This window comes from Lithobates pipiens, unplaced genomic scaffold (assembly GCF_037356315.1).
Source record: "Lithobates pipiens isolate NorthernLeopardFrog02 unplaced genomic scaffold, aLitPip1_a1.2 Scaffold_18, whole genome shotgun sequence".
Taxonomy (NCBI): Eukaryota; Metazoa; Chordata; class Amphibia; order Anura; family Ranidae; genus Lithobates; species Lithobates pipiens.
The window spans coordinates 140,783,731-140,855,819 of NW_027507758.1; the positions used below are offsets into that span (position 1 = coordinate 140,783,731).

Genomic DNA, 72,089 nt, shown 5'->3' on the forward strand with positions numbered 1-72,089 from the left:
CCTGCTAGGATTACATCACCAGATTTAAATTCTGCTAATCTTCGCAGGATCCGTTTCATATATCCTAAGGGATTATTATTTGGACAATATACGTTAGCAAGAGTAAACACCCTGTTTCCTAGCTCACCCTTAAGGAACAGGTATCGGCCCTCAGGGTCAGTCAATCTATCGATCAGAATAAATCGTGTATGTTTCTCGAATCCAATTGCAACCCCCTTAGCCCTCCTAATTGGGGAATCACCGTAGAACCAGGTCGGGAAGCTGTCTGAATATAACTTAACATTCGAATCTAGGGAGAGATGGGTCTCCTGCAAGAATACTACTTCAGCTCTGCATTGATGTAATTCCATTAAGAGTTTGTACCTTTTGTTTAGGGCGTTTAATCCTCTTACATTGTAGGATATAAAATTTACTTCAGTCATCCTGTACTGACTACTGGCATATTTAATCTATATTTATTTATCCAACCCAAGATTTTCATGACTCTTTCGGTCCCCCACACTACAAGGCGATTCTCCTCCCACTCCTCCCCCCGCCCCCCCCATCCCTTCACCCTCCCCCCTCCCCCGCCCTTCATATTGTAATGAGGGCAATCCTCTTAGTTTACTCCAAATCTTGGTTTTGTCCTCGTAGAGATGAAATTTTACGATCACGTCTCGGGGTACCTCTACCCCCAGTCCTGGAGGTTTCCTTACTCTATGGACACGATCTATTTTTAATTCTTCACCTTCCACTCTTCCTAGTAAAGGGTTAAATAGCTTCGTCATCTTTGCACCGAGGTCTTCTCCTTGTTGTTCAGGTAAGGCTCTAATCCTCAGGTTCTGTCGTCTGCTCTGGTTTTCCTGTTCCTCCAGTCTGTATAAAATGTCCCTGTGAGCCTCTTGCATTTTTCTAGACTGCGCTTTTAAGTCTAGTAATTCCTGAGCCTGTTTGCCCATTAGATCCTCCGTTTCTTCTATTCTCCTTAACAGGTGACCCATATCCGCCCTAACGGTTAGGATCTCTGACTTAATTAAATTTTCCAGTTTCAAAAACATTTCTTGTATTTCACCTTTGGTAGGTATTTGGGAGATATCTGTCTGTTCTCTATTTTTACCATCCAGGTCTGACTCTGTTTCTTCACCAGAGGAGTCGCCTTGGATCCCAGTTGCTTTTCCAGCCTCCTTCCTCCTCTCTCGCTTGCCCACTTGTTTTTTATCCAGGCCTGGGCTTTTTTGGCTTGTCTCTTTAAGATATTTCTGGATCGAGCTTGTATTTAGGCTCTCTTTAGGGGCTTTAGAGTCATTGACTTTTGGGTTTCTACCCTTCATGTTGTCCCTCTTTGGCTTTCTCCTCCCCAGAGTTCCCTTTCGCTTGGAGACACCTTAGAAAAAGGCTGTGGGATTGCAAAAAGCAAGCAAAAGACAAGGGTGCAGGTAATAGTAAAACTAAAATAGTCAAGTCCTTTCCTCTGAGCTAGCTATTGGCCTGTCTATGAGACAGCGAGCTCTTCCCAGGAAATCAGTCCATGAAACTCTCGGGTCACGGTAAGCAAAGGGGAGATCTACTGCGCCCCTACTTAGGCAAGAGTATAGGCCAGGGTATCTCCTTTAACTGTCCATATCTTTGAGCGGTAGAGGCCAAGAGGAGAACAGAAGAGGAAGATAATACCAAAACGGGCCACTAGGGGTCCCCTATTCTCCCTTTACACACAGGTGTATTCTCCCCCAAGAGAATAAAATTGAAAATGTAATTTTCTAGTTCTGGGGGATTACCAGATGCTATATTTGGGGTCTTTGGTCCCTCCTGCGATAGGGGAATCCTCATGCGACTCTCAGACTTAGTCGTCCCCGGTTTCTCCTCTCATTCAGAGCGGGGGCATATGGTCTTGCCCGTGACTGCCTTACAAACAGACGTGGGTCCTTAAACTGGGCTACCTTTAATTTAAGTCAACTCGAGCAGGAGCAGCAAAAAAAATAAAAAAAAAAAATAAAAAAAAAATAAAACAGGAACTAAAAAGTGCCCCATCAATCACAATTGTATCAGAGATCAATACTGAACTTTTCAAGGCTTAAATAACATGTAAAAGTTGCTATATATCATCAGTGTCCTGGGCAGTACTTTTCAGGGCATACTAGGATGTGAATCTTAATATGTGTATTCAAAGTGCTGCTATTCAATGAGTTGCATTTAAATCCATCAGCTTGCTCCTTAGTTGCTCCTACTCAGTACTTAACTGAAAGATTTGTAACAGTCCAGGAAAAAACAAAGCAGTTTGGCAGGGTCTGACCTGTTAGTAGTCTTCAGCGTGTATTGGCTCTTCAGCTCACAGGGACTGTTCTCACTCAGCAGCATCTGGTGGAAGAGTATGGGGGGGGGGGGGGGTAGAGCCGAGGACTCCGCTCGCTCCAGCGAGGTCCTCCGTGCCATCTACCAGTGTCCCTCCGGATCACACTGTGAGTGCTCTCTGGACCGGGCAAGCGGGCGTTCGAGTGCGGGTGCTGGGTCTGGGACGGGAATCATTTAGGAGCGCCGCGCTCTCTCCCTGCGCTTAGCTCCGGATGGTGCGGCGAATCCTCCTCCATCCCGTCGCGTGGAAGCCGCCGCTAGGCCCCTCCCCTCTCACGTACGCCGCATGACGTCAGTGCTGGACACCACTTCCTCCTCCTCTGTAACTCTTAACATGTAATCTGTCAAAAAAAAAAAACGAAAAGCTACTTTTCTGAGTGATGAACACAACCCCTTGATATTTTTTTTTTTTTGGGGAGGACCAAAAACGGGCTGCTTTAGAAGGGATATATCAGGGCCGGGATTGGGGGGTGTCATAGTAGAAGAATTAATCAGCACAGAGAAATAAACTCACTTCAACGCAGGAGATCGGGGCCTGCCCACTGCCAACGAATTTGATAGGCATGGCGGTCGTGTAGCCCCCCTTCTTCGGTCTCTCCTCCCCACCTGCCCCTTTTTTTTTTCTTTATTGGGGTTAAAAAGTCAAGTAATTGGCGTGGGGAACGAAGAGAATGCGGGGGAAGGCAAATAAAAAAATGGGACCTGGGGTCATCAGCCCAGGGGGGATTCAAAGGTACATGGTGGGGGAGACAAGCCTGATGGAGAACAGCCAGGAAACCCCTAGACAGACAACCTCAAGGAAGTCTGGAGCTGGACCCAGTAAGCCCAGAGAGATTGGGGAGGGGCCTGGAGTCAAAAAAATTAAGGATATGTGTACTACACGTGGCAGGACTGGGGGGGGAGAGTGTCCAGGAGGAGGACAAGGTTAAAAGAAGAGAAGAACAAAAAAGGAAAGGAGGGACACCCCCCGTAATAGAAGCTGGATCAGGGTTGGAGGAACCTCAAGTAAACCTAAGCCTAATAAGAGAAATATTCACGGAAGCTCTGGCCAAAGTGGAAACTTCCTTAAAATTGGATATTGCTGCTGTAAGGGTGGATATAGGGCAGATGTTGGGCAGAGTTGAGGAAGTGGAAGAGAGAATGAATGAGTATGATCAGAATCTGACGGAGTTAAGGGAACAAATGAAAACCATTCAAAAAACATATAGAGCGATCCTATATAAAATTGAAGACCAGGAAAATCGGGGAAGAAGGAAAAATTTGAGGATAAGAGGCTTAGGAGAAAAGTTTAAAAACGAGGAGCTAAGTAAAGTGATGCAGGACAGAGTAGACAGAGTTCACAGGACCACGAGATACCAATCCCAGGCTATGGAAAAGCCAAGAGATGTAATAGTCAGGTTCCATTATTATGAAGAAAAGGCACAAGTTTTAGAAAAGATACGTAAGATGGACAAAATTACGTTTAAAGAGATGGAGCTGCAGATATTCTCAGATTTGGCAGGAGAAACATTGGCAAGAAGAAGGCTCCTCAAACCCCTGACGGAACAAATGAGGTCATTAAATATACCCTACCAATGGGGATTTCCAGCGTGCCTTAGGGGCAAAAGAGATGGACGCTCGGCGGTCCTAAGGTTCCCAGAAGATTTAATGGAGTTCTGCAATAAATTAGATATACCACCACCGGCTTTACCGGGGTGGGAGGAGGGGAATGGAGGGGAGAGGAGCTCCAGTGGTACACAATGGTCACAGATCCGGAGGGGGGGAGACAGGGAATAAAACATCAATTCTCATCTCTTGAGTAGGGGGGATCCGGGGCTTGGTAGGCGGGGGGTGGTGGGAGTCGGGGTGCCTTGGTGGGCCGGGATCAGGGAGGCTTACCCACAGAATGCTGGGAAATCAAATGCCGACCAGCTGGACGTCGGGGTTCCCAAGCAAAGAACAAATATGGAATTTAGGGAAATAAGGGGGGGGTGCGGATAGGGGTGAATACTCTCTCTCTCGAATTGGGGACATCTTCTCGCTCTCTCACCCCCCTTCCTCTCTTCGTACCTACCCGCCGATAGGGGGAGACCATTCGAGCCCCCCCGAGGGGGGGGGAGAGAGGAAGGGGGAGGAGGGTCTAGATGATATATGACTGTGTTAAAATTGATAACATATAATGTTAGGGGTATAAACACTCCCAAAAAAAGATTCAGGGTGAATAAGGAATTAGAGTTTTATGAGGCGAATGTGATATGTCTTCAGGAAACACATATGTCACACGAAGGCGGGGGGAGACTATCATCTTGGCGGTTCCCCACATGGTTTTATGGGGATTCCACATCGAGCTACGCAAGGGGGGTGACAATAGGATTCGATAGAAGTATAAGGTTTGAAATAGAGAAGCAAGTAGCAGACCCAGAAGGGAGATATTTGTTTGTAAGAGGAAGAATACTCGATGTGGAATATACCATAGCGAACATTTATGCACCGAATAGAGACCCAGACAGGTTTTTGAGGAAGGCCTTGGGTTTATTGGCTGAATTTAAAAAAGGTAAATTAGTAGTGGCAGGAGATCTAAATATGTGTGTTAACCTACGGATGGATTCTTCTTCGGGTACCCCCCGCTGGCCAATGGTAAGACATAATAGGATAAAATCTCTATTACTGGAATATCAGCTGGTGGACGCCTGGAGAATTAAACATGCAAACAGTAGGGCCTATACGTTTTACTCAGCGGTGCATGGGACATATTCTAGAATTGATTATGTACTGATTGAACATCAAATGCTCCCATCACTTAAAAACACGGGAATAGAACCTATGTCCCTGTCTGTTTACGCCCCAGTGATGGTACAGTTAGAGGTATCAATAGATCCAGTTAAGAGGGCAACATGGAGACTTAATGAAGCCTTGATTCAGGAACCGGAGATAAGAAATAGGATCGAACAGGAGCTAGAAGGGTTTTTCCTTAGAAATGAAACCCAAGAGGTCTCAAGAGGTATTGTATGGGAGATTCATAAAGCATATATAAGAGTAATCCTAATAAGTATTGGAACGGGGAAAAAAAAAGAGAAGGTAGAGCTGAAAAACAAAAAAGAAGAACTAGAAGAACTTTTGGATCAGGAGAGGGAACGAGCCTTCCATTTGGTAGATAAAGTGAGATATCAAGAGGGGAATAAATCGGGGAAATGGCTAGCGAAAGTAGTAAGGGAAAAAAGAAATGCGTCATTTATAGCTAAAATTAGAAATGGAAAAGGGAAATTATGCATACTACTCCTGAAATAGCAGCTGTTTTTATAGTCAGCTATATAGGGTAGGGCAGGAGGAAGGGAATAGAAGGGATAAGGATGATAGTCTAGAGTATTTGAGGGAGCTAGACTGGCCTGGAGTCCCAGAGGAAGAATTGGAGCTTTTGGAGGCCCCAATAACGGAAGAGGAAGTGGCGAGGGCAGAAAGGGAGATGGCAATTGGGAAGAGCCCGGGGCCGGATGGTTACCCTATTTTGTATTATAAGAGATTCGAAAAGGTACCCAAACTATGTGACTACATGAATGCAGTAGCAGATGGGGAAAAACGTAGGGAAGAAGCATTGATGGCCTATATAACTCTGATATTAAAGGAAGGCAAGGACCCAGCGGCGCCAGAGAGTTACAGACCAATCTCCTTATTAAATACAGATATGAAGATAATTTCAAAAGTGATCGCAGGAAGGTTAAAACCATTGTTACCTCAGTGGGTGCACAACGACCAAGCGGGTTTTGTCACAGGGAGGGAGGGAAAGGACAACTGTCTTAAAACCTTATTGCTGATACACGAGGCAGAAAGGAGAGAGGCCCCAGTTGCCCTGTTGTCAGTGGATGCTGAGAAGGCATTTGACAGGGTCGACTAGGGCTTCATGATGGAAACTTTGAAACAGCTGGGATTAAAAGAGAAGATGCTGAGATGGATAAAGGCATTTTATTCCCATCCGACAGCAAAAATAAAAATCAATGGTAACCTCTTCCCCGGTATTGGAGCTATATAATGGCACTAGACAGAGGTGTCCTCTGTCTCCAATATTATTTGTTCTAGCTCTAGAGCCCTTATTAGTTGCAATCAGGAAAAATGAAGACATAAGAGGGGTGAGAATAGGTAAAGAGGAGTATAAGGTTTACGCCTATGCAGATGATATATAATATTTTATGTATCAGACCCCAGGATGAGTATGCCTAATATAATCAAGGAAATACGCAGGTATGGGAAGTTGATAAATTTTAAGATTAACATGTCAAAAACGGAAATCCTGAATATAACAGTGTCTAAAAAATAACAAAAGATACTTCAAACCTCCTTCCCCTTCATCTGGCGTAGGGAGGAGCTGGGGTACTTGGGTAAAAGACTTACGGCAACATTATCGTCTGCATATGCGGCCAATTATCCGCTTATACTGAATAGGGTAAAAGAATGTTTAGGACGTATGAGACATAAACCCCTTTCGTTAATAGGGAGGATAAATGCGTTAAAAATGTTTATATTACCAAAATTAATATACATGTTCCAAATGATCCCAATAAAAGTCCCACAAGAGTTCTTTACGAAATTGAGAACCTTGGTATTAAAATTTATTTGGGGCGTAGGAATCCCAGAATCTCATACGCAACTTTGGAAAGGGGGAAACTAGAAGGAGGGTTAGCTGCTCCGAATTTTAGAAGATATTATCAGGCAGTGGTTATCTCACGAATAACGGGTTGGGTACACGACAAGGGAGATAAAGGGTGGGTTAATATTGAGAAAGCACAAAGTGGAGTAGAGTTAGGAAAAAGAATTTGGATTCCACGGGCACATCGTGAATTAGCAGGTAGCACAAATCCACTAACAATAAACGTGTTTAAAATATGGGATAAAGTGGGGAAATTAAATCACTGGCAATTCAATTCACCATTAATTTCCTTATTAGACACGAGTTATTTCAAACCGGGGAAGGATGAATATATATATTTCATTAGGTGGGCAAAAAAAAAGGGATATTATGTTGAAAGACGTGATGAATGAAGATAGAATTTGCACTTTAGGAGAAATAAGACAGAAATGGGGTGTTAGGCAACTAGATAGTTGGAGATATACACAAATCCAGCACTTTATACAGGCACTCCCCCGACCACTCCGAGGGGCAGGGGATTTAAGTCCTATGGAGAGATTGCTTTCCTCCCCGAGATGTCTGAGACAGAGCATGTCCAAAATATATAAAATCTTAGGGGAGGAAAAGGAATCAAGGGACCCCCCATTTTTGAAGAAATGGGAGGAAGAGTTAGGAACTTTGCGAGATAGGGAGCACAGAAACAGGATTTTGAAAACAGTTTGTACAACCTCGAGGGATAATAGGTCAGTGGAGATGTCTTACAAATTATTGGCAAGATGGTATTTTGTGCCACAGAGAGCGCAGAGGATCAGAGCAGACACATCAGTAATGTGCTGGAGGGGATGTAATATCTTGGGAACCTTCGCGCATTTATGGTGGGAATGCGGAAAGATCCAGACATACTGGGAGAGGATGATAAACACTATTTTACAGATAACAGGAGAATTAGTAAGGAAGGAACCATGGACGTGTTTGTTTCACGACACGGACAAAACATTAAAGGAATATAAAAAAACATTGGTCCCCCATTTGTTAAACACAGCCAAGAGTTTAATACCGAAGAGATGGAAAACCCCCGACCCATCATCTATCAAAGATTGGATAGAAAAGGTAGATTGGTCAAGATCTATGGAGGAAACAATATACAGGAGTGAAGACCAATTGGAAGTTTTTTATAGCATATGGGGAAGATGGTTGGAAATTAAAAAGACAACAGAGCACTTTAAAATGGGAGAGACCTAGAGGAAGGGGTGGAGTGGGGGGGGAGAGAGAGAGAGAGAGAGAGAGAGAGAGAGAGAGGGAGGGGGAGGGAAGGGGAGGGAGGCAAGTTTAATGCATATATAGCCATGGGAAAGATGAAAAGGGTAATGTAAGATAAGTGTGGGTAAATGGAAATTATTTTTGTATAATAAAAAGAGATTAAATAAAGAAAAAAGAAGAAGAAAATGGAATGCATATGATGGCTTGCAGCCCCGCCAGTGGTTTATGAGTGGCGACAACATTTCAGACTCAAGTCGGTGGGACTACGCGACTAACATGGCGATGAGAGGATTAGGCGGGCTGCGTACTGATGCAAAAAAAAAAAACACATACACTGTCAGTCAGGTTTTGTAGTTTGTGTCTCTGTGTCACTCTTTCCCCTTGTAATCTGACACTAGCAGTCAGGCAGTCACCTTCAGTGCTGCTGCTCACTGATCAGTCTCTCACACTGTCTCTCCTCCGGTCTGCACTTTACTTACCTGCCACCTCTCCCTGTCAGCCTTCCACCTCCTGGTCCTGCTGAATGTCCTCCCACCTCATCTGTCTGTGTCTGTGGGTTGATACTGTCCTCAGTACACCCGCTCTCACACTACGATGTCCTGCTCTGCTGCCGCTGTCGGTCCTCGGGTCACCGGCTGCCTCTCACAGTCATTGGGGGATTCGGTCCGATCTGGGGTGGGGCGGCGCGGTCCGATCTGGGGTAGTCCAGTCTGGTTGGGGGACGGGGAGCGGGAGTGACAGAGATGAGCTGATCATTGTTCTGCTTCTCATTTACACTGTCCAGTCTCACTGTGGGGTGGACCTAGGGTGACCTGGGCTCAGACTAAGCAGGTTGAATGATGTTCTCCACAAGAGTGAGGTTATCTAGTGGCAGAAAACTAGTATTGCAGGCTAAATATCTGGATTAAAAGGTAAACATTTTAGCAAAGCTGGTTTTGCTAATTTGCCTTTTAATGGACTATTCATTTTTATCGGGACTCAGGAGTTCTGCTTTACGCAAGTCAGAACTTTTAGCGAATCCAGTCTGCTTCCCAACTAAGTTGTACTGATGATCTGAGGTTCTGTAATTCACACTAATTTTAACTTTTGGATGCAATTTTTGTCATTTTGGTGAATTTTTACATTACTCTGCCCCATTCCATCTGACACAAGAAAGTGTGTCCCCACCTTCTACAGCAGCCAGTCAGCAGGGGTAAGTGCATGGCACTCCCCTAATATAAAAGCCCAATCCACAGGCCCAAGCTGCCTGTTATGTGTTGTGTTTGAAGGAAGAGGGTGGAAGAATGTGCATGCAGCTGATAGAAAGTCAAAAACACATATAATCATTGACCACTTTTGTTTAGGTCCCAGGGGCCTGACAATCAAATTTCAAAGTATGTGTAACACCCTCTAGTATGTGCTAGGAATGAGTGTAGGCAAACCATACTCTGACTCACAGTTAAGCTGGTGGGTCTTAATTGGGCCAGAGTTTATTAGCCTTCAGGGCTGGGTGACTCATCCTGGCAACTCTCTGGTGCCTCCCCCGGTCTAGAAGGTTGGAGAATCTTCTACAATTAGATTGTGGGGGTTAGGAGGAGCTGCCTTGAATACTTAAGGAAGCTTAGCCAATCCTCAGCAGTGGGCTGGCAGGGGCCTGAGATCACTCCATACGTACACATAGATCATGCCAGCAAAGGGCAATTGGGTGGAAGATAGAAATGCATTGTTGAGGAGGCTGTCGCAAGAGAGGACAGAGTGAGTAGTGCAACACTGTGGGGACTAGAAAAGGGGGGGGGGGCTGCCACATGTAGCCAGTCTCCATTGAACACAGTGGTGTGCTTAAAGGACTTGTAAAGGCAGAAGTTTTTTTCATCTTAATGTATTAAAAAAATCCTTCTGTATGCAGCAGCCCACCCCAGCACCCCCTAATACTTACCCAAGCTCCATCCCTATCCAGTGATGTCCATGAGTCCCTCAGCCATCTGGGACTCCCCTCCTGATTGGCTGAGACACAGCAGTGGCACCATTGCCTCCCGCTGCTGTCAATCAAAAGTCAGTTAGCCAATCAGGAGAGAGGGGGTGGGTCGCCGAACAGCAGCTCTGTGTCTGAATGGACACAAGGAGCTGCAGCTCTGCGTGGGTGCTCCCATAGCAAGCTGCTTGCTGTGAGGGCACTCGACAGGAGGGAGGGGCCAGGAGCAGGGAAGAGGGACCTGAGAAGAGGAGAATCTGGGCTTCTCTTTTCAAAATCAACTGCACAGAGCAGGTAAGTATAATGTTTGTCATTTTAAAAAAAATACTTTTTTAAAAGTCTTCAGGCCTTTCCCTGGGAGATCTCAGAGTCAGTCGGGTGGACTGGTGTAGGGACAGCCAGGAGGGCTGGTGAAAGGGGTGAAGTCAAATATGGTTATATTTGACTTCAACAACTTCAGGCACAACTTCCTATATACACCTATATAAAGTCTTTTCTCCTCTCTCCTCTTGCACAAACACTTGCTGGCTCCAGCTGAATAACTGATTATCTGACAGGCTTCCAGTCAGATTTAGCAATAGCCCATTACAGGAAGGAATTCACAGCCCCGTTAAGTGTAGCTCAGATACAGTGAAACAGCAAGTAACTTCTTCTCTGTGGCCACTGATCTCAGCACCACCTCTTCAGGTGGGTTGGCAGTGCCCTGTCCAGGTGCGTATATTCTGCCTCTAGGTTGGATAATGCTATACAATCGTCTGTAGAGGTACCTAATATTTTACTAATTGGGTCTAGGGGGTCTTTCAATCCCCCAACCACCTAGTTGTTGTAGCTGGGAGGCCAGGAAGTAGGTCCTAGCGTACGGTACTGCCAGTCCTCCTTCTTTTTTATATTGTAAAGTCATTAAGCTGAATCTGGCAGTCTTCTTCGCCATATTAATTCCCAAAACTGGGAGTCTATCTTGTCAAACCAGTGCCTAGGGATCCATATCGGGGAGTTATGGCAGATGTAAAGCAGTTGTGGTGCCCACACCATTTTTATAAGGTTAGCCCTCCCCACTACAGATAGCAGTAGTTTGCACCAGGCTTTGCATTTCTCTCTAAATTTAGTTAGTAAAGGTGCAAGGTTGAGGGGGATATATTGAGAGACATCTGGGGACACTTGTACTCTCAGATATCGAAAAGAGGGCACTATTTGAATCATGGCCACGCAGCCAGGTAGAAGTACTGTCAGTGGATCTAGGGGCATTAGTACAGACTTATTCCAATTTATTGAAAAGCCAGATAATGTGCCAAATATTTTAATTAGGTTCATAGTTGCAGTCAGAGATCCTTGAGTATCGCTCAAGTATAGTAAGGTGTCATCGGCATACAATTATACCACATCTGTCCCCGTGGGCTTTTTGAACGCTATAATCTCACCATCACCTTTCAATCTTGCCGCAAGTGGTTCCAATGCTAGGGAAAACAGCAGGGGTGACAATGGGCACCCCTGCCTGGTGACCCTGAACAGCGCAAATGGCTCGGATAGTTCTGCATTGACTCTAATTTGGGCTGATGGTTGAGCATATAATAATTTAACCCATCTGATGAATGTGCTGCCCAGGTCCATTAGCTCTAAGACCTTCCACAGGTAAGGCCACTAGACACTGTCGAAGGCCTTAGCTGTGTCCAGTGAGAGAATGGCCTGGTTACCGGGGTTCTCCACTGGGATCTGGATATTTAGAAAGAGACGTCTGATATTTTGGGCTGTGGATCTCGTGGGTATAAATCCTGACTGGTCCCTATGGACCAACTTTTGTCAGGGCTGGATTAACATAGGGGCTATTGGAGCTGCAGCTTCAGGCCCCTTACCTTAAGACCATGAGTTACAGGGGTAGCTGAAGACCTACCCCATCTCTGGTCAAAATTTTGGGCTCCTATAATCTATGGTTCTGGAGATACGGGGCTCCTGGAGCAGCCTGTCAGAAGCTACATACAGAGCGGCCAGTATAAATACAAGCTGGCACACTCTGTTTGCAGCAGACTGAGAGGATGAACTCACAGTGTCTCTCCTAACTTCTTGTCAGAGGCACTGAGCTCAATGGACAGTTTGGAGCCTGCAGAGTTTGACAGGCAGCACCGCCTGTCAAACTCGCCTATTGATTTCAATGGGGCCACTCTGCAACTGCAAGACAAACTTGCTCACAGTAGTAGCATAGTCCAACAATGTAAAAAAATAAAAAAATGAAAAATAAAAAAAAACACCAACGAGGCAGCAGTAGCATCCCATGAATGCCTGTCAGCTGCTGCTATACTACTCATTAAAAAGAAATCCACCACAGATCACTTTTCAGAGGGCAGTAAGCATTACCGCAAATGTGAAAGAAACTTGAAATACATCTTCCATTTTACACTCCCCACCAACCAGGTCACTCCCCAGCCACTTCCCATGTTAGCCACCTCCCAGTTACTCCCCCCCCCCCCGCTGCCCACTGTCATAGCCCCACACTCCTCTCCTGTACATACTGCCCACTGTCATAGCCTCCACACTCCTCTCCTGTACATACTGCCCACTGTCATAGCCTCCACACTCCTCTCCTGTACATACTGCCCACTGTCATAGCCTCCACACCCCTCTCCTGTACATACTGCCCACTGTCATAGCGCCCACACTCCTCTCCTGTACATACTGCCCACTGTCATAGCCTCCACACTCCTCTCCTATACATAGTGCCCCCTGTCATACCCTCCACAATCCTCTCCTGTACATACTGCCCACTGTCATACACTTCTCTCCTGTACATACTGCCCCCATAATACCTTCCACATTCCTCTCCTGTACATACTGCCAACTGTCATACCCTCCACATTCCTCTCTTGTACATACTGCCCTATAATACCCTTCACAGCATATTAGCGCATTAGGGTACACTTACCTGTCAGAGTGAACCCTCCAGTGCTGCGCTGTGATCAATCTGTGTTTATCCCCATACCCAGAGTCTGCAACTAGTGGGAATAAGGTGGCATTTCCCAAACCCAAGTCAATCCTAGATAAGCTCCCATAAGCTGTAGAGCAGCATGAGTATTGTCTAGATTGAGGGTGACTTCTTCTAAACACAATCTTTACTTCAGTTTAACTTTAAACTGGCCTGCAGAGAGAAAAATCTCGGTCACCGCAAAGCATACAAGCCCAGCATGTAATAAAATATATAATATTGAGTGAAGTTGCAAGGTTAACTAAAGTAGCAGGAGTGTATATAAACTCTTTTACAATAAACAGGTTCACCCATTAATACTGTATACTAGATGGTGACCATTACATGCATACAGTAGCATAGACCTAGCTGTCTGGCACTGTGCATGTGAAATAATAACAATAAGACAGAGATGCTAGGTTTGTCATAATCATTTAGATAAACAAAGCTATGGGTAGCTGCAGTTAAACTATTAGAACATAAGAATACTTGTCTAATTGTTTCTGCTGTTAGTCTGAGTGAAATACAAATGCAACAGCTGCTTCTGTGTGTGTAAGATCATGAGGCTCAGTTCTGTGTGTATATTTCTTGGAAACTCTCCTTTTATATACAGTATCGCACAAAAGTGAGTACACCCCTTACATTTATTATATCTTTTCATGTGACAACACTGAAGAAATTATACTTTGCTACAATGTAAAGTAAAGAGTGTACAGCTTGTATAACAGTGTAAAGTTGCTGTCTCCTCAAAATAACTCAACACACAGCCATTAATGTCTAAACCGATGGCAACAAAAGTGAGTACGTCCCTAAGTGAAAATGTCCAAATTGGGCACAAAGTGTCAATATTTTGTGTGGCCACCATTATTTTCCAGCACTGCCTTAAACCTCTTGGGCATGGAGTTCACCAGAGCTTCACAGGTTGCCACTGGAGTCCTCTTCCACTCCTCCATGATGACATTATGGAGCTGTGGAGGTTAGAGAATTTGTGCTCCTCCGCCTTTGGTTTGAGGATGCCCCACAGACGCTCAATAGGGTTTAGGTCTGGATACATGCTTGGTCAGTCCATGACCTTTACCCTCTGCTTCTTTAGCAAGGCAATGATCGCCTTGGAAGTATGTGTTGGGGTCATTATCATGTTGGAAAACTGCCCTGCGGCCCAGTCTCTAAGGGGGGGGGGCATGCTCTGCTTCAGTATGTCACAGTATATGTTGGTATTCATGGTTCCCTCAATGAACTGTAGCTCCCCAGTGTCGGCAACACTCATGCAGCCCCAGACAATGACACTCCCACCACCATGCTTGACTGTATGCAAATCACACTTGTCTTTGTACTCTTCACCTGGTTGCCGCAACACAAGCTTGACACCATCTTAACCAAAATAGCATTTTTATAATAGCTTACCTGTAAAATCCTTTTCTTTTGAAGTACATCATGGGACACAGAACCATAGTAATTACTATATGGGTTATAGTCCACCTTCAGGTGCTGGACACTGGCACACCCTAAACAGGAAGTTGCCTCGCTATATAACCCCTCCCACTACTGGGAGTATCTCAGTTTTATAGCAAAGCAATACATATGTATACTAGAAAGAGGGACGGGACCTCTGTGCCCCGTGATGTACTTCAAAAGAAAAGGATTTTACAGGTAAGCTGTTATAAAAATCCTATTTTCTTTAATCGTACATCACGGGACATAGAGCCATAGTAATTACTATGTGGGATGTCCCAGAGCAATGCTAACTGAGGGGAGGTAGACACAACCAAAGTAGGGCACATTGAGATCAGAGGATTTATACTGCTGCCTGCAGTACACTGCACCCAAAGGTAACATCCTCATGTCTTTTTACATCCACCAGATAGAATCTGGTAAATGTATGGATTGAAAAGCAAGTTGCGGCCTTGCAGAATTGAGCCATGGAGGCTTGGTGATGCACTGCCCACGAAGCACTAACGGCCCTAGAGGAGTGTGCTTTGATTTGAGAGGGTAGACCTACCTATTTAAACCATAAGCTTGAACGTTTACTTGTCAAATCCATTTAGAAATAGTAGATTTTGATGCTGCCTGTGCTCTTTTAGGACCTTCAGGCAACATAAACAAAATATCCAAGTAGACTTTGACTGCTCTCACCACATTAAAGAGGAAGTAAACCCTTCCAAACAACTTGGACCTATAGGTAAGCCTAGATTAAGGCTTACCTGTAGGTCCAAGCAATATCTCCTAAACCTATATGGTTTAGGAGATATTTGCCCGAAAATGGGCACCGCTGTCTACGGCGCATGCGCCGTAGACAGCGGCGCGCATGCGCACTAAATGCAGCAAATCCAAGAATGGATTTGCCAAATTTGTCGACTCCCGTGCTCATGCGCGGGAGTGACGTCATCGCGGCTTCGCCGTATGACAGTGGCGGAGCTGCGAGGCGCGACTCCCGTGCGCATGTGCGGGAGTGACGTCATCGCGGTTGCGCCGCTGTGATTCGCCGGAGCTGCGAGACGCCACAAGCAACATGGATGCGGCGGACTACAGGGATCAGCGGCGACTTCGCTGGCTCCTGTGTCAGGTAAGTGACACATAATGAGCTACTATGCGATGCATAGTAGTCCATTATGCTTTACCTTTGCAGGGAAAAAAAGAGGAAGTAAACCCATCAGGGTTTACTTCCTCTTTAATAGAATGTAGTGATTTTTCTTCCATAGAACAGGGTTCTGGAAAAATTAAGGCAGAACAATATCCTGGTTTAGATAAAAACCTGATATTACCTTCAGTAAAAAGTTAGGATGAGGACGCAATACTACCTTATCCTTGTGAACAATACAAATGTGGCTCTTTACAAGAAAGAGCAGCCAACTCTGATACCCTTCTTGCAGCAGATATGGTTACCAGAAAAAAATGTTACCTTGTCAAAAAAGGACCAAGGGAATATGTTGTATCAGCCCAAAAAAGGCTGTTTTGTGATTCCAACAAAACTAAATTCAAGTCCCAAGTAGGGATGAGCCGAACACCCCCCCCGGTTCGGTTCGCACCAGAACTTTCAAACGGACCCCAAATTCGTACGAACGTTAGAACCCCATTGAAGTCTATGGGACTTGAACGTTCGAAATTAAAAGTGCTAATTTTAACGGCTAATATGCAAGATACTGTCCTAAAAAGGGTTCGGGGACCTGGCTCCTGCCCCAGGGGACATGGGTCAATGCAAAAAAAAGTTTTAAAAACGGCCGTTTTGGCGGGAGCACTGATTTTAATGACGATTAAAGTGGAAAAAAAAGTGAAATATTCCTTTAAATATGGTGCCTGGGGGGTGTCTGTAGTATGCCTGTGAAGTGCCACGTGTTTCCCGTGTTTAGAACAGTCCCTGCACAAAATTACATTTAACGGAAATAACGTCATTTAAAGCTGCTTGCGGTTTTAATGTTATATCTGGTTCCTGCAATATGGTTGAAAATCATTGAGAAAAATGGCATGGGTAGCCCTCCCTGCCCATTACCAGCCCCTTTGGGTCTTGTACGCATATTAAGGGGAACCCCGTACCCATATTAAAAAAAGGAAATGCGTGTGGCCCCCAGGCCCTATATACTCAGAACAGCAGTATACAGGCGGTGCAAACAAGACAGGGACTGTGTAGGTTTGTTGTGTTAAGTTGAATCTGTTTGTAATTTTCAACTGGTACATTTTTAAAGTGTAGCTCCAGTCCAAAAAAAATTTTTTTAAGCTTTTTGGAAAACATAGGGAAGGGTTATCACCCCTGTATAATTTGTTTTGTCGTCCATCTTTTTTCATCTCACTTGCTGTTGTCTCCTTCCGTTTGCAAGTAGGAGATGTTTGTAAGTTGGATGTTTGAAAGTAGGGGCCTGCCCTATATGCTCTGCAGAAATGGTGGAACAAGGTGTTGGTTTTGCCACAACATTGTAAGCCCTCAAAGTGACTCTTCGTGGGCGCTGGAGCGCCCTGCTGTGAACGATTATATCAAGAATTGTAATTACATGCCATTGTTGAACAGTGGTAGAAAAATTGACCTTTGGTGGTTGTGGTGCTGGTGCCACAACACTATAAGTCCTCACAGTTACTCTGAGTGGGCACAGGAACGGGCCCTCCTGTGAAATATTATATCAAGAATTGTAATTACATGTCCCTGTTAAACAGGGGCAGAAAAATTGGGCCTTAGGCACTGGTGCTGGTGCCACGACACTGCAACCTCTCCCATATACTCTAGTTTTATTGCAGGAATTAGCCCTGCTGCAAAGCATTGCATCAAAAATTGTACTTAAACGCCCCTGTTAAACAGGGGCAGAAAAATTGGGCCTTAGGCACTGGTGATGGTCCCACAACACTGCAACCTCTCCCATATACTCTCGTTTTATTGCAGGAATTAGCCCTGCTGCAAAGCATTGCATCAAAAATTGTAATTAAACGCCCCTGTTAAACAGGGGCAGAAAAATTGGGCCTTAGGCACTGGTGCTGGTGCCACGACACTGCAACCTCTCCCATATACTCTAGTTTTATTGCAGGAATTAGCCCTGCTGCAAAGCATTGCATCAAAAATTGTACTTAAACGCCCCTGTTAAACAGGGGCAGAGAAATTGGGCTGATGGCATCACCCAGAAACAGAAATGTTCTTCCAACATATCATCGGAGGAGGAAGAGGATAGACAATCAACATAACAGGACAGTCACTCAGCATCAGCATAGGCAGTCTTGAAGGGATGTGATATTTCAAAAAAAATTATTCGGTTACATCAGCTTCAGGTGCTTGGTAGCTGTGGGTGATCCGAGACTGATTCATCTTGATGAAGGTCAGTCGATCAACTGATTCGGTAGACAGCCGCACCCTGTGATCGGTAACAAAGCCACCAGCAGCACTGAAGGTGCGTTCCGAAAGAACGCTGGATGCAGGACAGGCCAGTAGCTCAATTGCATACTGTGCAAGCTCTGGCCAGTGATCCATCCTCAAGACCCAGTAAGCCAGAGGATTTTCGGTGGGAAAGGTGTCCAAGTCTGACCTTGCCCCTAGGTATTCCTGCACCATGTAAATCAGACGCTGGCGATGGTTGCCGGAACCGATCATACCTTGGGGCTGCGGACTAAATAATTGTCTGAAAGCATCAAACGGCCACCTTCTCCACCGCTCCTTCTGACCGATGCCTCAGCAACACGTTGTCCAGGACCAGGAGTTTGTAACCTCCCAGTCTCTGGGAACGCGTTGCACAGACCTTTCTGCAAGGCCTCCCGGAGATGTCTCATCCTCTGCTCCCTCTGCGATGGCAAGATAAGGTCGGCAACCTTACCCTTGTACAGTGGATCAAGGAGAGTGGCCAGCCAGTAATGGTCCCTCTCCTTGATCCGAAGAATACAAGGATCCTTCCACAGGCTTTGCAGGATCAGGGAGGCCATGCAGCGTAGGTTAGCTGAGGCATTCAGTCCGGAGTCCTCTGGGTCACTAAGGACAACATGATCCGCAGCTACCTCCTCCCAGCCACGTACAAGTCCACGTGTTTCTTGGGACTGTAAATCATCCCTACAAGACTGCTGCTGCTGATGCTGAGTGCCAGCCTCCACCACCATGCTTACACAATCATCCTCCTCCTCCTCTTCCTGATGCATGCACTGTCACTGCTCACCATCCTTGTGGCCTCCTCAAACGGTGACAGGACAGTGCATGCATCCCTGATCATGCCCCACTGGCGTGGTGAGAAAAATCCGAGCTCCCCTGACCCTGTCCTGGTGCCGTAGTCGCACAGGTACTCATTGATGGCCCTCTGCTGCGTGTGCAGCCGCTGCAGCATGGCCAACGTTGAGTTCCACCTAGTGGGCATGTCACATATAAGGCGTTTCTTGGGCAGGTTCAACTCCTTTTGGAGCTCAGCCAGCCGAGCACAGGCATTAAATGATTGGCGGAAATGCACACAGACTTTCCTGGCCTGCTTCAGGACATCCTGTAAGCCGGGGTACCTGCCCAAGAACCGCTGCACCACCAGGTTAAGGACGTGAGCTACACAGGGCACATGGGTCAGTTGTCCCTGTCGGAGGGCGGAGAGGAGGTTGGTGCCATTGTCGCAAACCACCATTCCTGGCTTAAGCTGGCGTGGCGTCAACCACCTCTCGGCCTGCCCCTGCAGAGCTGACAAAACATCCACCCCAGTGTGGCTCCTGTCCCCCAAACAAACCAGCGCAAGCACGGCATGGCATCGTTTTGCCTGCGTACTTGCGTAGCCCCTGGAACGCCTACGGAGCACCGCTGGTTCTGAAGACAGAGCACTGGAAGAGGCCATGGAGGAAGAAGAAGAGGAGGGGATGGAGGAGAGAGGTGTGTCACAACCAATAGTAGCATTTTGGAGGCGTGGTGGCGGAACAACCTCCAACACTACTGCACCTTGTCCTGTATCCTTCCCAGCTGCCAGAAGAGTGACCCAATGGGCCGTGAAAGACAGGTAACGTCCCTGTCCATGCCTGCTGGACCATGAGTCAGCGGTAATATGCACCTTACCGCTGACCGCCCTGTCCAGCGAGGCAAGGACATTGCCTTCCACATGCCGGTAGAGAGCCGGAATCGCCTTCAGTGAGAAAAAGTGGCGTTTGGGGACCTGCCACTGAGGAACCGCACATTGTACAAACTCACGGAAGGGGGCCGAGTCTACCAACTGAAAAGGCAGCAGTTGAAGTGCTAGCAATTTAGCCAAGCTAGCATTCAACCGCTGGGCATGTGGATGGCTGGGAGTGAACTTCTTTCGCCGGTCCAGCAGCTGGGGCAGGGACATTTGCCTGCTATAATCGGACGTGGGTGTACTGCTAGTAGAGTGCCCGGAAGCACTTGGCTGTGACACACCTAATTCTACACCTTCATTCCTCTCAGAGCAGGTTTCAGAGAGGACTGAAGGTCTAGTGGGGTTGGAGATGCCAGCTGATGAGGAGCAAGGAGAGGTCCGCTTTGTTCTTTGGTGTGGGTCTTTGAGGTACTCTTGCCAACGAGCTGCATGGCAGGTCAACATATGTCTGGTCAAGCATGTGGTGCCCAAGCGGCTGATATTTTGGCCACGCGAGATACGCTTGAGACATATGTTGCAAATAGCAGCGGTCCGATCTGATGCACTCGTCTCAAAAAAGGCCCACACCAAAGAACTTTTAGCATAATGTGCAGAGGCAGCGCCCTGCACAGGCGGAGCTCTGCGGTGTGATTCAGTCAGTGTGCTGCCCCTAAGCTGGCCCCCGGAGGGCATCCTGCCTCGTTGGACATGTGCCTCCTCCTCCTCCTCCTCCTCCTCCTCCTCTCTCCTACCAGGCACCCACGTGGAGTCAGTGCCCTCATCATCCCCTCCCTCTTCATCGCTGTAGCAAACCTGGCAGTATGCTGCAGCTTGTGGAACATGACTGCCAGATTGCTGTTCTTCTTGAGCATCCCCTCTCTCTGCATTCACGCTACTGCCTTCCTCTAGCTGAGTGTTATCATCCGAGGCTACAAAACACTGGGCATCCTCCTGGAGCATGTACCCAACACTGTGCTCAAAGAGTTCAGGAGACTCCTCAGGAGGACGTGGTGGGTCTAGGGAAGGAGTCACTGATGATGGCATTGAGAGGAGGGAAGACGATGCGTTGGCAGCTGCTTTGCTAGTACCCTGAGACTGGGCGAGAGAGGATGAGGAGGATGAAGAGGGCTTGGTCATCCACTCTACCAAGTCATTGGCATGTTGCGGCTCAACTTGTCCAGCTGCCAAAAAGAAGGACAAGCGTGTCCCATGGCCACGTGCTGATGACAATGCACCGCGTCCACGACCAGCACTGTTGTCTCTAGACACAGAGCCTGCTTGCCCTCTTTTATCGGCTCGCGCCTGTCTGCCTCTCCTTGCTGGCCTTCCAGACATGGTAATGGCCTGAAGGGAGTTGGGTAAAAAAGCAGTTGGGTAGTGTATATTGTGCTAGAGGCACACAACACCCACTAACTCCTGCAGATGCCTTTATTATAGAACACCAGAGATAAAGGGGTATATACAGATGTATACTGTGCTGTGCTGGAGGCACACACAACTTCCAATAACTCCTGCAGATGGCAAGTGGGCTCAAATAGAGGAGAGCTATGTAGGTGGATCTAGCGGTAGGTACTGGGTACAGAGCACGCAGACAGCACGCACTAGCTCCTAACACTACTGACTGCAAGCTCTATTATAAAAGATAGATCACTAGCTATATAGGTGAGGTGAATATAGCGGTGTATACTGCGGTCAGGGCACGCAGACAACAACCACTACACAACAGCAAGATCAAAAATCGTCCGAAAACGATCGGTGTGTACTGTGTTGAAGGTACACAGAACACCCACTGCTTCAGACGCCAACACACTACACAAGGCTGCTGCGCTGGCGGCCTTATATAGTGTGGGGCGTGCACTACACAGCCTGAGCTATGATTGGCCACAGGCATCCTGCCTGTGGCCAATCATGGCTCTCCTCGCTGCTGGCGCTGCGATTGGCCAAGCATGCGGGGTCACAGTGCATGCTTGGCCAATCATGAGCCAGCAATGCACTGCGCCATCGCAGTGCATTGTGGGCCGTGAGCGCCACACGAATTTGGCGCGAACGGACCAAAACGTTCGGACTTCGCCGAACGGGCGAACAGCCGATGTTCGAGTCGAACGTATGTTCGACTCGAACACAAAGCTCATCCCTAGTCCCAAGGATACAAGGGTTACCTAACTGGAGATTAAGCCACGTTACCCCCTGAATAAAGGTACGAACCAAAGAATGTGAAGCAAGTGGTCGTTGAAATAATAACAATAAGGCTGAGTCTTGTCCTTAGAAAGCACTCAAGACCAGCCTTATTTCTCACCCCATATGCAGAAAGTCAAGGATTCTACCTTTGATCTATTTCCTGGGGTGCAACTCCTGGTTTCACACCAGGAGACATATGTTTCCCAGACTCCATAATATATAATTATGGAGGCTGGCTCCCTTGCATTAACCAAGGTAGAAACTACTGAACCTGACAGCCCATGCTTCTTCAGAGTGTGGGTCTCAATAGCCAGACCGTTGAATTTAGCGTTTGTAAAGTAGGATGGAACAACCGAGCTTGCGAGAGAAGGTCTGGCCATGATGGTAGGGTCCATGGGTCCCCTACTGCCATCTGGGCCAGAAGAATCAACAACTTCCCTTCCTGCTTGATCCTGCAAAGTCGTGGATGCAGGCAGAATAGGAGTGAATGCATAAATCAGTGAGAACCAATTTCACGGGAATAGCAAGGCATCTGTTCCGCATGCTAGCGGATCCTTTGTTCTTGACACAAAGCTGTCGATTTCTTTGTTGAACCTGGATGCAAACAGATCTATGTCTAGGATCCCCCATTTTTTACATATTGACAGGAAGATATCGGGGTAAAGGAACCATTCTCCAGGGAACAACTGCTGACGACTCAATTTTCTATTCCCACAATGAAGACTGCCGATAGGCAAAATACATTGTTTTCTGCCCAAGATAAAATATGATTCACTTTTCTCTGGGCCACACAACTTCTTATGCCCTCTTGGTGATTAATATAGGCCATTGCTGTGGCATTCTTGGATTGAATCCTGGCAGGACAATACCATAAACGGAACGTTCAGGCCCTCAGGACCAAGAGCTCTGCCTGAATTTCTAATATGTTAATGGGAAAGGCCATTTCTGATCTGGGCCACTTCTCTTTGACAGTTGCCTCTTCCAAGACTGTTCCCCAACCTAAACAAAAAAGCTTGGCATATGTTTTTACCACTTCCCAGGTAACTGAAAAAAGGATTTTTCCCTTAGTAGATTTTTGGATATTAACCATAAACTGAGGCTTCAGCGCACCCAGCCTACACACTCCCACGTTGGAGGACACCAACGCCACGCTAAGCCTCGCCCCACCATCGCATCGTGCCCCCCTCCTTTCTTTTTCTAAAAAATAATTTTACCACGCAAGCACGGGCCTCCGATCTGATCAGCTGTGTGAGGGAGGGATGGTGTGGAAGAGACCTGGAAGCTGCCGCCGTGAAGGGGCAGTGAAAGAAAATTACACTGCGATCGTTTTTAATTCTCCCTTATACTCTGCCTCTTGAAGAGGGGAAGAGTTCAGCTCAGGTGTGGGTGTCTGGAGGAAGAAAAACTCCCCAAACTTACCAGAGGTCTGCCTGCTAGCTGGAGGAAATATAGTCTGCTGCATGACTCTGAGCAAAGCATGAGAAGGTACATGCTCCATACAGCCCTCAGTGGTAACAATTAGGCATGACAACCTTTACTTTAAAGGAGACATTTCATAAGAAAATTTAAAAATTCCTTAGAAAAACTCCACGTAGCTTTCCCACTGCAGGGTTTTCTGTGGTAAAACCAACAGACCCTATCTTCACCCTTCACGGTAGGTTCCATTAACAAACCTTCAGGAACCCTTGGGGAACCCACAATCCTGAACCTGCAAAAAGCACCCGCCAGTAAAACTTTATGGCCTTAATACCAAATGTACTGGATCCAGGGGTCCAGCTCTCTAAAAAGAGAAGCGTTACAGGCAAAACCTTGTTTCTTCGGATACGAGGCCCATGTACCATTCAATTTGGCCTAAAAGACACTTTGAATGGATCCGACTGCATAGCTAGCCCCAGAAAAGATTGCTCCAGAGGAGCTCAGAACAGCACATCTTCACTCGTGACCAACACCTTAGACACTGGTGAAAAAACTGAGATACTCCCTGTAGTGGGAGGGGTTATATAGGGAGGCAACTTCCTGTTTAGGGTGTGCCAGTGTCCAATACCTGAAGGTGGACTATAACCCACATAGTAATTACTTTGGGTATCATGATGTACGATTAAAGAAATACGTTTATCTTGGTCTCATCAGACCACAGGACATGTAATCCATGTCCTTAGTCTGCATGCCTTCAGCAAACTGTTTGCAGGTTTTCTTGTGCATCATCTTTAGAGGGGGCTTCCTTCTGGGACAATAGCCATGCAGACCAATGTGAAGCAGTGTGCGGCGTATGGTCTGAGCACTGACATGCTGATCCCTCCACCCCTTCAACCTCATGCAGCAATGCTGGCAGTACTCATACATCTATTTCCCAAAGACAACCTCTGGATATGTCACTGAGTACGTGCACTCAACTTCTTTGGTAGACCATGGCGAGGCCTGTTCTAAATGTAACCTTTCCTGTTAAACCACTGTATAGTTTTGGCCACCGTGCTGCAACTCAGTTTCATAAAGATGGCCTATGCCATCTTTATGTAGAATGTTGTGGAAATTTTATGAAGATGTATTTTAATATGTATTGTCATAAATGTCTCCCAGTGTTAGTGCTCCCGCAGCCCACTCTAAAGAGCTGACTGGGGCAGACTGATGCTGGTTGAGATCCGTTTAGTAGTGAGAAGCTCCTTGGGGATGTAGAGAAGTGTTTGCGGAGTGGGGATATGTCTGCCAGCTAAGAGCCCCTGTGCGATCTTTTTTTAGATCCTCAGAGAGTTCTTTGCCATGAGGTGCCATGTTGAACTTCCAGTGATCAGTATGAGAGAGTGACAGCGATAGCACCAAATTTAACACATCTGCTCCTCATTCACACCTAAAACCTTGTAACACTAACGATTCACATGACATCAGGGAGGCAAAATTGCCAGCAATTTAGACATTGATGGCTATGTGTTGAGTTATTTTGAGGGGGTAGCAAATTTACACTGTTATACAAGCTGCACACCCACTACTTTACATTGTAGCAAAGTGTCATTTCTTCAGTGTTGTCACATGAAAAAAATAAAATTATATATATATATATATATATATATATATATATATATATATATATATATATATATATACACATACACATATACAAAAATGTGAGGGGTGTGCTCACTTTTGTGAGATACTTTATCTGCACAGTCCCCCAATCAGAGCTTCACTAACTCTGTGGTAGTTAAAGAGGAGCTGCACCTTTAAAAAAAATATTAAAAGCCAGCAGCTACAAATATTGCAACTGCTGACTTTTAATAAATTGACACTTATCTGTCCCAGGGTCCAGCAATGAACAATCGCTCGTCTCTCCACTGCCCCCGCCACCATCCTCTGTCAGGGAATCGGGAAGTGAAGCATTGCGACTTCACTGCTCGGTTCCCTACTGCGCATGTGCGAGTCGCGCTATGTGTCTCCACTGGTCCCCGCTGTGTTCTGGGAACTCTGTGTTTCCCAGAACACAACGGGGGGCGGGGCATCTGCGGCTAGCTGCAGCTAGCTTGTCCCGGAAGTGGGTTCAGATACCTGGATTATAGGGATCAGATGAGCGGAACTTCCACTTCAGGGTGGAGGTCCGCTTTAATAAGCAAAGGCTATTTACAAATACAGACTGTAGAGGTCAGAAGGCCCTACATCTGTTTGTAGATTGTCATTACTAAGCATTTATATTTCTAAAGGTGACTTTCTTGTCATTTTTATGATAAGGGTGAAATTCTTCTTTATTAAAAAGTTTCTGAAACAACTTGAGTCATTACCCATGGCAATCATTCAGCTTATATCTTTTACTTTTTCCACACTTAGAAAATCAAATTTAAAAACTGATTGACTGTGCTCCAATTGTGACAAAATTTGTCTCAAACAATTTGTATTAAACCACCCTCTGTGTTTGCACCTTTGCAGTAAAGTATGGGAGGGAGCTCAACATCATTCTAGTTCCTTCCATCTGTTAATTTTATTTTGAAGACCATTAAATATACAAATTCCTCTTGGATTTAAAGAATGGACAATTAGCTTAGAATTTTGTTGGATATGTATATTGAAGCCACTTTAGTATATACTAAAATTACTTTTTTGTTAGGTTAGCCATCGCTCATGAGCAACACTATTGCCAGTGTTCTGTTTCACACCAAATTCAACTTAGCTTTGCTGTCATCTTGTGGCACAAATGTATAAGTGCATTTAGATTTCTCAATTTGAACTCAAAGCAGACCTTCACCTTTCCTATCCACTTTCCGTCATTTCACCTCTACCCATCTCCTCTCTCACAATTACTCCTTTATTTATTTTTATATATATTTATTAATACCACTTTTGGGGAACACTTTACCTAGAATCTTGCCTAGATGTCAATGCCAAACTTGTCTTGCATACACACGGTTGCACAAAGTTGTCGGAAAATGTGATCGTTCAGAACGCGGTGGCGTACAACACGTACGATGGGACTATAAAGGGGGTAGTAGCCAATAGCTTTTGTCTCGTAATTTATTCTGAGCCTGCGTGGCACTTTGTCCGTCAGAATTGTCTACACACGATCGTAATTTAAACAATCGGATTTCGTTGTTGGAAAATTTTAGATCCTGTTCTCAAACTTTGTGTGTCAGAAATTCCAACGGAAAAAGTCCGATGGAACCCACACACGATCGGATTTTCCGACAACGCGATCCGATCGCACATTTTCCATCAGAAAGTCCGACCATGTGTACAAGGCATAACTCAGCTGCCTCCTAGGATACTTACATCCTCAAGGTACTCTATGGCATGTGAGTCACACTACATTGTCAGGGAGCCAGCTGTCTCTTCCTGGTTCTTGCAGCCAGCCCCCTGCAAGAACTTAGAACTTTATGCAGATAAAGACTTCTGACATTACTTGGTTTCCTGATCTACAATTTTGTTCCGTGTCAGTAAATCTGAAAGTATTGAGATCAGAGACTCAGATTCAGTATAACAACCAGACAACTAGGATTTTCAGCAGGCGGCCGGAAGGGACAGCCCCTATATTTCTTTAAGGTAAAGATTATTGTGTTGTAAAAACACATATGCCCAGTACAGTGACTGGCCTCAGGTGATTCTTAGAGATTAAACAAATTCTACATAAATTATTACTGTCTATCTGAAGTCTTCTCCTCTCTACATCCTTTCAAGGTAATTACACTCTGTGGAGCTTAAAGTGGTTGTATACCCAAATTATTAACTTTTACCTATGGGGAGCCTATAATAAGGCTTACCTGCAGGTAAAGTTAATATCTCCAAACCTGTATGGTTTAGGAGATATTTACTTTGCATACAGTCGCTAAAGTCAGTGAAAGTGAAGGTCTGGCAGATGCTGCTGGACCTTGCCGGGAAGAAAACGCCCGCAAGGATGCACAGGAGTGAAGTCATCGCGGGTCCGGCCACTCACAGCGTTGGGGCCGCGAACCCAGAAGACACACCGAGGGCAAAATGTCAGCTCCCTCGGCGTGAAACCGGGTGAGATACCAATGCCTTGTTCTGAGGTAAGTATTTTATAATGAGCTAGTATGCACTGCATTGGTATGAGCTGTCTTGGTATGCTGAAGCCTTAAGCGTTCCCATTGGCCAAGCCCAACCCCTGAAAAACTACCCCGCACCATAATCCCCCCTCCACCAAATTATTTGGACCAATGCACAAAGCAAGGTCCATAAAGACATGGATGAGCGAGTTCCCCTGACCTCAACCTGATAAAGCACCTTCTCGTCCAACATCAGTGCCTGATCTCACAAATGCGCTTCTGGAAGAATGGTCAAACATTCCCATAGACACACTCCTTAACCTTGTAGACAGTCTTTCCAGAAGAGTTGAAACTGCTATAGCTGTAAAGGGTGGGCCAACTCAATATTAAATCCTATGGACTAAGACTGGGATGCCATTAAAGTTAATGTCTGTGTAAAGGCATGCATCCCAATAGATTTGACAATATATGACAAAAATTGTGGGATGTAAAGACTGGTCTTTTTGTTTCATGTATCTCACAATAAGGTGTTTGACTTGCAAGCATTAATACAGCTCAGGAGAAGGAATTTTGTGGGATTAGATTAGCTATTGGGGGATTCCCAACTGGGGTAAAATGCAGCATTGCCTAGTAGGCTTGATAATGGTATCGAGAATAGTTTACCCAAAAATGTATGGATATGTCCCTTTGAACCGCTTTCATAGCTGGGACAATTTTTCATGTACATGGTAAAATCAGCATTTTTGCTAGAAAATTAATTAGAACCCGCAAACATTACACATTTTTTGAAAGCAAAGGCCTTGGAAAATAAAATGGTGGCTTTTGAAATTCTTTGTTACACAATTTTGTGCAGTCGTTTCTCTAATGCACATTTTCCAGGAATATATGCGCTTAAATGAATTTTAGTGCACATAAACTCAATATAATACCCACATTTTTGGTAAAATATAAAATATGATGTCGCATCGAGTAAACCGATACCAAGTATTTAAAATTGAGCACTCCTGCGAAGTGGCGCCAAGCTACCGTATCTAAAATTGACCATAGGAGACACTTTAAAAGCCATTACAGGTTATAGCTTTAGAGTTAAAGATGAGCTATGGCACAAGAATGACTGCCCTCACTCCGATGTTCATGGTGATACCTCACATGTGTATTGCAATCACCATTTACATTTGTAGACCTGACCTGCGTAAGAATTTGTCATTTGTGCATAAGCATGGGGGTACAGAGGTATTTTAATTAGATTTTTTTTTGTTTTTCATTTACCTTTTGAAAAAGCCATTTGTGATAGCTTTGTGCAGTGATTGGTACTCTTTATGGAACCATCAGAGGTCTATTAGACCCTTGATGTTTCCCCCTGCCCTTCAAGGCAGGGCAGTTGGTTAAACACAGATGTGTTTGATCACCTGCATGCCTGAGTGTAACAGGACAGCTCTGAAACCAGAAGTTTCTAAATCCTCATTGCTTCTGGCTTCATTTGTCATAGAGGAGATTGGAAAATAGACGTTCCTCCATCTCCTCTGTGAGTAGGTGACCCCACCGCTTACTGCAGTCCCGTGCTTCTCATGTTTTTTTGTTTTTGTTTTCTGTTTTGCATCTCTCTGTAGCTCTACAGTGGAAAGGGAGAGCCCTGGAGTGGCAGCAGAAGGAAGGGGAGGGGGCTCCACTTCACAGTGATGTAAAAGTGATCAGCCGCCCAGATTACTTTTACAGGAAAGCACTAAAAAAACGGTACCAGAATCATGGTATAACTACTTGCTGCCCAGGATGTTTATCGGATGATGTGCCCTCGGATTCGGCACATCACGGATTTGGTGGACAGATTACTGGGAGGACAAAACTGATTACTGGGAGGGGCTGGTGAAGACCCAGCTGTCATGGTGCACGTTGGCACCAATGACAAAGTCAGAGGTAGATGGAGTGTCCTAAAAAATGATTTTAGGGACTTAGGAGCTAAAGTGAGGAAAAGGACCTCCAAGGTAGTATTCTCAGGAATACTAAACGGTACATCGAGCCACACCAGAAAGGCAGAGGGAGATTAGGGAAGTAAACAAGTGGCTGAAGAGCTGGTGTAGTAAGGAGGGGTTTGGGGTTCCTGGAGTACTGGGCTGACTTCTCAGTCAATAACCGGTACTATAGAAGGGATGGACTGCACCCAAATGAGGAGGGTGCAGATCAGCTGGGAATGAAGATGGCCAAAAAGTTAGAGGGGTTTTTAAAATAGGCGATGGGGGGAGGGTGCAGAGGTAGGGATAGTAAATGCAGAAAATATTCCAGAGTGTAGTATTGGGGGCATCAGTGGTAGGTTGACCAGAGCACATAAACCCAAGGTAAGTATGGTAGCAAGTCCTAGTTGCAATCTCGGAACACCCAATAAGAGGATAATATGTGACCGGTCTACACTACATGGCATGTTCACCAATGCCAGGAGCCTGGCGGACAAGATGGGGAAACTAGAGATACTGTTTTACGAGGAGTATTTGGATTTTGTGGGAATTTCAGAGACCTGGTTCAACACCTCTCATGATTGGCTGGTAACCATTCAAGGGTATACCCTTTATCGGAAGGATAGAGAGGGTAAAAAGGGGAGAGGGGTATGCCTATATATCAAGAATAATGTATGAGTGAATGTGAGAGATGACATCACTAGGGGACCTAGTGGGGAGGTGGAATCCTTATGGGTAGAGCTCCAAAGGGATTAAGCTAAGGGGAAAATAATACTGGGAGTATGCTATAGGCTCCCTAACCTGACGGAGGAAGGGGAGACAGATCTCCTATCACAATTTGGATTAGCAGCAAGGATGGGAAGTGTTATCATAATGGGGGACTTTAATTATCCAGACATAGACTGGGCGGAGGGAACCGCGCATTCATCTAAGGCTCGCCAGTTCCCAAATGTCTTGCACGACAATTTTATGGGTCAGATGGTAGACTCACCAACTAGAAATAAAGCGTTACTGGATCTACTGAATACCAACAATACAGACCTGATCACGTATGTGAAAATATGGGGCAATTTAGGTAACAGCGATCACAGGTCAATTGGTTTCAGTATAAATCACACAAATAGGAAACATAAGGGGAATACAAAGACACTGAATTTCAAAAGAGCCAACTTCCCTAAACTACAAACCTTGCTAGAAGGCATAAACTGGGATAAAATCTTGGGGGAAAAAACACGGAGAGATGGGTTTGCTTTAAGAGCATAGTAAATAAGGGCATTAGCCAATGCATCCTATTGGATAATAAATTTAAAAGAGCGAACAAAAGTCCTGGATGGCTTAACTCCAATGTAAAAATGCATATAAAAGCAAAGGAGAAAGCCTTCAAAAAATACAAGGTTGAGGGATCTTCATCAGCATTCAGACTTTATAAAGAATGCAACAAGAAATCTAAGGGTGCAATAGGGACTATATACAAGATTTTAGTAATGAGAATGGTATGATTAGCAGTAATCAGTATGGATTCATGAAGAATCGTTCTCGTCAAACCAATCTATTAACCTTCTATGAGGCGAGTTGCCATCTAAAGGAAGGCCCATAGACGTGGTGTATCTGGTTTTTGCAACAGCATTTGACAGTTCCCCATAAACATTTACTGTACAAAATAAGGTCCGTTGGCATGGACCATAGGGTGAGTACATGGATTGAATATGGCTACACGGGAGAGTTGGGGGGGGGTGATGAATGGGGAGTAATCGGAATGATCCGGGGTGGGTAGTGGGATCTTCCAGGGTTCTGTGCTGGGACCAATTCTCTTTAATTTGTTCATAAACGACCTAGAGGAGGGGGTAAACAGTCCAATCTCAGTATTTGTGGACGATACTAAGCTAAGCAGGGTAATAACTTCTCCGTAGCATGTGGAAACCTTGCAAAAAGATCCAAACAAATTAATGAGGTGGGCAAATGAGGTTCAATGTGGAAAAATGTAAAATAATGCATTTGGGTGGCAAAAATATGAATGCAATCTATACTCTGGGGGAGAACCTCTGGGGGAATCTAGGATGGAAAAGGACCTGGGGGGTCCTAGTAGATGATAGGCTCAGCAATGGTATGCAATGCCAAGCTGCTGCTAACAAAGCAAACAGAATATTGGCATGCATTAAAAAGCTATTAAACGGTCTGGAGGATATTAGTTATAAGGAAAGGTTGCAAGCACTGAACTTATTCTCTCTGAAGAAGAGACGCTTGAGAGGGGATATGATTTCAATATACAAATACCATACTGGTGACCCCACGATAGGGATAAAACTTTTTCGCAGAAGGGAGTTTAACAAGACTCATGGCCACTCATTAATTAGAAGAAAAGAGGTTTAACCTTAAATTATGTAGAGGGTTCTTTACTGTAAGAGAGGCAAGGATGTGGAATTTCCTTCCACAGGCGGTGGTCTCAGCGTGGGGGGGCATCAATAGTTTCAAGAAACTATTAGATAAGCACCTGAACGACCGCAACTTACAGGGATATACAATGTAATACTGACATATAATCACGCACATAGGTTGGACTTGTGTCTTTTTTCAACCTCACCTACTATGTAACTATATACGTATGCTGTGCACCTATCGGTTACAAGATGAACCATGGGCACAAAAACATCCAATCAAATATATTCTTCAATAGACACAAAGGATATACAGGTCCTTCTCAAAAAATTAGCATATTGTGATGAAGTTCATTATTTTCTGTAATGTACTGATAAACATTAGACTTTCATATATTTTAGATTCATTACACACAACTGAAGTAGTTCAAGCCTTTTCTTGTTTTAATATTGATGATTTTGGCATACAGCTCCTGAAAACCCAAAAATCCTATCTCAAAAAATTAGCATATTTCATCCGACCAATAAAAGAAAAGTGTTTTTAATACAAAAAAAGTCAACCTTCAAATAATTATGTTCAGTTATGCACTCAATACTTGGTCGGGAATCCTTTTGCAGAAATGACTGCTTCAATGCGGCGTGGCATGGAGGCAACCAGCCTGTGGCACTGCTGAGGTGTTATGGAGGCCCAGGATGCTTCGATAGCGGCCTTAAGCTCATCCAGAGTGTTGGGTCTTGCGTCTCTCAACTTTCTCTTCCCAATATCCCACAGATTCTCTATGGGGTTTAGGTCAGGAGAGTTGGCAGGCCAATTGAGCACAGTAATACCATGGTCAGTAAACCATTTACCAGTGGTTTTGGCACTGTGAGCAGGTGCCAGGTCGTGCTGAAAAATGAAATCTTCATCTCCATAAAGCTTTTCAGCAGATGGAAGCATGAAGTGCTCCAAAATCTCCTGATAGCTAGCTGCATTGACCCTGCCCTTGATAAAACACAGAGGACCAACACCAGCAGCTGACATGGCACCCCAGACCATCACTGACTGTGGGTACTTGACACTGGACCTCAGGCATTTTGGCATTTCCCTCTCCCCAGTCTTCCTCCAGACTCTGGCACCTTGATTTCCGAATGACATGCAAAATTTGCTTTCATCCGAAAAAAGTACTTTGGACCACTGAGCAACAGTCCAGTGCTGCTTCTCTGTAGCCCAGGTCAGGCGCTTCTGCCGCTGTTTCTTGTTCAAAAGTGGCTTGACCTGGGGAATGCGGCACCTGTAGCCCATTTCCTGCACACGCCTGTTCACGGTGGCTCTGGATGTTTCTACTCCAGACTCAGTCCACTGCTTCCGCAGGTCCTCCAAGGTCTGGAATCGGTCCTTCTCCACAATCTTCTTCAGGCTCCGATCACCTCTTCTCGTTGTGCAGCGTTTTCTGCCACACTTTTTCCTTCCCACAGACTTCCCACTGAGGTGCCTTGATACAGCACTCTGGGAACAGCCTATTCGTTCAGAAATTTCTTTCTGTGTCATATCCTCTTGCTTGAGGGTGTCAATGATGGCCTTCTGGACAGCAGTCAGGTCGGCAGTCTTACCCATGATTGCGGTTTTGAGTAATGAACCAGGCTGGGAGTTTTTAAAAGCCTCAGGAATCTTTTGCAGGTGTTTAGAGTTAATTAGTTGATTCAGATGATTAGGTTAATAGCTTGTTTAGAGAACCTTTTCATGATATGCTAATTTTTTGAGATAGGAATTTTGGGTTTTCATGAGCTGTATGCCAAAATCATCAATATTAAAACAAGAAAAGGCTTGAACTACTTCAGTTGTGTGTAATGAATCTAAAATATATGAAAGTCTAATGTTTATCAGTACATTACAGAAAATAATGAACTTTATCACAATATGCTAATTTTTTGAGAAGGACCTGTAAATCCACATTCTGTGCACCCACTGTAAAAGCCACATTTTTTTACCTATACACAATTAACGGTGAACTATCATGGTTTTGTTTCATATAGTATTTAAACTAGTGTGTCATATCTGTTTTCATGATAAAGAGTCTTAAGCCTCATACACACGATCGGACTTTGTACAAACTTTCCTGTGGATTTTTGTACAAAGGATGTCGGCCGTGAACTTGTATACACACGGCAAGACTTTTTCAGCCAACTTTCACCAAATCACGTGGTGTTTCTGCTCTTTGGTTTTTCCACCTTTGGTCAACTTCTGTATTGTTGTCTGATCTTTTGCATTGGTTCTGAGCATGCGTGTTTGTACATTGTACAAAAGTCCTATGGTTTTCTGTACACACAATCAGACTTTGCTCCATCGAACTGTTGTTGCCAGAAATTTTGTCCGTTCGCAAAGCCAACAAAAGTCAGATGAAAACCAAAAATGTTTGTCTGATGGAGCGTACACACGGTCGGATGTTGCCTTAAAACAGCTAATTTGCATGTTTATTCTCAAAAAGTCTGATCGTGTGTATGGGCCTTTAGGGGTTAGCTTAAGAAGTGACATAGCAGTAGCCCTTAAAGTTCACGTTGAAGGGATGGAGCATTATTCTTATCTTGTGCCAGTGATAAAGCTTTAGGCTTTTCAAATGTTCTCCAGACTATCCTTAGCTGCTTTAATGAAAAAAAAAAATGCTGCTTTACAGACCTCAATAGCTCAAGATGAGATTTGTCACACATTAATGAGCCAGAGCAGTGCTTTACTCCTCGCTCCCCTGCCTCCTGAACTGATCATTGCCTGAATGGATGTAACTAATGCTGTGGTCTCTCCTTAGAAAACTTATATTGTTTTAAGGGCCCTTTGTCACTCATAAAAGGCTTAAGGCTGTATAATACATAGAACACTTTATTGTGAACCTTACATTGCAAGGCGTATATATAAAAAAAAAATAAAAAAATAACTTTGTTGCAGAGTCCTACCTTTTGTTATTCTGAAGACAAACGTGTGTTTGTCTCTGCCTCTATTCTGAGTGGGTCTAATGGGAGTGGTTTCATAATTAACTGTCAGGTGTGGCAGCTACAGGGCACTAATGAAATCTGCTGGGCCTGCACCCCTTTAGATGGGTTCCTATTGAAAGTATCTCTCCTAAAATGAAATTTAAGTTGCAGGGGGTGCCTGAAATCTGACTTGTATCTTAGTACAGATTTCTGGTGAGCCAATCACACAAGCAGGAAATCAGGTTTCTGGGGAATGGTCAGTACACACTGTGTACAGAACAACTTCATGTAGCCATATTGCAATGCATTCTCAGAAAATTACAGTGCTGCAGATTGAAAAGGAAAGGTCATTTTTAATAACATTCAATTACAATATGATTAGTGTTGCAATTATATGCTCTATATTATTTTTTCTTTCCTCATGAAAGTGGAGTTACCCTTTAGGCTACTTTGAACGTATAAAGCTCTGGCAAAAAGAATACAATGCTTTACTTTAAGCCAGCTTCATTTTGTTACTAGGATCTCTTATTCCAGAACTAAACACCACCAGCTTGCCCTCATTGATCACTGAGGAATTTCCATTATGCACATCATGGCAGTCTGGAGTATTTAGCTCAGAGGTTACAATCCTAATAGGAGTTTTGCTGGCTACACACGAATAGATTTATATTTTTTAACCAACAAGCTGAACAAAGAAAATTCTACAGCCACACAAATGGCATAGCGGGGTTGTGCCGACCGGATGTCAGAATACCTAAATAGTGCTGTTGGGTAGACCAGTGTTTCTCAACTCCAGTCCTCAAGGCGCCCCAACAGGTCATGTTTTCAGGCTTCCCATTATTTTGCACAGGTGATTTAATCAGTTTTGCTGCCTTAGTAATTACCACAGCCGTTTCATCTGAGGGAAATCCTGAAAACATGACCTGTTGGAGCGCCTTGAGGACGGGAGTTGAAAAACACTGAAGTAGAGAATTTCCAGAGACTCCGTCTACAGAAAAATTGTCAAACTGGCATGGTCACCCAAATTCCTCTGAATTTTCATTGGTTTATGGCAAGCTTTAGATAAAGACGCAATAGTAGTCCAATTGTGGTATTTGCTCTTGGGTGAGACAGACATTTTCCTTTTTTATTTTAAAGTGGATGGCGGGTTTGCAAAAGAGTGAAAGTCAGGGCACTTTTTTTCTTATGCAGCATGACTTACTCTTGCTTCTTTTCCAAAAAAACTATTGACTAGAAGGGCACTTTCACACTGCCAGCGCCCGGGCATCGGCGGTAAACCAGCGCTCTGCTGCCCATTGATTTCAATGGACGGGGCGCTGCAAAGAAGCTGCTTGCAGGACATTTTTTTGACGTCCTGCCAGTCCAGTGTCCCAGTAAGAGCACTCGGCTTTCCCACTGGGATTGCAGCTGAGGCTTTTTTCAGGCACTTTACAGGCACTAATTTTAGTGTTAAAGCACCTGAAAAACACCTACAGTGTGAAAGGGGTCTTAAAATAAACAAGAAGGTGCAGCACTCTAAACAGGGGAATACCAACAGGCAGAGCAGAGTCCATAGTTGGGTGCTCAGGCTGTGATGTTCTCCAGACAACACCCAAATAGGTAGACAAAATAAAAAAATAGCCGACAACTCCAATCCATAAGAATCATTTATTGGCACATGTAGGAAAATAAAAAAACAGACACGTTCTCGGCTGGAGAGAATTGGTCACTGCCAATAAATTATTCTTATGGATTGGAGTTGTCGACTATTTTTCTATTTTGTCATCAAAATAAAGACACACCTATAGGCATCAGTAAAAAAAACAAGATCATAAAGGACATATATTACATTTATTGAACATTTAAAAGAAACAAACAGGTATAATAAATATTAAGGTGTAAAAGCAAACCTATACCATCCAAGGCAAAGTAACAGTTTAACTTTACAGGAGCACTTCATTCTGTAAGTAGGAAAGAGAAGTATACTATATTCCCCCATACTCAGAAGAACTATCAGTTATTACTGGGGCAGTCCACCACCGATACAGAGAGCAGTGGTGCGCTGTAAAAGGCACATAATGACTTCTTACGATTTTACCTGAAAAGCAAACCTCTTATTTTGTGTAGTAGGAGTCCAAGGTATGTCCGCTTTAAAGCTAAACTCATCATCTGTGAAAATTTACAAGGAAGCAGGGGAAACCGCCCCCACACACACTGCAAGGGTAATGGTTTTTGTCTAGGTAGGGAATAAGCAGCATTAGTTACCTTATTCCTTATTTCGCAAGCACACTACAGTATGTGGGCAGTCCCTTGAGGGCCTCATGTGCAACACAGGACCAACATATGAGGATGTCAGACAGGTCACGGCTGGTCAAGTGGCAAAGAGGAACAGCTTCATGGGACCAGTGGTGCAGCATAGGGTAAGCCTGAAGAAGCGAGGAATAAGGTACATATTTTACCTTTTTCTTGAGCCGCTAAACAAAAACAAACCATTAACCGCTGCATTGCCAACAGGGAGGACGACACTGCCTTGCTAATTTTTACAGCTGGCTGGAGTTCGGCTTTAAGTCTTTAGCTTAAAACAAATGAATTCCAAGTAAAACAGATACATTTGATAAAATATCCATTAACGTAAACATTCCAGGACATGAGTAAACCCACACAGAGGTTGGGGCTTTTCCGAACTGGCAAACAGCTGTCCTTGGTGTTGGGAAAACCTTGAAGAATCCAAGAACCAGGCTTTGTAGTCTCCTGTTTATTTTTAAATATCACATGTATGCATGGTGAGCGAATCAAACACCTGCTATCAGGCATGGGAGTGATAACAGATGTCCATGTCAGTCAAGAAAGCCACGACCCATGCATGGAAAGATCATGCTGCATGTGCCTAAATGCAAACATCAGACATATTCTCTTCACAGAGATTACTTAATTGGCCCTGAATCTGTCAAGCCGTGATTTAACAACTAAAAGAAACAATATAGGATTTTCCCATTTTTGTTCCACTTATGTTAAATGTGATGCTAGTAAGGCACTATGCGCTGAGAAAGGTTTCATCAGCACATTGATCTGTATGTTTGTGACATGTTTAGTTTCTATAAAATTAGGCCCTTGGCACATCTACAGGAAAGAAGACCCTTTATAGATGCATCTTCCTGTCCCGTGTTATTGAAAGTTAAAGTGGAATCTACTTCCACCTTCATTATAAGACTATTCTATCTACCCTGTAAAAGAAAAGATGCCTACACTTCCCTATTCTGAAGCCACTCTGATCACATGACCAGCTACAGTAAGCCTATGGGCTCTGAAGCCATTGTTGCTGCCTCTCCTCTACACTGAAGCCGGAACCGGAAGCTGGTCATGTGACCAGATCGGAGCGGCTTCAGATTAGACATCTTTCCTTTTACAGGGTAGACAGAATATAGTCTTAGAATAGGGGTGGGAGTAGATTTAGGCTTAGTTAGGATTTTACTGGAATGCCACTTTAACGTGAGTTTCCCTGTCCCTACAGCTTGCATATGTATATATTAAGGACAGTAAGATATAATAGATATGTACCATAGGTCAACAGAACCCATTGCATTCAGATCTGCATGTACTCGTGTTCTAATGCTTGATGCGTTATCTGCTGAACTTTGGTGTAGGTTTATTACAGCTGAGGTTAATCAGAATGCACTTTAAGACTGTAGACATGCTATCTGGTACCAAAAAATACCTACAAATTTGCTTTTGTTCCTCATGTGCAAAAAATAAAAACCAAAAGAACAAGGTGAGAAATTTCATAAAAAAGGAACAAGATAATCGTCACAGCCCCTGCCGGTTTTCACATATTACTGTCTTTGTAGGTACATGAAGTGGACCAATCCAGATGCCCTTGATTAAAACGCAATTGCACAAAAATATAAAAGCTTTGTCAAGTTTAACAGAGGATTGTATCTTTGCTTCCAACACAAACTTATAAGAAACTTATCCTGATGATAAACAGTCGTTAATAAGGATTGAAGTAAAAGCAATGTAAAATACTAGAATATATTTTTTATGATAGACAAGTGTCTAAGTGGACATTTATATTCCCTTCAGGAACCTCAGCATTACATACAGGACAGTTAACTTTCTTATTCTGGCTACTGGAGATGGCCTGGTTAGTAGGTCTCTGTTGGTCACAAGGGATATTTATTGTTGGTTTATTGCTAGTAGTGCTTACGCCTGATACGTTTGGAAAAAAGTTCTTAATCCCTTGACTACTGTCCATTCTGGGCCTTTTAGGAGCTTGCCCAAAGTTTCCTTCACTCCTGGTTTCCTGTGAGGTAGATGGTAAACTCTGTGATGAAGTTAGCATTTCAGACGATATCCTCTTTTGTGTCATAGTAGAAGAAGATTTTTCACTTTTAGTCACCGATGATGCTACATTCCTGCTATTAAAAGGCAGTTTTACTGGAGATCCACCAACGTTGATGAACATTTTGGTGTTGGCAACTGATATTTTAGGCAACCTGGAACTAGGAACTTTGCTCTCTGTCTTATTTGATGATGTAGTAAAGTTGAGGATTCCATTAATGGAAGTTTTTGGCACAGGCTTGGTTAGTGCAGGTGAAGAAGGAAGGACGTTCTGGACTTTCTCACTTCGAACAGATTTACTGGATTCACCAAGTGTATAACCTTTACCGGTAAAAGGCATAAACGTACGAATGTCAATCGCCTCACTTTTTTCTGCAACAGATAAAATACGAAGATTAAAATTCTATATGGTTTATCATTGGTCAACATGCTATGTATTTTCTACTGCGTTGCACATTAAAATGGTTTCCTTCACACACCTAGGGGCAATATTTACAAAGTTGTGAATGTGACTTTCACCCAACATTCACTGGTGGTGAATCATTTATTTAAAAATACCTGCAGTTAAATTGTCCTGTACACCATATAAAAACTTATCACAATACCTTGAAGGTTTTCACTAAAATGATTTTTTTTTTTATCTGCACACCATTGTCAGGGTTTGGAATCAGTCTGCAGATTTTCCCTTAAGTGCTGCTTCATTCATCTGCACATATACCAGTGCAATATCTTAAAATATACAGTACACATTGGCATTGTAATCCTAGCCAAAAAAAAAAAAGTTAAGTGTCAAATTTTAATTTTTCTGGTTTATAATTCTACTAAAATTAGTTTTATATAAAATGTTTATATATTAAAAATGTATATTAAAATACGTACAATATAAAGCATATACCCATGATGCAATTCATTCACAGAGCATAGATTTTCTAAACGAAAAGGACACAGAGCACAGCAGAAGCCATTTATTATCAAACTCTCTCTACCTAAAATTCCACAAGGTCTGTATAGCAAAGTAGTAAAGGAGGGTAAGAAGCCACTGCTCTGAGTCCTGCAATTAATAGGGTTTTATTTTTTAACAGAGCAGATAAGAATAGCTGACAGAACATAGGAAAATGAATATACTGGAAGCTTTAACTTCAAAATATGGGCAAGATTAAAAATTACATATATTTTGCAGTCTGTCACTAGCATTAACACAGCCGTTTTTTTTTTTCGTTGTTGTTTTAATTACCTGTTGCTGCTGTTAAAACTGGTTTAAGCTCATCCTAAGGATCATCTCACAAAAGCAACTCACTAGTGACAGGTTCACCAACTTACTACTCACTGGTTTTAACCACTTCCCATCCGCTGTACATATACAAAATGTCCTCGGACGAGAAGGGCAATAACTTGGTCATCACCGCAGCAACGATCAAGATATAAATTTTGTTGGGCAGGTGATTCCCTACAAAGTAAAAGTAATCCTAGCGGCTAATGAGCCACTGGATTACTTTTACAGGCGGTGGAAGGGGCCCCCTCATGCCGCCTTTAACAGGCACTCCCGTGTGATCGGAGAGCACAATAAGGATGCGTCCGGCGGCATCCAGCTCTGGGCACACAGTGAGAGGAACGAATGATGTTCCTCTTACTGTGTCACGTCAAAAATGGGAAACAAGGTAGATTTAGTCACTTCCTGTTTCTGTTTTTTGTATACCTGACCATTAACGACCAGTAAAACAGCTGATCAGAACGATCTGTGCCTGATTAACTGCACTAGAGGCCAGAGGGCTTGTCACAGCTCATGCTATTACAAGGGATAATGTTCATTCCTTGTAATAGCAATAAAGTTGATAAAAAAAAAAAAGGGTACAGTTTAAAGTTAAATTTTTTTTTTAAAGCACTCCGTTCTCACATGCAAATGCCAAAACACACGTAGGTACCGCACACTCATGTAAACAGAGATCACACCACATGTGTGAGGTATCGCCATGAACATTAGAGAAAGAGCAATAATTTTAGTGTAAGACCTTTTGTGTAGCTCTAAACTGGTAATTTGTAAAGAATTTGAAAGTATTGCCCATGGAGATTTTTAGGTATTGTAATTTGGCATTGTTCCACAGGCAGAATTTTAAAGCATGGCATGTTTGGTATATATTTGCTTGGCATAACATTTTTTAGATGTTAACCAAACAATTGGGTATTATATTGTGTTTTTGTACATTAAAATTCATGAAAGTATAATTTTTTTTTTCCAAAAAAATTGTGTATTAAAATATTGTGCGACACAAAAGTATGCAATGCCCACCATTTTATGCTATAGGGCCTCTCCATGCATGTCCGTATATATATTTATATTACACAAACACATACATACACGCACACAGTATCTCACAAAAAAGTGAGAACACCCCTCACTTTTGTAAAAAAAAATTATATATATATATATATATATATATATATATATATAAATTTGCTGCCCCCTCAAAATAACTCGACACAGCCTTTAATGTCTGAAGCGCTGGCAACAAAAGTGAGTACACCCCTAAGTGAAAATGTCCAAATTGGGCCTAATTAGCCATTTTCCCTCCCCAGTGTCACGTGACCCATTAGTGTTACAAGGTCTCGGGTGTGAATGGGGAGCAGGTGTTGTAAATTTAGTGTCATCACTCTCACTCTTACTAGTCACTGGAATTTCAACATGCCACCTCATGGCAAAGAACTCTCTGATGATCTGAAAAAAAGAATTGTTGCTCTACATAAAGATGGCCTAGGCTACAAGAATGATTGCCAAGACCCTGAAACTGAGCTGCAGCAAGGTGGCCAAGACCATACAGCGGATTACCAAGACAGGTTTCACTCAAAACAGGCATCGCCATGGTCAACCAAGAAGTTGAGTGCACGTGCTCAGCGTCATATCCAGAGGCTGTCTTTGGGAAATACACGTATGAGTGCTGCCAGCATTGCTGCAGAAGTTGAAGGGGCTGGGGGGGGGGGGGGGGGGGCGGCCTGTCAGTGCTCAGACCATATGCCACACACTGCATCAAATTGGTCTGCATGGCCGTCGTCCCAGAAGGAAGCCTATTCTAAAGATGATGCACAAGAAAGCCTAAAAAACAGTTTGCTGAAGACAAGCAGACTAAGGACATGGATTACTGGAACCATGTCTGTGGTCTGATGAGACCAAGATAAACTTATTTGGTTCAGATGGTGTCAAGCATCTGTGGTGGCAATCGGGTTATGTATATTTACGTATTAAATTCTTTGAATTTTATTTACGTAATTACATAATCAATGGATTTATATATTGTGTCAATTGTAAACCGATTATGCATTTTTTAATCCGGTATTGACGTAACTATGGTCCGTACGGCATTGACCAAGTAACCAAGATACTCACTATTTGTTTTATATTTACTGGAGACAGCTGTATGATGCACAGTGGTTTAATGGCTGCACTGTGGCATTAAGATTGTGATTGGTTACGAGGCCAGCCGCTTTATATAAATACCGGCGCTTAGGGGAGTAGATCACATCCTCAAGTCAGGATGTGACGAAACGTGTCAGGGAAGTGAGCTACGACATTTAACCGGAAGTGACGTGTGCATTCCATGGGCCGAGGAATCAGGGAGAGGACAGCTGCTGTACACAGCGGACGCTCATTCCATCTTTCTGGCAAACGTAAACATACAGGCACAGTGTACTTTACTTTTGGGCTTCATTTTCATTTATATGTGGTACGCCTAATTTGTAAAGGGGGGGCATTCTTGATTAATAAAACTTTTTTTTAGCGGTACTATACTATGTGGATTTTCATTCCTCTCATATGGTACTGGAGCCCCATACAGCGTGACTGGTGGAAGTTTGTATTGGAGTGGTGGAGAAGTATTTTTCTATAAAAGGCACAGTATTGCTGCATTTCTGGTGAGTGCATCCCCACATGAGATCTTTCCTCACATGGTGGAGTGTATGGTGGAAGGTTTTCTCTACGTATCACAGCAAAGTCTGCAATAGATCTCCTCCATTTCCATCTTTGCCCATATATTAAAGTTTGTCTTTTTCATTAGACAAGAAGCACTGCTGCAATATTTTGAAGGATTTTTTTATTGAGATTTTATTTTAGTATTGCATTCGCATTCTGTGTCTATAGACACAAATGCTGGACTCAGGAACGCGCCCGCAAGGTAACCCCCCAGGAGAGCGCTTCTCCCAGAAGATGAGGTTCTGGGCCAAACTGTGCAGAACGAACTGCACAGAGGAGGTAAGTATGCTATGTTTGTTATTAAAAAAAAAAAAAAAAAAATGAAGGTTTAGTGTCACTTTATTTTCTTGCAAAAAAAAATAAAAATATGTTTTTTGTACATGTAGGAGAGGAATGTCAGACATTGCCCATATTGGAAATGGTTAATGGAGTTGCTCCATAGGTAGTCAGACCAGTGAGATATTGCTCCCTTGCTGGCGAGTGAGATTTGGCAGAACTTTGGGCCAAGGAGGGAGTGATTCCATAGAGGTAAGTGAAAACCTTTCCCACGTGATTTTGCTGGTGGCAATGTGTGACCAGAGGCCAAATCACCTGTGTGACATCTAAAGTGAGTTCAAGCCCTTAGTATGTGAAACACCTAGACAAATTACAGAAGGAGTGAAATTAAAGCGGAGGTCCACTCAAAAAAAAAAAAAAATTTTTTTTACTTACCAGAAATGGCCGTTGCTAGGCAATTCGTCCTAATCTGCCACTTCCTCCTCCACAGTGATCTTCATTCCTCTCCTCCTTTGTCTTCTGGGAATGGGGCGCGCTGTGTTCTGGGAACTGTGTGTGTCCCAGAACACAGCTGGCCATTCACAAAGCGCCACCCAACACGTGCCTCGCATTAGGAAACAGGCAGTGAAGGCACAAGGCTCCAATGCCCGTTTCCCTTAGCTAGGATGGCTGGATCGGCCTCGGGGGCCGACATCGTGGGCTCACTGGACAGGTAAGTGCCCTTATTAAATAAAAGTCAGCAGCTACAGTGTTTGTAGTTGCTGACTTTTTTTTTTTTTTTTCTCTTTTTTAAAGGCCCGGACCTCCACTTTAATAAATATTTTTTTATCATAAAACCTTTATTACCTTTTATCATGTTCTTGGCCTGGCTTTCAGAAACCTTCTCCTTTTTCTTGTCTTTATGAGAAGTGGACTCTGGTTCTTTCACCTTAGTGAAAGTTCCCCCACAAGTTCTCTGATGGTCAGCCCACCAAGGATCATTTGCAGATGGTGCTCGGTTCATTGCGCGTTTCACATATCCAAAATATGGTCTTCTGGACTGACAGGGGCCATTACACCTCCACCAGTGTTTTCTGTATTCATCCACTTCATCATGAAAACTGTGATAAACCTAATCAGGTATTAAAGATAAAGTAATACAGTAAAATTACAATGGTAGTCAAAGCAGAACAAAAAGAAATACAAATACACTTATTGTCCATTTATTTTACGTTAAGAAGAGCCTGTAAGAATACATTTATGATACCACTGTTTTCTTGTTAAAAATAGCCTTCTAGAAAGATTTTGTGGTCCAAGGCTTACATATTGAGATTCTGTAGAAAATGTAGTATACATCATACCCTTTTTCTGTTTAACATAAAAGTTATTAAGGACACCAGTATTTATTCAGAAAACCTTAAATCCCTTTATCAGGCTTTACACAATTCAAAATGCATCAAGCAATACAAAAGGGATCTAAAGAACCCTAAAATCTTGCATATTTGATTTAATAAATTAGAGAATAAAAAACAATTTCAAACTTCAAACGTTCTGCCTTAATTGATGGCTAAATAGGTAAAATAAAGTACTGCTACTGAAATTTTATAACCAAAAAAATAAAAATAAAAAAGGAGTCTACAGAAAGCGGAGATATTTTTCCTGATTTGGGCATTTACCTGTTTTTAGGTTATGTCTATAGAACCTGCCAACTGTTTTCACAGATATAGTTAATTGCCAGATTGGATTTGTTCCCAGCCAAAGAGTGTTGTATGGGTGGACCCAGCTGTCAAAGTCAGGGGTTAGGCTCAGAGACCAGTAGAGGGACCCCGGCAATAAACGCAGGCTCATCTGAGGTGCAGCATCTAGGTACTAACCCGTGTTCACCAGAGCTACTGATGGTGGAAATGGGATTAGCTGCAAGTTAGTACCAGGTCGCAGTCCTCAGGATCGCCCCACTAGGAGGTGAGCAAGTTGGGGTCCAGTAGTGGATATAACAGATAAGGATCAAACAGAAGCGTAGCCAGTAAACAAGCAGTTGCAGGTTGGGGTCAAGCTGAAGCATAGTCGAGAAACAAGCTAAGGGTCAATAACGAGTGGTAGTAAAGATATGGGCAGCAGCAGGAAAGACAAAAGCGAGACACTACCTGGAGAGAGCACAATAATCTGGCAAATAAGGAGTGCTGAGACTTGGCTTAAATCAGGAAGTTCATGGGAGGAGCAAAGAGTTCAAGGTTCAGGACAAACATGGTTCAAAGAAGGATCATTCAAGGAATTGTCCAGGAGAAATGTCTGACACAGCAGAGGTTCCAGGTTCAAATTTAGGCCCCGACACCAGCATTAGAGATGTCTCCAAATATCACCCAAACCATCCTCTCCTACCCAGACCTCCTGCTCTCTACCTCTCGTCTCCATGACTTCTCCAGAGCCCCTCTCAGACTCCTGAACTCTATACCTCAGCCTGAAAGGCTAGCTCCTACTCTGGCTGCCTTTAGCTGATCCCTGAAAACTCATCTCTTCAGAGAAGCCTATCACGCCTGCAACTAACGGAACTTTTAACTCTTCCATCTGCTCCAGCCCCACAGTTATTAACTTTTGTACCACTTGCCCCGCCATATTAGATTGTAAGCTCTCATGAGCAAGGCCCTCTTAACCTTCTTGTATTTTATTGTATTGTAACTGTACGGCCTCCTTTTAAATAGTAAAGTGCTGCACAAACTCAAATCCTGTAAAATAAAAATAATAATAATTACATGATCAATCCCTGTGTTTTAGTGAACAGTGCGCTTTGGCATTTTTTTGAAAAGCGCAGAGATGCCTTTAATTTGACCATAAGCTCTGCAGGAGAATAAATGTCCCAATTACAGATACACAGGGATGAGGATTTGGGGTAATATGTACAAAGGAATATTTCTAGGATATAAAAAGGAGTCAACACCATTAACACATTTAAAAGCTTTGTGTAAAAATTATGAGCACCCTTTAAAAAAAAAATAAAAAAATAAAAATCATAAAAGAACACTTTTTTATTTTAATGTAATGAAATCATCAGTGCAAGACAGGCAAACACAATTTTCAGATACAAAATTAGAGCTTCAATTTAAATATCTGGGCCTGCACCCCTTCTGCGCAACCGATTAAACCTACACGACAAACAAAGACATACTTACAGATATCTTTGCACCAGTAAGACCATTTATTCGATTCATATGTTTGAGGAACTCTGGGCCATGAGAATCCCGATCTTTGTTGTTGTGTGTGACAAACAGAAGGGCATGGATCATTTCATGGAGTAATGTCTGTAAAGGACAAAATCAATCAACTTCTTACACCAAGATTTACAGACAATACTACCACCAGTCTATCTGTCAACTGCAAATACCTAACTCAGTGCAAAGCATTACCATCAGTAAGTGGAACACAACAATTACAGTCCAAAGTAAAAGACAGAAAAGTAGACACTCTGCATGACCATTGGTTTTTAATCCCAGTTGTCACTGACTTTGTCTACAACTAACATTTGGTCACTTTCAAAAGGACAACAGTGTACCAAATAAAAGTCTTAGGCTACGTTCACACTGGGGCAGTGGGGTCCATTGGCAGTAAAGCGTCACTTTATTTAGCGGCGCTTTAACATCGTATTTACAGGGGTATTCGGCCGATAGCGCTTTTAACCCCTGCTAGCGGCTGAAAAAGGGTTAAAACCACCCGTAATGTGCTGCTGCAGCAGCGCTTTGCCGGCAGTATAGCCGCGCTCCCATTCATTTCAATGGGCAGGAATGGTGGAGGAGCGGTATACACACTAGAGCTGCACGATTCTGGGAAAAATGAGAATCACGATTCTTTTGCTTAGAATGAAGATCAGGATTCTCTCACGATTCTCAAAAAACTGTTTTATTTGAAAAATTTACAGGCAGGGTATCGCTGAGTATTGGCAGGAAGGGTATTGGCAGGGTATTGCAGAGTATTGGCAGGGTATTGCAGAGTATTGGCAGGGTATTGCAGAGTATTGGCAGGGTATTGGCAGGGTATGGCAGGGTATTGGCAGAGTATTGGCAGGGTATTGGCAGGGTATTGGCAGGGTATTGGCAGGGTATTGGCAGGGTATTGGCAGGGTATTGGCAGGGTATTGCAGAGTATTGGCAGGGATCGCTGCTTCCATCTCTCTCCTCCACTGTACAGATTAGTACAGGGGGGGGGGGGGGGAAGAGGAACTGGCGTCATGATATGACGCCGGTTTGTTTACAAGTGATCGCTCCGTCGGAGCGATCACAGTGTAAACAGCCTGGGTGTAGAAAGATGGCTGCCGCTTCGGAGCTAGGCCGAAGCCGCGGCCTCTCCTAAGGCCAAGACCGCGGAGCGCTCCGCGGCATGTGCCGATCCGAGCAGGGTGACCCGTTCGGATCACGGATCGGTGACTATCCATTGCACCCCTACTACTGTGTATAGCAGTGCGCACTCACACTGCTGTTTCCCGGCCACTGTACCCGCCCACAACCAGGCAGCGGCATGCCACATCGCACGCTCCAATAACTGACGTCAGTTCCGGTGGCTGACGTCAGTTCTGATATCCGCCATTTGCGTTCCACACTGGTTACACGGAACTGGCGGCACTAAAAGAAAATCGCGGGTCACCCAGAACTTAGATCGCACGCACCTCTAATATACACGCAGCGCACCGCTGTTTCAGGGCGCTTTGCATGCGCTATTGTTAGCGCTGTAGCGCCCCAGTGTGAAAGGGGTCTTATAGGTCCCTAAAATAATTTCATAAAAATGATTTAAGTAGATAAATAAGTGGTAATGTTATTGTCACGTTAAATGATGCAGCTAAATTTGGCCTGGGCATTCAGGCATCAATGACCTCTAGTCACGAAAGGGTTAAAGGTTTGCTTCACAGCGACCCATACAATTTTGTATAGTTTGTGCAAAAGTTAGCTAATCATAACTAAAGTGGTTCTAAAGGCAGAACATTTTTTACCTTTAGGCCCCTTTCAGGTTCTCTGATCAAGTCCGCCTGTCAGTTTTTCAGGTGGACCCAATTGGAAGGTCTACTTATCCTTATAGACAGGCAGGTGTAAATAAACTTGTGTCCGCTTACGCACCTACCTCTGGGTCTGATCAGATCCACTAAGAAAAAAAAAAAGGGAACTCCCTCCTCTTCCAGTTAGACAAAACAGATAGGAGGTAGCTGTGTTTAAATGGTCGACGGAGTCAATTTACTACGAGCTGCCCATAGAGAAGAGTGGACAGATACTGAGCGGACACGGTATCCGCAGGGGACCAGCTCATAGATCCCCTGCTGATCACAACAGAATCCACCCTGTGTAAAAAACACCTAATGCATCCCTTGCACCAAGATAAAAAAAAAAAAAAAAAAAAAAAAAAAAAAAGTATTGCTTCCCTCACCCCCTTATACTTACATGTGCCCAATCTCGATCCAGCAAGGTGCCCATCTGCAGCGGCACTGGTCTCTCTGGCTTTCTCTCCTCACAGGACAGATAGGCAGCAGCAAGGTCATTGGCATCTGCTACTGTCAAGCAAATTCTGTGAGGAGGGAGCAGGAGACAGGGCTGAGCAACGTTATGTGTGTCGATAAGCACACACAGTCTGGCTTGGGAGCGAGCCCACAGGTGTGCCACCATAGAAATCGGCTTTCTATGATTGTACACCGTGAAGAAGAGGAGCCTGGAGTGCCAGCGGCGGACTCCATTGCACAGAGCATGTAAATATAGCATGATTAATAAAAGACAGAAACATGAGATTCCAGCTTACTTAATATCAGTCGATGCTGAGAAACTATTTGGACTCAGGTTCACCGGGGATTTCTTACAGAAACACTCTGACAATTAGGACTGGGCCCTAATATGTTATATAAAATTTTAGCCCTTTACCATGACTCAGCAGCTTTAATAGGTTCTAATGAAATTCTTTGGGACTCCATTCAAATCCATATTGGAGCCTGCCATGGCCGATGACTGCTTTCACCATTGTTATAGATTTTAACAATAGAACATCTGGCTAAAGCCTTTCAAAACAACCGAGATATCAAAGGGATCTGTGTTGGGGTAAAACAATAAAAATTATCTCTTTTATGCTGAAGATCTTTTGTTATACATTACATCCTCACACGTCTCCCTTCCTTCCATTATTTGTTAATTTGAAGAATTAGGGCATATGAGCAATTTTAAAGTGAACTATGACAAAATAGAGGTCCTCTATCACTATCCTCTGAGAAATTATCTTGTATGCAGAAGAATTTCTCTTTTAAAGAGGAAGTAAACTCTCCCACTCTGATGCTTCTATTCATTTAGTCCATTATAATAATTATCAAACTATAGCCACTGTAATCCAGCCCAAATCGCATATTACTGACTGTTTAAAAGAAACTTTAAAAAACTTGTTTCCAGGGGTAAGGCAGCATCATCTTAAGTATTGTTTTCTGAGTCTACAGTGGAGTGTATTTCCGCCCTTACATTGAGCACTTCCTGTACTGTTAACCAAGCCTCCTTCTCAATCCAACGTTTCTATGGCAACCCTACTTCCCTGTTCATAGCTTACTTAATTTATTTCATAGTATTTACTTGTGCCAATGTCTAATGTTTGCCTTTGTCAGCCTTATCAGCTTTAGCTGATAAGACTGCAGTTATTGCGGTTATTGTTATGGCTGGCCTAACCTAATCTTACTTCCCATCATAGACTAGAATAAACAGGACTCTCCTAAAAACACATGCTAACACAGGACAAACTACTTTCTCATATTATGCCTTTCTGCCATGCCCCCTTCAAGGCATTCTCAGAATACTCACAACTACAACATTATCTCCAAACTTTGACCCCACTACAATCACTTAATAGACCACAAATAGACTTTGAATCGTTACTTCTTCAGGCGAACAGACTTGAACACTCGCCCTCTGCTCTTTACCAACAGTTACTAAAAGAATCGTATCCACAGATTCTGTATTTCCTAACCAAATGGTACTCTCTAGGATACCTGTATCATACAGACAAATCAAAAAAGGGTCTCCTATGTCACTTTCTAAATTCCACACAAGCTATTATCTCTAGAAATTGTCAACAACCTAAAACTCCCTCAATGGCAAATTGGGCATGCCAAATGGTATGAACGATCTCATGGGAAGACTGATGATTTTCAAATAACATGGACTATATGGTGTAATTTCAGATTATCTACAGAATTTACATGTAAATTTTAACACATGACCTAGAGATACCAAAACCTAGCGATCTTCCGTCAGGTGGGGCAGATACTCTAAGACCCCTTTCACGCTGGAGCGTTTTGCAGGCGCTATAGCGTTAAAAATAGCGTCTGCAAAACGCCCTAAAACAGCTTCTCCATGCACTCCAGTGTGAAAGCCCAAGGGCTTTCTCACTCGAGCGGTGCACTGGCAGGGCATCCAAAAAGTCCTGCCAGAAGCTTCTTTGGAGCGGTGAACTCACCGCTCCTCCACCGCTGCTCCCCATTGAAATCAATGGGGCAGCGCTGCGATACCGGCTGCGTTTTGGAGTGGATTTAACCCCTTTTCAGATGCTAGCGGGGGGGGGGGGGGGTTTAAATCCTCCCCACTAGCAGCTGAATAGCGCCACTAAAACGACGGTAAAGCGGAGCTAAAAATAGCACTGCTTTAACGCTGACGGACGGAGCGACTCCTGTGGAAGGGGTCAAAAGGACAGCGTTTGGCTCAAATATTTTTATTATTCGCTTTTTCATTCCTCTACCTCTCTTACATCCCTTTTCCCCTCTCTATTCTCCTCTTTTTACCTAAATAAATCTTTGCTGCCGTCATTTTTATTGCATGTTCATATATAATTTCATGTATGTACAGATGCATGTGAAATAAGTAATAAAAACACATTATCAATGCACATTAATGTGAGAAGAAAAAAAAAGGAAGAGTTTTTCATGCAAGAAGGGATGCAAGCAGAATCAAAACAGGGTTGCCCAGAGCATTGCTACCATAGTGCAAAAAAAAATGAAATTGTAATATATTGACAGATTTGAATCATCACAATGAATGCAGACTACAAAGAATAGTAATTTTAGTAACACATTAGAAATTAGTTTTATGTTGTATTATGTTGTATTATTCTTAAGCAGAAATCTGCATTTTTGTTGGGGGTCTTTTGTTAGCCATATGTTCTTACCTGTACAAGATCTTTTCTTGGCCTTAATGACAACAGAGGTTTACTAAGACGTATAGAACACAAGCCTCCCCTTCCTTCATAAGCACAAACTCCTGCACATCTAAAGAAAACAGAATACAAAAAAATAAATAAAAAATAAATATATGCCATACAATACATACATTTGCCATATACACCGATTTATCCTTTGCTCTCTGTGACTTAAACCTTAAGACCCCTTTCACATACCTGTACACCATTATGAAAAATGCAGAAAATACATATAAACAGCTAATGATTTTACATTTGATTGCACATCAGTCTTCCATTCAGTATCATTCCATTTTCATCTGTTTTGACCATGCCCACATGTTTAAATAGCCATGATTCTATAATAAATATGTGTAGGTTACTTGGATCCTGTCTAAATTGGCCCTAGTGCATAAATGTGAGTTACTGAATGGACATATACTGAGGACATATGTTTACATCAGTAATGTCGTATCAATGTGTATGCCCACGTGAGTCTGTTTTTAGGTGTTCCATGCATTCTCATGGAATTACTTTCAGTTTTCCATCCACAAAAGGAGAGCTGAAAAATGGACAAATGGAATGGAATGGCCAGGTGAAAGGGGCCTAACTTACTATAGCCAGGGGCACTGTGCTCTCTAAAGGTGATGTCAACTTTGTTTATTCAGATTTCATACCAAGCAAAAATAAAAATAAAAAATGAAGTCCTGCTAGATCACTTCAGGCTGACCCCCCTTTTGCATGTATAGCTATGTAAAACATTAAAAATAAGTGCTTATACTGTTTAAAATCAATCTTTTTGCTGGCAGGACCGTATCTCTGAAAATTATACAAAACCCCTAAACATTATATATTTTCTGAAAGCAGACACCCTAGAGCAGTGGTCATCAACCCTGTCCTCAGTGCCCAATAGCAGGTCAGGTTTCTGCCCTAGAGAATAAAATAGTGGTAGTTCCAATTTTTTATGTCACACGATATTACAGAAAAATGTAAGTAAAAGACACACTAAAGTGAATTTCAGGGCAAACAACTGCAATAAACTAACCACATTTTTGGTAAATTATAAAAGATACGGTTTGTATCGAGTAAATAGATTCCCGACATATCAAACCTTAACCACTTGCTTACTGAGCACTTAAACCCCCTTCCTGCCCAGACCAATTTTCAGCTTTCAGCACTCTCACATTTTGAATCACAATTATGACAAATCACGGCTTGAACTATCTTGCTTTGCATCTAATGAGTCGATCTCATATATTAGTTTCACCTTTTAAGTTGCATTAGTGAAATAAATTAACTTTTGCATGATATTCAAATTTTTCGAGTATCACCTGTAAACCCCCATCCTGCCCAGACCAATTTTCAGCGCTGTCACATTTTGAATCACAATTGCGCGGTCATACAGCACTGTATCTAAATGAAATTTAGCTTTTTTTTCCCCCACAAACAGAGCTTTCTTTTGGCGGTATTTAATCACTGCTGGGTTTTTCACTTTTTGTTAAATAAAATGAAAAAAAGACCGAAAATTTTGAAATAAACAAAAACTAATTTTTTTTTGCTATAGAATTTTGTAAACAGGTAATTTTACTCCTTCATGGATGTGCGCTGATGAAGCTGCACTGATGGGAATTGATACAGTGGTATGAAAAAGTGTTTGCCCCCTTCCTCATTTCCTGTTCCTTTGCATGTTTGTCACACTTAAGTGTTTCGGAACATCAAACCAATTTAAACAATAGTCAAGGACAAAACAAGTAAACACAAAATGCAATTTGTAAATGAAGGTGTTTATTATTAAAGGTGAAAAAAAATCCAAACCATCATGGCCCTGTGTGAAAAAGTGATTGCCCCCTAAACCTAATAACTGGTTGGGCCACCCTTAGCAGCAACAACTGCAACCAAGCGTTTGCGATAACGTGCAATGAGGCTTTTACAGCGTCCTGGAGGAATTTTGGCCCACTCATCTTTGCAGAATTGTCCTAATTCAGTTACATTAGAGGGTTTTCGAGCATGAACGGCCTTTTTAAGGTCATACCACAACATCTCAATAGGATTCAGGTCAGGACTTTGGCTAGGCCACTCCAAAGTCTTCATTTTGTTTTTCTTCAGCCATTCGGTGGTGGACTTGCTGGTGTGTTTAGGATCATTGTCCTGCTGCAGAACCCAAGTTCGTTTCAGCTTGAGTACACGAACAGATGGTCGGACATTCTCCTTCAGGATCTCTTGGTAGACAGCAGAATTCATAGTTCCTTTTATCACGGCAAGTCTTCCAGGTCCTGAAGCAGCAAAACAGCCCCAGACCATCACACTACCACCACCATATTTTACTGTTGGTATAATGTTCTTTTTATGAAATGCAGTGTTCCTTCTACGCCAGATATACTTGGACACACACCTTCCAAAGAGTTCCACTTTTGTCTCATCGGTCCACAGAATGTTGTCCCAAAAGTCTTGGGGATCATCAAGATGTGTTGTGGAGAAATTGAGACGAGCTTTGATGTTCTTTTTGCTCAGCAGTGGTTTTCTCCTTGGAACTCTGCCATGCAGGCCATTTTTGCCCAGTCTTTTCCTGATGGTGGAGGCATGAACGCTGACCTTAACTGAGGCAAGTGAGGCCTGCAGTTCCTTGGACGTTGTTGTGGGGTCTTTTGTGACCTCTTGGATGAGTCGTCGCTGCGCTCTTGGGGTAATTTTGGGCGGCCGGCCACTCCTGGGAAGGTTCACCACTGTTCCATGTCTTCGCCATTTGTGGATAATGGCTCTCACTGTGGTTCGCTGGATTCCAAAAGCTTTGGAAATGGCTTTATAACCCTTTCCAGACTGATAGATCTCAATTACTTTCTTTCTCAATTGTTCCTGAATTTCTTTGGGTCTCGGCATGATGTGTAGCTTTTAAGGATCTTCTGGTGGACCTTACTATGTCAAGCAGCTCCTATTTAATTAATAACTTGATTGTGAACAGGTGTGGCAATAATCAGGCCTGGGTGTGGCTAGAGAAATTGAACTCAGGTGTGGACAACCACAGTTATAGTATGTTTTAACAAGGGGGCAATCACTTTTTCACACAGGGCCATGATGGTTTGGATTTTTTTTCACCTTTAATAATAAACACCTTCATTTACAAATTGCATTTTGTGTTTACTTGTGTCGTCCTTGACTATTGTTTAAATTGGTTTGATGTTCCGAAACACTTAAGTGTGACAAACATGCAAAGGAACAGGAAATGAGGAAGGGGGCAAACACTTTTTCACACCACTGTAGGCAGCACTGGTGGACATTGATGAGAAGGCACTAGTGGACACTGAGGGGTGGCAGTGATAGGCGCTGGTAGATGACACTGATAGGCAGCACTGCTAGGTGGCACTGATTGGAACCACTGTTGGGCATTGATAGGTGGCACTGATATACACTGGCAGGTGGCATTGGCAGGCAGCACAGATGCGGCTGTGCCTCTTCCTCTTCGGGACCGATGACCCTTTCACAGAAGCCGGTGATCGGCTTTTTTTTCTCCTCACGCTGTCAGCGCGAGAAAAAAATAAATAAATAGATTCCCGATCTTCTGTTTACACCACGTGATTAGCTGTCATTGCTGAAAGCTGATCATGTGGTAAGGGGCCGCAATCGGATCCGATCTGTAATCAGCCAAGTCTCATTGACTCGTCAAATGAAGAGCACGTCGCACGCAACCCGCAGGTGACGCGCGAGGAGCATGCAAAGGGGCAGACGTAATTTAACGCTGTCCTAGCAAAGTAGGTTTGCGCTGTCGCATGGACGCAAAGGGGTTAAAGGGGTTGTAAACCCTCATGGTTTTTAACCTTAATGCATTCTATGCATTAAAGTGAAAAACCTTCTATAGTGCAGCACCCCCCAGTGCCGAGAACAAGCACACTATCTCCAGCTGGTGTCTCGGGATAGATTGATCGCAGCGCAGCCATTGTCTTCCGCTGCAGTCAATCAAATCCAATGACGTGGGACCCAGGGGGTCGGGCCAAGTCCTGCTGTCTGTGTCAATAGACGCAGTAGCAGGACATTGCAGCACACCTGCATGAGTGCCACGAGGGAGAACGCTTCTCCAACCGGGCACTTGAGAAGAGGAGGAGCCAGGAGTGCCGCTGAGGGACCCCAGAAGGAGGAGGATCAGGGCCACTCTGTGCAAAACCAACTGCACAGAGGAGGTAAGAATGACATGTTTGTTTTTTTTGTATGGTTTAGTTATCCTTTAAAGTGGATGTAAACCCACCACTCACCCAGTATAAACAAATGGCTCAGTATTAATGGGCTTACGCCGGTACCGTGGGTGCATGGAAGTGATCGGGAGGCAGTCAATGCTTTCACCTGACAGGCAGGAGTCTCCCTGCCAGTTTTACACACAATCCAAGTGGCTGCAGCCACCAGATTGTGTGCGAAACCCTCTGTGATCAAGTCCGTATGACGTTCAAACTTTGTAGAGAAAGGTTTAACCACTTCAATACAGGGCACTTAAACACCTTCCTGCCCAGACCAATTTTGAGCTTTCAGCGCTGTCGCACTTTGAATGACAATTGCGCGGTCATGCTACACTATACCCAAATGAAATTTTTATCATTTTTTTCCCACAAATAGAGCTTTCTTTTGGTGGTATTTGATCACCTCTACGGTTTTTATTTTTTGCGCTACAAATAAAAAAATACCGAAAATTTTGAAAAAAAAAATGTTTTTTTTTGTTTCAGTTTCAAAACTTTGTAAATAAGTACGTTTTCTCCTTCACTGATGAGCACTGATGGGGCTACACTGATGGGCACTGATAAGGCGGCACTGATGGGCACCAATGAAGTGGCACTGATGAGGTGGCATTGATGGACACTGATAGGCGGCACTGATAGGCGACACGGATGGACACTGATAGGTGGCACAAATTGGCATGGATGGGTGGCAGAGATGGGCATGGATAGGCGGCACAGATGGGCATGGATAGGTGGCACAGATGGGCATGGATGGGCACTCATAGGCGGCACAGGTGGGCACTCATAGGCGGCACAGGTGGGCACTCATAGGCGGCACAGGTGGGCACTCATAGGCGGCACAGGTGGGCACTCATAGGCGGCACAGGTGTTATACTGTACTAATGGATGCCAATCAGTGCCAAACAATAATGCATGCCAATCAGTGATGCCCATTGTGGGCACTGATTGGCATCCATTATGGGCACTGATTGGCATCCATTGTGCTGACTGGCATCCCTGGGGTTTAGGGAGGATTACCTTTTCCCTGGTGGTCTGGTGGCGTCCCTGGTGGTCCAGTGTGGGCATCCTCGGGGGGGCTGTGCTGATAAACGATCAGCACAGACCCCCCCCCCCCCTGTCAGAGGAGCAGCCGATCGGCTCTCCTCTACTCGTGTCTGACAGACGCGAGTGAGGAAAAGCCGATCACCGGCTCTTCCCATTTACACTGTGATCAGCCGTGATTGGACACAGCTGATCACGTGGTAAAGAGTCTCCGTCGGAGACTCTTTACCGAGATCGTAGTTGCCGGGTGTCAGACTGACACCCCGCAACAACGATCGCCGCGATGCGCGCCCCCGGGGGCGCGCAGCAGCTCATAATCCTGAGGACGTCATATGACGTCAGATCAGGATTATGAAACCACTTTGCCACCGTCAATTTGTAATAGGGCGGGCGGCAAGTGGTTAAAGCAGATCGTAAACACTCATCTTGTAAAAAATAAAAACACCTTTGAAGAAGAGAAGGCTGAGTTCCCAGCACAACTAAAGGACTGATCACTCTATGTCCTGTCTAGTGTAGTCAATTAATAGGGAAGCAGGGGGACTGGCAGGAACACCAGGGATTTTACACAAAAGAAGCAATACAAAGAAAAAAAGGAGACTTTTCATACAAGTACATGGTACAGCAGGTACATATTAGGAATATAAAATGTTGCAATAACAAATACTTTAAACCCTCCTATCCTTTAGGCCCCTTTCACAATGGGGCAGTTGGTGCGTCGGTGGTAAAGCGTTGCTATTTTTAGTGGAGCTTTACCTTCAATTTTGCAGCGGTATTTGGCCGCCAACGGGCGGTAGTGCCTGCAAAGTGCCCCAGTGTGAAAAGGGTCTTACAGCCAAGGAAGTTGCTTCTGCTTGATCTGCAACTGCCATGATGCTGCATGTGTAATCAGTTATGACACCAATCATTTGACGGTTTGACAGTTTGGTTGAGGACACAAGAAAATGTGACAGTTATCAATCCTGGCATTCCAGGAATGGAACTGTTTTTTTAAACCGTTAAATTGATGGGTTTAGTTCTGCTTTATGATTTACTGCTGTTCAGGGGCTCAGAGCTTCAGCAAAATGGCTGCCTCCAACAAGAGGAAATAGGAACACTGCTGGAAGCAATTTACACACGAATTTTGGTGCATAATTATTCATGTATAATCTGTGCTAAAGAACATTTTTTTTTTTTTATCAAGTTGTTATGGGTAAAGTTCCGCTTTAATGTGTTTCTACTAGGGTTGCCTCCTCATCCCTTTAAAACCGAACAAATATTAATTACACAGGTTCTGTGGCTGATTAAGGTGGTAAATAAACTCACTTTGTGCCTTATCTGTATTAAATTAGCCTCAGAACCTGTGTAATTCATATGTGTTTGGGTTTAATGGGATGAGGTGGCAACTCTAGTTTCTACTGATCTCAGCAGAAGACGCCGCAAGCAAACACACACAAGGTGTGATGAAAGGAAAGGATGAGGCTGTGACACAGGGGGGTGGAAGCTGCAGTGATATGAAATTACACCTTCTCTTTGTAGGACGCAGTGGTGGCCGGTGCCTAAGTGGGGTGCCCCCTAAAAAAATATATATATATATTTAAAAGTCAGCAGCTACAAATACTGCAGCTGCTGACTTTTAATAATTGGAAACGTACCTGTCCCAGGGTCCAGCGATGCAGGGGAACGAAGCCCCCCCTCGTTCTCCATTCCGCTTCTTACTGTGGGCACCCAGCTGTGGCTTCACAGCCGAGCACCCACTGCGCATGCGTGAGCGGCGCTCGGTACAGTCATCTGGGACATGTGACAGGTCCCAGATGACTGTGCAGCGCCAAGGGGAAGTGATGTCAGTGCCCAGGCACTGAAGGAGGCAGACTACAAGGGACCCCCCTAGCAACAGACATTTAGAGGTGATTAAAAACATTTTTACAATTATTTTTTAATGAATTTTAAGCTATTTTTTTTTTTGGGGTGGAAACACCACTTTAATATATTTGTTGGGGGGGGGGCAGCAAACTAACACCAAACAGCTTTGGAGGCATTGGGAATTAAGAGCTGGGCCATTGATTCTCCTCCTGGGCGAACAGGAAGTGCGTCCTGAGATCCGATTGGTCCTAAAACTCCCTGGCCTATCAGGTCACAGGAACTGCTTCCTGGTTAGTCGGAAGGAGAATCAGGAAGACAATAGCGAATATTCATTTACTATTGTCATACAACTGGGAGGACCCCTTTTGAAGTCCGTTAGAGCCTCAGGCTCCAATACATAAAAACATTGGAATCCAAGCGTCCGGCACCCTGCACGTAGATTAGGGGGCCGGGTGCATGGATTGGGGGGGTGCCCCGTATGGATGGGCCGCCACTGGTGTAGGAAGTGTGGAGGTAATCAGTGATGATAAAGATGATGGCGTGGAAGGTATAGAACAGTGATGGCGAACCTTGGCACCCCAGATGTTTTGGAACTACATTTCCCATGATGCTCTTGCACTCTGCAGTGTAGTTGAGCGTCATGGGAAATGTCATTTCAAAACATCTGGAGTGCCAAGGTTTGCCATCACTGGTATAGAACATACCAGGTGATCAGATCCTGGCTGTACATACACACATACACCTATTGATGACCCCCATTGCCCCCACTCACAGAGTCATCTTGGGGCTCCACCTGACCTCCACCCCGACCAGCTTCCCCCAGAAGAATATCTGATTGAATTGGAGGAACAAGGCATGGATGTCCGGGTTGGGGTCCAGCAGCTCCCAGGACGGGTCCACTATGGAGAGATCTTTGGGCGGATCTACAGCACCGACAGTCTCCTGAGAGGGGCGCCATGTCTGTCCCTCCGCCTCCCGATCGTACTGCTCCTGTAAGCGGACAGCCAGCAGCAAATCATCATCCATAGCTCAGCGACTAATACCCCCCATTCACTAGCGGCTACCGGAAGTGAGATCAGCAAAGGACCAGGAAGTGGGCGGAGTACACAGGAAGTAAACAGAAGCATCAGCTGTATTCCTTACGCGTCCCCGCCGCTTAGCGTGCATACTGCGCATATGTTGTGCGCAATCCCGATCCTCGGGCTGGTCAGCTGACACGCTCTAATGTCACTCCAGAACAACAGATCTATTCTGTTCCAGCTCAACACCAATCATTGCATATATGAAATAAAATTTAAAATACCTTAACCATTTGTCCCCCTGAAGATTACCCCTATTCGTGACCAAGCCAATTTTTTTGATACAGTACCGCGTTACTTTAACCACTTAAGCCTTGGAAGGATTTACTCCCTTAATGACCTGGCCATTTTTTGCGATTCGCACTGTGTCTCTTTAACTGACAATTGCGCAGTCGTGCAACTGACGTCCCTTTTCCCTCACAAATAGAGCTTTAGGTGGTATTCATTCATCTCTGCGATTTTTATTTTTTGCCCTATAAACAAAAAAAACACGATTTAAAAAAAAAACACAATTTTTTTACTTTTTGCTACAAATAAATATACCCCAAAAATATATAAAAAACTATTTTTTTCCTAAGTTTAGGCCGATACGTATTCTTTTAAAATAAAGATGCAGCACTTAATATGTTAAAATAAGTGAAAGGATAATGGTGAAAATTCTCAATACTTCAACCCAGAGCAAAATATCACACTAAAGTGCTAAAAGTGACATCTCACTCATCATAATAAAACAAATATGTTCTAAACGTGAGCAACCAATAGTAAAAGTAATGGTGAAAAAAATCTTAGTGCTCAGGTTTGTTTTATTATGATGAGTGAGATGTCACTTTTAGCACTTTAGTGTGATATTTTGCTCTGTGTTGAATTATTGAGAATTTTCAACATTATCCTTTCACTTATTTTAACATATCAAGAGCTGCATCTTTATTTAAAATTTATTCTATCTGAGTTTAGTATCGAACTTTATGGTGCTGGCAGCTTTCCATTATTAAATTTTTTTCAGCACAGCAATTTTTTTTTTATTTCTTTGTTGTCCAATATGTATTCTTTTACATATTTTTGGTACAAAAAAATAAATAAGCGTATATTGATTTGTTTGTGCAAACATTATAGAGTCTACAAAATAGAGGATAGTTTTATGGCATTTTTGTTATTCATTTTTTTTTATTACTAATGGCGGCGATCTGCGATTTTTATCGGGACTGCAACATTATGGCAGACACATCGGACACTTTTGACACTATTTTGGGACCATTTTCATTTATACAGCGATCAGTGCTATAAAAATGCACTGATTACTGTGTAAATGACACTGGCAGGGAAGGGGTTAACCACTAGGGAGCGATCAATGGGTTAAATGTGCCCTAGGGAGTGATTCTAACTATGGGGGGATGGGCTTACCACTCACATGACAGTGATCACTGCTCCCGATGACAGGGAGCAGTGATCTCTGTCATGTCACTAAGCAGAATGGGGGAAATGGCTTGTTTACAAAGGCATCTCCCCGTTCTTCTGCTCCGTGACACGATCGCGGGCACCCGGCGGGCATCATGTCTGCGGGACCCACGGTCAAGGAGCACACGCCGGGTGGCGCACACATGGCCACAATGCCACATCTTAAAGCTGTAGTTTGGCTCAGACTAATTTCTCTAAAAGTTCTGGTTTCTATACCAGTACAGCTGGGTTGCATTGATTCCCACCTGACCGTAGGTGTTGCTGTCACCATCGGTGGGTGTGGAACAGCAGCAGGCTGCCACACCTCTTGCTCGGAAATGGTACAGTGGGTGTGGTTTCCCTGCTGTGGATTCTGGGAGAGGGTATTTAAGGTACCAACGCATTTTTTTGGGTTCGTTTTCCTCCTGGCCTGGGGCCTATGTTGCATGGTCTTGCGCCTCGGGGCCAGCTGGCCCGGGGCCTCACGACTGAGAGTGTAGGCCACTGCTGCAGATTGCTGCCCTATTCTGCAGCAGTCCTTTATCAGTGTAGGGACTGAGGTATAGTCTGCAAATCACTAGCTTCTTGGTCCACAAAGGTCCTTGTAAGGACTGGTATAGGTGTACAATATATAGGGTCGTGGTGCACTGCTGCAGATTGCTGCCCTATTCTGCAGCAGTCTTTTATCAGTGTAGGGACTGAGGTACAGTCTGCAAATCACTAGCTACTTGGTCCACAAAGGTCCTTGTAAGGACTGGTATAGGTGTACTATTTGGAGGGTTGTGGTGCACTGCTGCAGATTGCTGCCCTATTCTGCAGCAGTCCTTTATCAGTGTAGGGACTGAGGTACAGTCTGCAAATCACTAGCTACTTGGTCCACAAAGGTCCTTGTAAGGACTGGTATAGGTGTACAATATATAGGGTTGTGGTGCACTGCTGCAGATTGCTGCCCTATTCTGCAGCAGTCCTTTATCCCTGTAGGGACTGAGGTACAGTCTGCAAATCACTAGCTACTTGGTCCACAAAGGTCCTTGTAAGGCCTGGTATAGGTGTACTATTTGGAGGGTTGCGGTGCACTGCTGCAGATTGCTGCCCTATTCTGCAGCAGGCCTTTATCAGTGTAGGGACTGAGGTACAGTCTGCAAATCACTAGCTACTTGGTCCACAAAGGTCCTTGTAAGGACTGGTATAGGTGTACAATATATAGGGTTGTGGTGCACTGCTGCAGATTGCTGCCCTATTCTGCAGCAGTCCTTTATCCGTGTAGGGACTGAGGTACAGTCTGCAAATCACTAGCTACTTGGTCCACAAAGGTCCTTGTAAGGCCTGGTATAGGTGTAATATTTGGAGGGTTGCGGTGCACTGCTGCAGATTGCTGCCCTATTCTGCAGCAGTCCTTTATCAGTGTAGGGACTGAGGTACAGTCTGCAAATCACTAGCTACTTGGTCCACAAAGGTCCTTGTAAGGACTGGTATAGGTGTACTATTTGGAGGGTTGTGGTGCACTGCTGCAGATTGCTGCCCTATTCTGCAGCAGTCCTTTATCAGTGTAGGGACTGAGGTACAGTCTGCAAATCACTAGATACTTGGTCCACAAAGGTCCTTGTAAGGACTGGTATAGGTGTACAATATATAGGGTTATGGTGCACTGCTGCAGATTGCTGCCCTATTCTGCAGCAGTCCTTTATCAGTGTAGGGACTGAGGTACAGTCTGCAAATCACTAGCTACTTGGTCCACAAAGGTCCTTGTAAGGACTGGTATAGGTGTACTATTTGGTGTGCCGTATATAGGTGTGTTATACACGTATAAAATACTTGCACATATAGAAAGCATAGTATAGTGCATTTCCACTGTGCAGCATTGTGACTGCTGAGCGGTTCTGCAGCGATACTACAGAGAGCGACAAACACAATTAAAATTTTTTATTATAACTTGTGTGATAGACCAGTGGCCCCCAAAAACAACAGATTGAAGCGAGGTGTTATATACCTTCTTCCACATACATACTGCACTTCTCTAGAGACTTTTGTCACAGGGTCATTTAAAAAATGACAGGCAGAAGAAGGGGCAGGCCCTTCCGCAGGGGAGGTAGGGGTGGGGCAGGAGCAACAGACTTGAGCCAAAGTGGCAAATTGCAGAAGGTGCGTGCGATTACGTCAAAGGACGCACCAGACTTGGTTGAGTGGCTCACTCAGCCTTAAGCCCTGTATACACTATCAGATTGTCTGCTGAGTTTTTCCTTCAGATTTACCAAAACCATGTAGTAGAAGGGCATTGAAACTCCTAAGGTTTGACCTCATATTATATGGTTTTGGTAAATCTGAAGGAAAAACTCAGCAGACAATCTGATAGTGTGTACAGGGCTTTACTCTTCTGCACCCTCCTCATCCTCTCGATCTGCACCCTCTTCTTCACTCTCTGCTATGTGCACCCCCAAAGACACTACCATCAACACCACCACCACCATATACCTTCCGCTTGAGTCACAGGAATTATTTTCTGATCCATATCAAGACACTTCCGATGCGCAGCCACTCTTGGCATTGGATCAGGAAGAGGAGGTAGCAACAACCGCCACTCAGCATTTTGATGACAGTACCCAGATCAGCCCAAGGAGGAAGTTTGTCCCCGCTGTTGCTGCCTACTCTGAGATCTCTAATTATAGAGGTGGGGAAGGTGACGTTGATGATAACGTGTCTACTGATGCCACATGGGTGCCCACAAGAGAGAAAGAGAAGGGGAGTTCAGAGGGAGATATGGACCAGCAGATAGGGAGGATAAGCAGGAAGAACTTAGATTGCACAGGAGGGACAAAGCAGAATGCGAATGTATCAGGAGCGAGGCATCAACCATGTACGGTCACATCTGGCGCTCCCAGGATGCCAACACATGGCTCCGCAGTGTGGGCTTTTTTTAACGTGTCCGCCAATGACAATAGTGTTACCATCTGCAATCTTTGCAGTCAACGCATAAGTTGCTGTAAGCCCAACACTCACCTAGGGATGACCGCCTTAAGAAGGCACATGAGCTGCCATCACCAAGTCCAGTGGGAGCAACGGAACACACAAAGCCACACTCCAGGCTCTCACGGTCCAGCCTCGTGTTCTACTTCTCCTTCTCCTCTCAATTGTCCTCCACTCCACCTTCCATCACGGCAAGCTCACGTTTTTCTGCAAAAAGGCAGGCTTCCGTGGGCCAAATGTTCGAGCGTAAAAAAATGATGACGCCAGATAACCCTCTTGCCCAACGGTTGACGGCTGGCTTGTCAGAACTGATAGCCCATCAACTACTGCCATATAAACTGGTGGACTCAGAGGCCTTTCAAAAATTTGTGGCCATTGGAACACCACAATGGAAGGTCCCAGGAAGGAAGTATTTCTCACAGAAGGGCATTCCAGAGCCTTATGGCCATGTTCAACGGCAAGTGAATGTATCTCTGGCACACAGTGTCCGTGCCAAGATACATCTGATCACAGACCCGTGGTCTAGCAAACACGGGCAGGGAAGGTATATCACTTTTACTGCCCACTGGGTGAACCTTCTGACGGCCTATCACTGCAGCCTGATTTTATACTGAAAAGCGCTTAACCTTCTGTATACATGTGAGTTTAATATTTTTTTATTAAATTGTTTATACGAAACGGAATTACACTTTTGTGGTCCCTGCTTTTCTTTATATGTGCTCTATTATCCCTGTGGACCTATATGGCTGGAGATAAGTTACCTTTTTGAATGGAGTAACAACATTTGAAATCCCTCTGGAAAACGCAATATTGAAGGAGTCTACACATATGTACGAGCTTATATGATCCTCCAAATATAAATTTGAGTGGATCCATTAAATCCGGTAAGCGTCCATTTCGCTTGGTGGAGGGATATCACGTGGTGACTGCACGGTTTTTCTATGAAGGAGGTGTAGGATCCTTTTCACACATCTGTGAATTATACACAGACATTTAAGAGACTTTTTCTATTTTCACGTTTGGATTTTTTACTTTTGATCTATTCTTTTGATTTTTTAGCTGTATAGTTGTATATATAGCAAATAACATTTATATGGGATTTTGTATGGTGTGTGCATCTTTTCACATTGAGAATATTTGCTGAATTTATATATATCTTTGCAATATTGGCAGTAAATATGCCATGTCTTTAAAGCGCTACACTTTTACATAATATTTATCACGTCACATTTTATACCTTGATGTTGTGTTAGCAGCTGTTTATATATTCTTTATATATACATATATAAGAATAGCGCAGTGTTTTGTCTTTTAAAAAACCTTCCGACGGCCGTCAAGCATGTAACCCGTGGCACCCGTGTAGATTTGGTTTTACCGCCACGGATTGCATGCAGGCCTGGCTTTTCTTCTCCTCCTCCTCCTCCTACTCCATCCTCCTCCCTCTCCTCCTCGGCTGACTCATCCTTTTCTGCTGCTAGCGTCTCTTCCACTGCACCGCCCAAGCTCCCCAGAACCTATTCGACATGCCAGGTGAGACGTTGCCATGCCATGCTGCGTCTGTTATGCCTGGAAGCCAAGAGCCACACTGGCCCGGCACTCCTTTCAGCTTTGCGTTCACAGGCAGATCAGTGGCTAACACCGCTCAATTTGACAGTTGGTAAAGTGGTGTGTGACAATGGTGCCAATCTGCTTAGCGCATTGAAACGGCAAAATTACGCACGTGCCATGCATGGCACACATCTTAAACTTGGTCATGCAGTGATTCGTTGTCAAATACCCTGGGGTCCAGGACATCTTGCAGCAGGCAAGGAAAATCTCGGCCCATTTCAGAAGATCTTACACACAATCTGCCGGTCAGACATCTTATTTGTGATTGCCTGACGCGATGGAACTCAACGTTCTATATGCTTGATAGGCTGCTCCAGCAGAAACATGCAGTTAACGTCTACCTGTATGAACTCTGCTGCAGTTTTTTTTCACCGTGCCAGTGGCTGTTCATGCGCGACGCATGCAGACTTCTGCGGCCTTTTGATGAGATCACCAAACTGGTTAGTCGCAGCCATGGTGCCATCAGTGACATGGTACCTTATGCCTTCTTTATGGAGCGTGCATTGCGTCGTGTCATTGATCAAGCTGTGGAGGAGCAGGAGCGGGAAGATGAGGAAGTTGAATTCCCAGGGGGGGCTACTCTATCTGAGACAAGTCAACAACAGGAGTCTGAAGAGGAGTCAGAGGAGGATGGTGGCGGGGCGGATGAGGAGGAGCAAGAAGAGCATGCTTTAAACCTTTCTGGGATCCCTGTTGTTGTGCGTGGATGGGGAGAGGTGAAAGAGGAGGACAACATTATCCTGGATGATGAGCAGGAGCCTGGCCACCACACCGCTTCCAGTTTAATGCAAACGGGGGCCTTCATGCTCCAGTGTTTTAACAGGGACCCCCGTATTAAAAGCATAAGGGTCAAGGACCAGTACTAGGTGGCAACGTACTTAGACTCCCAGTACAAACACAAAATGGCAGAAATGTTACCACCGTCACAGAGGGCTGTCAAAATGGAGCACTTCCAGGCCTTGCTTCGAGAAATGCTGCATTCTGCTTTTGCGTGCGCTGGCAGAGGAGCAATTCCCACTCTCAGAGAAGGAGTTGCGGGTACCAATCCAACAGCGCCTGCAAGAAGAGGCCAGTTTGAAGATGTGTTGGTGACTTCTGATAATATGAGGTCATTCTTTCAGCTGACCCATCGACAGGTGTCATCCGGATCCAGCATCAGGGAACGCCTAGACCGTCAGGTGTCCGACTACATCGGGTTAACGGCCGATGTGGACGTTCTGAGGATTGATGAACCCCTGGACTACTGGGTGGGCAGGCTTGACCTCTAGCCAGAGCTTGCCCAATTTGCAATGGAACTGTTGGCTTGGACGTTCAGCGCAGCATGGGGGATCGTGACCAATAAGCGCACTCGCCTAGCTCACGACAGTGTTGACTACCTCACATTTCTAAAAATGAATGAGGCATGGATCTTGGAGGAATTCAACACATGTGACCAGTAGACCATGTATATCTCTATAAACAATTTATTTAATCGAGCACACAGACCTTTTTTCTACATTTGGCTCACTTCCTTGTACAAAAAGAGGTTTGAAGAGGTTGAGCGGTGTCATATTTTTGGGTTGCTGGTATCAGTGCTGCTGTCAGTGCTCTCTATCTCGGTGCTGGTGTCAGTGCTCTCTATCACGGTGCTGGTGTGGTGTCAGTGCTCTCTATCACGGTGCTGGTGTGGTATCAGTGCTCTCTTTCTCGGTGCTGGTGTGGTCTCAGTGCTCTCTATCACGGTGCTGGTGTCAGTGCTCTATATCACGGTGCTGGTGTCAGTGGTTTCTATCACAGTGCTGGTGTCAGTGCACTCTATCACGGTGCTGGTGTCAGTGCATGTTATATCCTCTGTGTTGTGAGAGACACAAGACTCTGGTCTGGAACAATGGAAGTTTATTTCCAGTACTCACTGTACACTGCAACATGCATCTCAGGACAGTACATCTTATTAGGCTCTTACATGTGTCCAAGATGGCTACTATACCCCTTAACCCTTGGCATCACTCCTGGGTGGAGCCAGCCTTAAAGTGGCAGTACATGTGAAACCCTTCAGGTATAACACCTTCCATCCATCCCTAAAAAACAAAAAAACAAAAAAACAAAACAAAAAAAACAAAAACAAAACGAGAAAAGGCACAAAACATTAACTAATAACTGTCCAATAACAGTCCTCCAAACACAGGAGATGCACAGGACTTTTCCTGCATCCAGATGTGAGAGGAAGATTCCAGGGACAGTTGCGGGGATACAATGTCATTGGATCACTTTCGGCGGCCCCGTCGAAAGTCTCGTAACCGGTCTTGAAGCTGAAACCGGTCAGGAGGGCGACAGTGTCGTTGAGGGCGGGCACCCGTCGACTCGGGATCGGAGGAAACAGGGTCGACTGGAATGGGCACTGGCAGTGCCAAGAAGGGATCCCCCAGCTCAGTGGGTGAACCAACCTCCGGACCAGGGCTGGAGGGCTCTGTTGGAGCTGAGTTCAAAAGATCAGAGTCCCCCCAATCATCAGTTCCAATGCATCCTGATCCGCTGGGAGCAGTTCCTTGCAACACTGGTGGTTCAGCCGGCGTCAGGGATTCATGCAGTTGAAAATGAGGGCGCAGTTGGTCCGCATGCCTTCTGCAAATGGAACCATCTTCCAGGCAGACCCTATACATCTTGGGTCCCAAAGTCTCTGCAATGACAGCAGGAAGCCAACGGGTGTTGGAAGCCCCATAAGATCAGGCCCATACCTTTTGTTGGGCTGTGAATCGGGGGATCTCATGGTGTTTGACCATCTTGTCTTGGGACTGCAGTACATGTTCCTGGACTGTTTGTGGGCGGAGCATGTCCAAAACAGTCCATGGCTGCCGACCCAGAAGGAGTTCTGCTGGAGTTTTCCCGGTGGTTGCATGTGGTGTGTTTCTGTAAGCAGAAAGGAAGGAGTCCAGCTGCTGGGGTGACAGGGACTGCTGTTTACTTGTAGCCACTGTAGCTTTGAAATAGCGTTTAGAAGTCTGCACAAACCGCTCTGCTTGACCATTTGTAGCTGGGTGGTAAGGTGCGGTCAACTTGTGCTTGATGTTGTGGGCAGTCAAGAAACGCTGAAACTCCTGACTGGTGAATTGTGCACCGTTGTCTGTGACGATTTCTCTGGGGTATCCAAATGTAGCAGCGAGATGTAACAGTATGGAAACTGTTGCCTTAGTTGTTGGCTGAGTAACAGGAATTACCTCAGGCCACTTTGAATGGGCGTCCACTATGATCAAGAAGGTGTGTCCTCTGATCGGACCTGCAAAGTCCAAGTGTAGGCGAAACCAAGGAACTGTGGGCCAAGTCCAGGGCTGGACGCACCCTCGAGGAGGGTCTCTTGCAGTTTGTGCACATCCAGCACAAGCATTCACATATGTTGTGATATCCGAGTCTAAGTTTGGCCACCACACATAGCCTCGGGCCTTTTGTTTCATACGTGTGCCCCCGGGATGACCAGTATGTAGCAAGTCCAGAATGTGTCTCCGGAGGGTCTGTGGAATGATCACTCGGTCTCCCCATAAAACACAGTTACCAGCCACAGTTAATTCCATACGCCTACGGAAATAAGGTTCATAATCCTGTGTGACGGTTGCAGGCCAACCGGACCGTACCCAGGAGAGTATTGTTTTCAGAAAGGTATCCTTGGCTGTATGGGCTGCTATCTCCCCAGAAGACAAGAAGGACAGGCTGGTGTAACGACAACTCTTGACCGGTGGAGAGGAGTCCATTGACCTCCCTGTCAGTCAGGACATTGCGTCCGCATTAGCATTGGCATCATGACCGCGATACTGGATTTTATAACTGTACGCTCCCAAGAACAGGGCATAGTGTTGGAGGCGGGCCGCAGTAGTCTGAGAGATGCCTTTGTCAGGGCTAAAGATCTGAAGGAGTGGTTTATGGTCTGTCAGTATGGTGAATTACCTACCATACAGGTAAAGATGAAACTTCTTAATTGCCCATATCAGCGCAAGAGCCTCTTTGTCAATGTGAGAGTAATTGCTTTCTGCTTTTGTCAAAGACCTGGAGGCAAATGCCACTGGTTTTTCTGACCCATCAGGTAAGATGTGAGACAGTACAGCCCCCAGACCATAGGGTGAGGCATCACAAGCCAAGGTCAGAGGCTTCTGGAGGTCATAGTGAACAAGCATGCGTGACGCCAACAGCTTCCGCTTAGAGACTTCAAAAGCGTGTTGGCATGCAGCCGACCAGTCCCATCTGGAGTGTTTCTCCAAAAGCTTGTTCAACAGAAACAAGGTGTGTGCCAGATCTGGCAGAAATTTGTGGTAATAATTCAGCAAGCCAAGGTATGATCGCAGCTGCTGGACATTGGTTGGGGCAGGAGCTTTGACTAAGGCATCAACCTTGGCTTCTGTGGTGTGTATACCGTCTGCATCCACAAGGTGGCCACAAAACTCCAATTTCGGCACCATGAATTGGCATTTTGCTAAGTTCACTTTCAGACCCTGCTCTTGGAGTCTTTCCAACACAAGCTCCACGTTTTGCTTGTGTTCCTGGTCCGTCCGTCCCGTGATGAGCATGTCATCTAACAGGCACTGAGTGAAAGGAATGTCCGCCAAAATCTCATCCATCTTCCGTTGCCAAATGGCTGGGGCAGAGGCTACACCAAACACCATCCGATTGTACTCATACAGTCCCTTGTGGGTGTTGATGGTCAGAAACTTGCGGGAAGAAGGATGGACCTCAAACTGTAAATATGCTTGTTTGAGATCAAGCTTGGTGAACTTTTGACCCCCTGCAAGAGAGGCAAAAATTTCATCTACTCTGGGTAGAGGGTACTGGTCTATTTCCAGTTGGGAGTTCAGTGCCATGCGGAAATCGCCACAAATGCGCAAGTCCCCATTCGCTTTCTTCACTGGTACAACAGGTGATGCCCACTCGCTGTGCTCTACCTTTGAGATGACACCTTGTTCCTCCAGCCGACTTAGTTCTGCTTCCACTCCTGCTCGGAGTGCGAAAGGTACTGTGCGAGCTTTGAAGAATTTAGGCTGGGCGTTGGGTTTCAGCTTGAGTCTCACACAGTCATGCTTTATTTTCCCCAACTGGTCATCAAAGATCTTTGGGAACCGCTGCTTCAGGGACACCACCCATCCCTCATTATCTCCTAATGGAATTGTCACAGTGTTACAGGGATTTATGGCGACGTCTGGCATACCAAAGTGAGCAATCCAGTCTCTCCCAAAGAGAGGGGGTCCCCCATTCTCTAGTATATATAATGGCAGTCTCTTTGTCTGACCCTTGTACAATACCTGCACTTTTGCATAACCCAGTGGGTGGAGTATCTGCTTTGAGTATGTCTGCAGTTTGATTGGCGTTGGGCGGACAGTTGTTCGGGTCTGAAGTTGTCTCCATTGTTTCTGAGTGATAACTGAAACTGCTGCTCCTGTGTCTACATCCATCTTTAGTTTCTTTCCCTCAATGGTTACCTCTACAGTCATTGCAGAGGGTGCTGAATGCATATGATGTATGTCTAAACTGTGGAGCACTTCCTCATCCTCTGACTCAGATGATGATGTATATCTTCCCACCATATAGGTCTTTGTCTTGGGGTTCAGAGGTTGTTTATCTCGCACCTTCTTGCTCCGGCAAACTCGTTTCAGATGTCCTGTTTTACCACAGTTACGACAGGTCTGATCCTTAAACCTGCAGACTTTGTGATCATGGTCTGTATTCCCACAACGGTAGCAAGCTGACCCCCGGCTTGGTGGAGGTCTGTATTTCCAGTTTGCAACTGTGGGCTTGACTGCTGTTCTGAAAACTTCCTGTTTCACCTCTTCTCTTCTGCCCTGAGAGTTCAATTCCTCTGTATCTTTCACAGCCATTTCCATCATTGAAGCTATCTCAATTGCCTTTGCAAGGGTAAGGTCTTTCTCTGTTAACAGTCTCTTTTGGCTAGAGTCACAATTCAGTCCCATGACAAACTTATCTCTCAGTGCAGTAGGTAGGTACTCCCCAAAAGAACAGGTAGAGGCTAGTCTGCGAAGGGCGAGCACATAAGCTTTAATTTCTTCACCTGGCTGCTGCTGCCTCTGATAAAAACGAAATCTTTCTGCAATCTCTAGTGGTTTAGGCTGGAAGTGACCCTCTAACAGTGTCAGGAGCTCTGCCAATGTCTTAGTTGCTGGTTTTACAGGAAAAAGGAGATCCCTGAGAGTGTCATATGTCTGAGCACCGACCACTGTCAGAAATACTGCTACTTGCCTTTCACCTGGGATGGCATTTGCACTGAAATACTGTTCCAGTCTCTCCACCCAGGAACTCCAGGATGTCTGTTCTCCATCAAATTCACTTAATGTCCCGATCAATGACATTTTCCTGCTGGGATCTGTGATTGCTTTTATCCAGGTAACAATCCACAATGTCTTTGTCTCTCTCTCAGACTGATAGACACTTTGTAAATCCCATCCTCGTCGCCACTGTTATATCCTCTGTGTTGTGAGAGACACAAGACTCTGGTCTGGAACAATGGAAGTTTTTTTCCAGTACTCACTGTACACTGCAACATGCATCTCAGGACAGTACATCTTATTAGGCTCTTACATGTGTCCAAGATGGCTACTATACCCCTTAACCCTTGGCATCACTCCTGGGTGGAGCCAGCCTTAAAGTGGCAGTACATGTGAAACCCTTCAGGTATAACAGTGCACTC

At 44.4% G+C, this 72,089-nt stretch overlaps 1 protein-coding gene across 1 annotated transcript; it reads right to left on the reverse strand.

Moving 5' to 3' along the window:
• Positions 1-36,349: 36,349 nt before the first annotated feature.
• On the reverse strand, positions 36,350-59,477 carry SPRTN (SprT-like N-terminal domain). The gene is made up of 5 exons (XM_077486196.1): positions 59,116-59,477; positions 51,235-51,334; positions 46,239-46,367; positions 43,939-44,203; positions 36,350-39,227 (listed from the first exon to the last, which is right to left on the reverse strand). Exons 1-5 carry the CDS (start codon positions 59,367-59,369, stop codon positions 38,554-38,556), a joined length of 1,422 nt encoding a protein of 473 aa, XP_077342322.1. The 5' UTR covers positions 59,370-59,477; the 3' UTR covers positions 36,350-38,553.
• Between the last annotated feature and the right edge of the window lie 12,612 nt (positions 59,478-72,089).

Bases quoted from the DNA above. Each gene is read 5' to 3' on its own strand.
- SPRTN (XM_077486196.1), bottom strand. From the start codon at position 59,369: ATGGATGATGATTTGCTGCTGGCTGTCCGCTTACAGGAGCAGTACGAT. The intron at 51,335-59,115 runs GTGAGTGGGGGC...TGTTTTCTTTAG, and splicing joins TGGAGCCCCAAGATGACTCT to ATGTGCAGGAGTTTGTGCTT. The intron at 39,228-43,938 runs GTAATAAAGGTT...TATCTGTTGCAG, and splicing joins GGCCAAGAACATGATAAAAG to AAAAAAGTGAGGCGATTGAC.